General features: G+C 43.3%; 3 protein-coding genes across 5 annotated transcripts; 1 reads left to right on the top strand and 2 right to left on the bottom strand.

The window, feature by feature from the left end:
- Positions 1–24,057: 24,057 nt before the first annotated feature.
- Positions 24,058–31,608, bottom strand: tfap2c (transcription factor AP-2 gamma (activating enhancer binding protein 2 gamma)). 2 transcript variants are annotated; one of them, XM_028998114.1, is made up of 7 exons: positions 31,512–31,608; positions 28,891–29,349; positions 28,703–28,751; positions 27,389–27,611; positions 26,193–26,311; positions 25,407–25,548; positions 24,058–25,303 (listed from the first exon to the last, which is right to left on the bottom strand). In XM_028998114.1, the coding sequence occupies exons 1-7, from the start codon at positions 31,539–31,541 to the stop codon at positions 25,009–25,011; spliced, it is 1,317 nt and encodes a 438-aa protein (XP_028853947.1). In that variant the 5' UTR covers positions 31,542–31,608; the 3' UTR covers positions 24,058–25,008. The 2 variants fall into 2 exon arrangements, with proteins under 2 accessions (XP_028853947.1, XP_028853946.1); XM_028998113.1 differs by lacking the exon at positions 31,512–31,608 and adding an exon at positions 30,145–30,357.
- A 753-nt stretch (positions 31,609–32,361) lies between these two features.
- On the bottom strand, positions 32,362–45,673 carry rtf2 (replication termination factor 2). Of its 2 annotated transcripts, none has more exons than XM_028998590.1 (9): positions 45,516–45,673; positions 45,129–45,223; positions 44,432–44,525; positions 43,779–43,918; positions 42,767–42,845; positions 34,516–34,629; positions 34,370–34,424; positions 33,807–33,863; positions 32,362–32,887 (listed from the first exon to the last, which is right to left on the bottom strand). In XM_028998590.1, exons 1-9 carry the CDS (start codon positions 45,582–45,584, stop codon positions 32,694–32,696), a joined length of 897 nt encoding a protein of 298 aa, XP_028854423.1. In that variant the 5' UTR covers positions 45,585–45,673; the 3' UTR covers positions 32,362–32,693. The 2 variants fall into 2 exon arrangements, with proteins under 2 accessions (XP_028854423.1, XP_028854424.1); XM_028998591.1 differs by lacking the exon at positions 32,362–32,887 and adding an exon at positions 33,648–33,691.
- Positions 37,797–42,543, top strand: gcnt7 (glucosaminyl (N-acetyl) transferase family member 7). The gene is made up of 4 exons (XM_028998589.1): positions 37,797–37,991; positions 39,732–40,709; positions 41,029–41,124; positions 41,196–42,543. The coding sequence occupies exons 2-4, from the start codon at positions 39,767–39,769 to the stop codon at positions 41,450–41,452; spliced, it is 1,296 nt and encodes a 431-aa protein (XP_028854422.1). The 5' UTR covers positions 37,797–37,991; positions 39,732–39,766; the 3' UTR covers positions 41,453–42,543.
- Positions 45,674–62,551: the final 16,878 nt, after the last annotated feature.

Consider the following 62,551-nt stretch of genomic DNA (forward strand, 5'->3'; position numbering starts at 1 on the left):
ACATTTTAGGTTTTATATAAATAATATTTTAATAAGAATTAAATAATGTATAATGTTTGAAAAATATAAGCTTTTTATTTTAAGTAAATATAAAAAATATATATAGAACATGCATCTGACAGAGTGAAAAGATGGCAGATCTGTTCATTAAATGAGCAGCCTATTTGCATTTATGCAGATTTTCCTAATCTTCTCATTAGCGTGGGCTTCTAATGAAGTCATCTCACGAGGCCCATTTCTCGTTTTGCGCGCACGCGCTATGTACTTACACGGAAGCAGGGGGATGGGGGGTTAATTAGCAAATCTGCGCGCGGGATTCCTGAAAGGTCAAACTTGGCCAAAGGCTTGAATAAATTCCCTGTCCCGTCTTGTGACAAACCGTGAAGTGACAGCACAGTGACAGCTCTATGCCTTTTCCATCCTTTTCCTTTCCTCCTCTCATCTGGAAAATTAGGGCTTCTCCGCTGATTGTGCACTGTTGTTCAGTTAATTAGAACAGTGTAAAGTCGTAATTTTTACAGTCTGGTAGTATTTCACATGATGTCTATGTTGTTTTCTCTCTAATAATTATTATAAAGTCTGATTTCAATACAGCATATAACATTTATCTTCAGACATTCAAAATATTGTTATACAGAAGCAATGTTCCATATTATTCCACATGATTAAAACCATCAACAGGTATAGTGAGTAAAACCTCAGATAGTCTCAATGCTGCCAGTAGCATGGCACCATAATGCACTGTGTGAAGCTCTACTGAAAAGATTTGGGATCCTGTATTCATGTAGATGTTACTTTGACACCTAACTACCACCTACCCAAAGTTACCTACCAAGTACGCATGTTTATGGAGACCATATTCCCCTGACGGCAGTAATAACATTGGATAGAGTAGGATAATGCGTTCTCCAGATCTCGGTCCAGTCAAGCATCTGTGAGACGAGCTGGGCTGTCAGAAGTTCTTATTATGTTAATATTTATTTGAAAATATATCAAATTACTTACTTTAACTCAGGGTCTCCTCTGAACTCATCATAGTCCCAAAGCCACCAGTTTGATGACATGAAAACAAGGACGTAGACTATCAAAAAAAAAAAAAATGCACCAAAGTACCACTATGCGATCGCATAGGTGGTTACACATCAATGACACTTCAAAAGCAGTCTGTGCTGTACGTGTGTGTGAGTGTTTGTGTGTGTATTGTCATGCGCGCATGTGTGATTCTGCTAAATTCATAAAACACAGGGGTCTCCATTTCTGTGTCCTCAGAGGACCCTCTTTTCCACAGCCTCTCTCCACTCGGAGACTGTCAGGCCACAAAAGACTGTTTATGCATTCTCCTAACCATGGTGCCTTTTATAAAGCAGCTCTTATGTCACTGTGTCCCTCCGCTGGAGGTTTTTGTTTTCTTTGAGTCCTCTGTAATATATTTGTCATGGTTTAAATATGCTCAGCCACATGACTTGTTTCAGACCTGTGACTTAAAGAAAGTTCCAAAACAGCTTCAGCAGAGGGGGGGCTGCGCTGCTGAAATGATGACACACTGTCCCTTTTTTTTTTTTTTTTTGAAGCACAATTATTACATGACTGCAGGCAATTAGACAAGGGCACCTAGTCACATGAATTGTTTCATGCGGTCGCATTAATTGAGAGATAACAACTGATAAACGTAACTTCTCTAGCTTTTAAAGATCAATCTATGCTTATATTTACTCTGAGGGTTTTGATAACTTTGTTGTTCTGTCCAATCTGTCTGGAATTAAATGCAAGGGGGAAGCGTGCTTTGGCTTATAGAGCAAAATATTTTACTCTAAATTGTATACTAATTTTACAGTAATGGCATACAGAAATATTGGTTGACCTTTCTTTCCCTCATGTTTCTTTTATTTGGTACACTTCAAAGGGTGTCTTTCAATTCGGAGGCTGCATCTGAAGGCCGAATGCATCACCAGGCTGCTCCACATGGCTGACCTAAGTCGGATGCTCCTTCAAATGTGGTGCAGAAAGTGCATCCTTTCCCAGGCCAAGTAGGATCCATCAGATTGAACCTTCTGCTGTCTTTAATTGGGTCTGGGCAGAGACTGTTATTTAGACTTTTTTTTTAAGTGTGCATGAAGTGCCTTATAGTCTTTGAGGCTTGTTTGTACTGCTCTGAAACTTTGAAATTATATCTAAAAAACATGCTCTTATCCCTTTAAATCGTGCTTGTGCATGTTTCCACAGTTCAGCTGGATGTACGGTTTACTGACCGCACTTTTGTATGTGTGGAGGTTATCGACGGACAACTGGACGTTACAGAAATTGCACTTCACGGTCATCTGCTCATTTGAACCCTAAAACTGGGTCTTTGCAGGCGTCCATCTGCTGACTGCGCAGTCGGTGTGCAGTTTTATGTGCTGGGATGACTGGTCTAGCAGCCGCTCTGATCAAAGAGCAAGCATGCATTAGCATGAATGGCTTGAGAGCCTGTTTCAGGGTGTTAACTTTTTTGAAACAAAAGTTTTCATGCACGCCCAAGGAAGCCGTGCACCTCTGCATCGTGCATTCAGACCTTTATTTAGCACCTTAATTCAGTACAGCACAGCTTTAACTGTAGGGCATCCTGTACCACTGTCTTCTCCGGGAAAGTCTGCGACCATTTTCCCTTCTTCCAGACAGAATACAAAGAGACTCGAAATGCTCATTTGATGTTTTCACTGATGGCCAAAAAATAAACAAAATCAGCTCGAAATGATGTGCGCTGAGATAAATATAATTGAGCCAAAGTATAAACAGACAACTCTCTCTCAAAAAAAAAAGAAGCACTGCAGCCTTCCCGCTTTCAACTCAGGGGCCTTTTTGATCGTCTGGAAAATGTTGGATTCTTTCGTGGACGGCGACAGACTTTTTGCACGTAATGCATTCAGTTCATGACACTTTATTAGGCCATGAAAAAGGTACATTTTTTTGAAGAAAGCATTTTTGAAGCATGGTATTGTCCTCTGTCGTTCGTCCCATGGGGTAAAATTTGCTTATACCTGCAACAAGAAAGTCCGAATAAACAATCTCTCCGGTAATGACAAGTGTGAGCCCAAACACAAACAGACAGCACTGCGTAAATGGATTACACGTTCCCCTCCACGGAGCAGCTTTCCTCACCTCAGGATTTCTCCAGTTGGCAAGAGTCAAAACGCCACGCCCTGATCAACCCCGGATAGGCTGCCAAACCCCCGCTGGCACCCGTGTTGGTTAGGAAGGTGGGGGCAGAAGCCAGATCAGGCTTCGGGTCACTCAGGGACCACTTATCTGGAGTGCTAGGCAGTCGGCAGGGAGGTCGGCGCGTGGCCGGGTGGGCGGGGCGCGTGGTGGGAGTGAGGGGTTTTCTGTTTGGTGGCGCCCGCCGCCGAGAGCACGTTGGGCCGCGGCGCTGCCTCGTCACGCCTGGGGTAAACACAGCGTGTCCCTGCAGGCTCCACTATTCACATATCATACACGTCAGATGCCAACTCTCCTCCAGTTCTGCTCCAGAAACTCAAAAAACATGATAAAGAAGCAACAGTAGAAGAACGAGGGGAATGAAACAGAACTGAAAGGCTGTTCTAATTTAAGAAACACAATACTGTTATGGAAACATGGCTCTTTATGCTTTAAGAAAACACATGCAAACTAAGCTGTCAATCATTCATAACGGATGAAGAAGCGACTAGACCCCCACATCGAATGGCACAATTCCTGCCAACCAAAATGTCTGCTCTTGTATTACGATGTCCTGGCAACTGCTGGCAGTTATGGGGAATAGTGTCCCTTGCCAGTTATGGGGAATTCTTTGATCTTGGGGGGGGGGGGACTGGCAGTAAATTCCTCTGTCTTTTATGCCTGTTCCTTTTTCGATTAGGGAGGTTAACAAGCTCTTCTAGTCAGGGCTAATGAGGACGCGTCATAGAGCGGGTCACCATAGGGCCCCTGAGACTGAACCCTCTCAACTCAACACACACAAACACCACCCAGACCCCCCCACCACTAGGCTGTCCCGGTATCTCCTGCCCTGCTGGGGACAGATGGGCACGGAGAGAGGGGGGTCTCATTAGGACAGGATGTGCCAGGATGCAGTAAAATGTGTGTTTTTTTTTTGTTTTTTTCTTGCTTGCTTTCCTTCTCTCCCCCTGTGTTCATGGATCTCGGTGCTCCAGGAGATCACTTACAGATGTACCATTTGAGACAGGGCTCTCTGTTTTCAGATAAATAAGTCTGACTCAGACCATGACTGCTGTATTATTCTAATTCTGCTCCTGTTCTTTGATTGACGCCTTGCACATGGACTACCATTCCGCTACTGTTTTTCCAGGGTTTGTTTTAACATGTGCATTACATGACTGTCGGTGCGATCTGTTTACTGACCCCACTGCACATATCACTTATACAAGCCCCGCCCTGTCAGGGGTTAAAAATATAAGAAGCAGTGTTTCACCTTTCATTCAAATCAGGGCATGGGCATGGACTGAAGGCCGTACTCTTTATTCATTTTCAGTTCTGCATATTCTCACATCCCTTGAGTGACCACACCCACCCTGTTACGCCCATACTCTTACATACCCCACCCACTAATTGCACTTTGCAACATGTCCCACCCTTTGACCTGTTGACCCCTCTCAGTCCCCTGCCTGCCACTCCCACACACCTACAGGTGGAGGAAGTGCACAAACCCTGTGCTTGAGTTAAATTAGAGAGACCAATGGTAAAATATTGCTCCAATAAAATAAGTCCCTTGTTTAAACATCCAGTACAAGTTAAAGCACTGTGGTTTGTGTCCATTATGTTTTTTTCTAATGGGACTCTTGCTTAATTAACTCATTTTAGGTGAAAAGACTCCAATGGCTCTCTTAGGTACAAATAACAACAAGTGGCTATAAAATAATAGGAATTGAGATGGTGTCCCGACCTGTTTCCTGGAGTTCCATGCCCTGTTTGCCCTGATTTGCTATGATAGATCAGTACTTATATCTATTTAAGTACCTGTATGTGTCCGCATGCGACCATCGTCATACCCTCCTTATGTGTTTCTTGTCCATGTTATCTGTCATTAAACCCTTGTTGTTTCCACACAGTTGTGCGCCTATGTCCCTCCATGTGCGATGTTCCCATGACACTTGACACTACGAGTTTAACTTGGATTAAACATATTTTGTGTCTGTACGTCTCTATAAACATAACGTGGCCAAATCAGATATACTAGAACAAAAACTAGGGATTGTAAAAATTCAGAAGGACGGCACATGCCAGTCCCAAGTCTGTATGTGTAGGCAAATTTTATTTAACAAGTTTTGACTTGTTATCCTTTTATCCACTTATAAGTAAATCAACAGATTAAGCATCATGAGCGAAAAGTACAACATTTGATTTAACTGCAACCCCTCACGGTCTTTCATTCATGAAAGCAGTCGTCCCCACAAAGCACTGCATGTCACCACTCTCATGCACGCCCCTCCCATACCTGCACTGCCAGCCGTCAGCGGTAAATATCACATGCACAGGGAAGTAGTGACACTGAACACCCACCACACTGCATCTCGGCCTGTCAGTCTCCTCACCGCACTTCTGCTACCAGCCGAGACGGGTGCTTCGCTGCCTGTCCTAACCTGTGCCTACTGCTGTGTGTGTGTATCCATGTCGACCTGCCCCAGTAAAACACGCTGCAATACGTACGCAGTACTTCGCGTTACTTCACATTTCCTCTCGCACTAGAGATTCTTGCTCATATACATTTTCATTTCACAATTTTTATTGTAGCCATTTCAGACAACCATCTGTTTCCATTCTAACATGTCAGATATGAGTGAACACATTATTCGTTGAGTGAAAAGATGACTAATTTTTGAGTTATGCTATGTTTTGTGTCCCAAGAAGAAGTAAGAAGAAATATATACACGTTTTAATATCGATTGGTGTGCTTCTGGGTAGAAGACTTATGTTTAACTTTATATAAAATTTTCTAAAAAATTTCCAAGACCAAAATGGACTATAGTTCTAATCTTCATTTCTGTACATCCCGAAGTGCTACAACTACAGTCATTTCATATTGGGAATTTCCCATGGTATACATATTTTCACCTGAAACTGGTGTTGTAGTAGAGATGGGTATGCATGTTGGGTGTGAACATTGCAATTAAGTTTGGATGTTTTGTGTGCTTGTGTGTGGTGCGCAGGTCTGCATGTGTGTGTGTGTGCTTATATTTGCACTTTACATAGTTTCAGTGTTTATATGTTCATGCATTGTTGCTACGAACTCTATGCATGTGTGTGCTTGTGTGTGTATGCTTATATTTGCGTTTTAAATAACAAGAGTGTGCACATGGTCTGTGGTGCTGAATTGCACAGTACATTGGTATTTGTGTGTGTGTGTGTGTGTGTGTGTGTCTGTAGGTATGTGATGATTAGGACAACTAATTTGCTTGCCATGATCTTAGGGTCACGTTCGTTGTGGTTTGGGGGGAGTGTGTTATAACTCAGGGGTCTTTCTTCATTAGGAGCTGCATTGGGGGGAAGGTTCCTCTCCAAATCTATTAACCTCATCAACCGTCGCTGACGGCAACCGTTCTAACTGCCGCCGTGGCAACAGCAGAGCAGCAATCGGGGGGGGGCCAGGAATAATAGTAATTAAATTATGAGACCGCTCGCTCAGGAAGATGCGCAACTTCCACGTCCCGCCTTCCCCGTGGCAACCTAATTGAGGAACGCCCTTCAGTTTCTCGAACAATAACGGGCTCACCCCGCAACGCATCCCGGGGCAGCGGCTCTGCTAATTGGTTAATTAATCCTCGCAAGCGTTGTCTGCAGGGCCAGAGGCGCGAGGGAATGAACACGAGTGAGAGAGAAAGCGAGGGCGGCAAGAGGAGAGGAGAGGGAGGATTTGACTGTCTGCTGACTGCTCACAGGGGGGCTTCATGCATGGCGATGGGACATTTCTTTCTGTCCATCGCACTGAAACCGGTCCTCTGACTGTACCCATAAACCGTAATAACAGCACTTGGGATGTCTGAGATGGACTGATCGATGTTTTACTAAATGAAATATAAAAGCCCTTCTCCGGTTAGTGCAGCCGAGGGAGGTTGCAGGCGGCTCAGGGGAAGGACGAGCGCGTGATAGACTAACTGTGTTTATCGGGGTGACGTTCACTGAAAGAGACAAGGGTTTAATTTGCCCTTCCAACACACCGGGCTCTTGCGTAATCCAGACTTTTTCTCTGTCCATCCTCTGTGACACTCTTCCAGCTCCAGCCCTTTCCAAACTTTATTAGTAAGATGGGGTGGCCTAGCCAGTCAGGAAGGAATTCCAAGGTGTCACTGAGTTGCCACTGAGCAAGGTACTGTCCCCACACACTATTCCCCAGAAGCCTGTCATGGCTGCCCCCTACTCCCTCAGGTGAAGGTTGAATGCAGAGACCACATTTCAGTGTGTGCAATGGGTGCTGTGCTGGGATGTGTCACGTATGACAACGAATCACTTTCACTTATAAACAATGCAAGTTGAACTGTGAGTTTCTGGGCAGCAGAAAAAAGGAGAGATGAAGCGTAATGAACTGGACTCATCACAAAGAAAAAATAAAGTCCTTAGTTTATTTTAGGTTTACATGCTGGCTTTCTCCTCAGCAAAACCAAACCTTTCCCCTGCATATAACCCATCACCCTTAGTGAGCAGTGGGCAGCCATGACTGCCCGGGGAGCAGTGTTTGGGGATAGTACTTTAATCAAGGGGCAACATTCCGATTACGGGCCCGTCTTCTTACCCGCTAGGCCAACTTCTGCCCCAATAGGTGTCAGTGTCGGTTCTAGTGATCTGCAATACAGTTTGCTAACCTTGTTGCCAGTGTTGTCATATTATGTGTGTTTTTTGTCACAGTCACACAAGGTGACCAGAAAAGGTGAGTCGATTTGAGTCGAGTTGTGGTGGAAAGTAGCAACTCTAGTCATCTGTGCAACTTCCTCACACACATTTTAGGCTTATACTGTAAAGCTTCAAAATCCCCAGTTCCTCTTGGCTCCCAAGGCCCATTTATCATCGCTGAAATCCCACGCCTCGTTTTGCACGAAAATGTTGAAAACAGTAGCGGCCATGATTGATTGGGACTTCTGTGTGAGGCCCAGTTTTGGCGCTCGTTCACAAAAGCGAATCACGTCCCACGTCCCACGTCCCATGCAGTACTTTTGTTTGCATTGTCCTTTGGGCATAAAATCTAACACCTGCCTGCTGACTGGAAGTAAATGCTGTCTGTGCATACAGACTATTCTGTTGTAAAGCAAACAGGTTGACTTGCAAAGCTTAACCAATGCAGAAATGCACATACAGGCACAAAATTACACTGCACAGGGCTGCCGATGACCATTAAAAGACACAGATGTGTAGATGGCATGGCTTTATGGCGTTGTTTAGCGGGTTTGGTGGATGACCCCTGACCTCAAACGATAGACCACAGTCAACAGGATATCCCACAGAGAGGCAGCGGCCCTCCCCCCGCTCACAGGCCCTGTAAATCCTGCTCGTATTTCTGACAGTAACTTCAGGAATACCCCGCGTGCCGCGACACGTCTCCCCATCACCGTCGTGCTGCAACCCAGTTATTACTGCGCTCTCAGCTAACAGACCGCATCACACACAACCCATGCGAGACCTCACACACACACACACACACACATTCTCCCCCAGGCAAGGACAGACACGAACACACAAACAGCCCATACATGACATGACAGCAAGGCTGCGTTTTTCTCATTGCGACACATATGGACAACACAACCCCAGGGCAGGGAGGGGGACAGGGGGTCCTGGTGTACACGTGGGTGTACGGGGATGTGCAGTCACTGGGTGGCGGTTCCATGCGCAGAACGAGCACTGTCCCACATCCTGCATACATCCTCATGATGCCGGTCATCCCAGCCATGGGTCACAAAGGTTCCAAAAAGGTTAAAAAAAGATGAAAATTTTCTAATCTTTTTTTTTTATTATTATTATTCTGCCATGGCCAAGCTCAATGTCCACATGGATTTCCCGTATCCATATCCATAATGGATTTCCCGTGTCCATAATCCATAACGACTGGACTACTGCAACTCCCTTCTAGCTGGTCTACCTCTATGTACCATCCGACCTCTACAACTCATACAAAATGCAGCAGCACGACTGATCTTCAACCTTCCCAAATTCTCCCATACCACCCCTCTGCTACGTTCCCTTCACTGGCTCCCAGTAGCTGCACGCATCAGGTTCAAAATACTGATGCTGGCCTACAAAGCCAAACATGGAGCAGCACCATCCTACCTCACAGCCCTCATTACACCTCGCACTGCACCTCGTCTACTCCGAGCCTCCAGTACTGCTCGCCTGGTCCCTCCATCTCTGAAGGTAAAAGGAAAACATTCATCCAGACTCTTCTCCGTCTTGGCCCCTCGGTGGTGGAATGAACTTCCCCTCGAGGTCAGAACAGCTCAGTCACTGAGCACCTTCAAACGGCAGCTCAAGACCTTCCTCTTTAAAGAATATTTAGATTAAATTGTAATTTTCTTGTCAAACTTTGTGTACAGAATCTACAACAGAGTGAATTAAATAGATGTATTCATAGTTGGGGTCCTAGTGAACCGGAATTGATCTCTTCATCGATGGTAACTTGAAAGCACGTTGTAAGTCGCTCTGGATAAGGGCGTCTGCCAAATGCCGTAAATGTAAATGTAAATGTAAACTTTGGACCATATTGTATGATTCTGCTTATAACAAGTGCCTCAGTGTGGAGAGATGGAAAACAGTCTTCTAAAGGATTTTCACTCGTCTGGTCTTCAGATCATGGTGATGGAGCTGAGTTGAGATACTACAACCATGTGTCCTGGTCTTTATTTATATCTATATGTATATTAATCACAACATGTACTGTCCATTCTATTCTGAAAGTGCTTCTGCTTGTGAATCTCGAACCCCCGTAGACACAGCAGTAACAGCAGCGTTGACTTCGTGATGACACAGTGAATATGTCTCCGTACAAGCACTCAAGCTTCAGGTCCCACAAGCGCTGTAGACGGGGACATATTTCAGCATGACACCACTGTGGACAGAGGGGTGACGGAGGTGACAGGGTCCTGCTGTTCACTGACCACAACTGTGAGGGATCATGTCAGATCCTGCTGTGCTTATTGAGTGCATGTGTGTGAATGCAGACAAGAATATTAAGAAAAAGACAAAAAAAAACGTCTCAAGTTTTGAGTGAATCGTGTGACAGATCATGTAGAAACCGTGATGTGTCCAGAGTGGAAACCGTCACTCTGGAAACTGCTAACGCCGTGACCTTTGCCAGAGTAGTATTGTTCAGATGTATAAGGATGTGACTTGTGCATGACTTGATATATTCACACACAACAGGATCAGTGGTGTGTGTGTGTGTGTGTGTGTGTGTCTACATGCCCTCTCTGGTGTTTCTGTACCCCTTTCTCCTCAGCAAAGATGTCTAAGAGAATGTGAACTGTGTCAAAATGCATTTGGCCACAGTGGGGCAATGCGGTGGCCCTGCCACTCATGTCAAATCAGCCACCCAGACCCACGGCTGCCCCCCAGACATCTACTGCCAGAGCATCCGCCCCCCTTCCTCACCTCCAACCCCAATACAGCTTCCACTCAAACACACGTAGAGACACAGCTCTTACTCCTCAGACAAACTACTGATCGCATATGAATCAAAAATCTTCATCAAACCTTTCATTAGTTGATTTTGGTCAATAATGTTAAACAACAAGTACTCACTATTAAGTAATATAATAATAAAACTTAAGATTAAAAAGGGCCAAACAGTCAAAAGAGGATGAATCAGCAAGGTCAAGTCCACAGTGGCGATCCTCAAACTTTTCCTAGTTCGACGAGATTTGGTTGATCTGATCGTCTGATCCGCTGTCGTGTTGAACAAGGTGTGTAGGTGTTGAAATTTGGAAGTTCAGCAAATGGCAGACATTTAATGGTAATCTTAGAAATAGAAGGTTTTCTCTTACTGTATTCCAGAGTTGAACACACATGAATAGAGTATGAAATAGTTTTCCTGTGGGGTTATTGCAAGCTAAAATGCTTGAGTCCTTTAATCTGATCTACTAAGGCTGTTAGATCAATACTGCCCAAGTAGGCCTTTTGTTTCTTTCTTATGCTCTCGCACACTGCAGGCCATACACAGGGTCAAACACATATGGTTGGCAGTGGTGGCCTAGCGGTTAAGGCACCGTAATCAGAAGGTTGCCGGTTCGAATCCCAAGCCGCCAAGGTGCCACTGAGGTGCCACTGAGCAAAGCACCGTCCCCACAAACTGCTCCCCGGGCGCTTGTCATGGCTGCCCACAGCTCACTCTCGGTGATGGGTTAAATGCAGAGGACAAATTTCACTGTGTGCTGTACTGCTGTGTACTGCTGACAATCCCTTCACTTTATATGCATGAATTCAAATGCACATGCATGCACACAGGTGCAAACCCACACACCAGCATATGCATGTACACAGAGAGACAAACACACACAGCTCAGTAGCCAATAGCCTGGCATCTCCCTCAATCTGCACTCGCTCCAATCCAGCGCCACACTTGTCCACTTCTATTCGTCTGCCCGTTTCGCTCTGCCTGCCCTCTCTGGGACTGCACATGTGTCTGCAGCAGCGCGTTCTCTCCCCTTGTACCTCCATCCCTCCATCCCTCGCCCTCCCTCATGCCAGAGAAAATAGCTGAGGGCCAGATTAGGGGTTGGCTGCCTCTTTGCGTTACCAGCAAAGATAAATATTCTCAGAATGACGCCGACTGCCTTGAGGATGTTTATGTGTGTACATGCTGCTTTGCACGCCCCCCCCCCCCCTTTTTTCCTAACCCCCTCTCTCGATTTTCTCTTTCATCCGCATGCACCTCTATCCACATCCGCATGCCCCTGTTCTGCCGAAAAATGACGATCCTGTCTGACCCCTGCCCTGCCTCTGTCCCTCGTCCTGATGTGCCGGAGTTAAATGGTTACACTAGATTTATAAGTGTATTTCTTCTATCTTGTGTCTTTTATTTTCTTATTTTCTAAAGACTTTTATTTTGTTTACCTGTATTCTGATGTGGGTAAGGGAATTATAACGACAATCAGGGTGTTTGTTCAATTGTAGAATATTAAAATGTGTTAATGTTTCTGGTTATGTTAAATATGTTTCTGTATTTTTGTTTGTTCAATTTATGATTATTATAAAAAGTTATGTGGGTTCTAAAACTTTGATCACCCCCCGAAAAGTGGTTGGATGCGGCCGTGCCCTTGGGTTAGTGGGTTGGAGACCCGGTTTAGTTCTCTTAGACACATGGCATGAGCTGTGAGAGGTGCGTGGGGTTTGTGTGTAAAAAGTTATTGCTTCTATTTTAATTTATGTACATATTCGGAATATTTTGCATGTGTGTTATTTTGTGAATATTTTTTTATGTTCTGTTGTTACTGTGTATTGTAGAGAGAGGTGCAGAGAGACGCGAGTTGTGACGCGATGTTCTGGCGTGACCTTGTTTTTGTACAGGTATGCAGTACTGTAAATACTTTATGTTATTTGTTAGTCCTCTTAGACACATGGCATGAGCTGTGAGAGAGAGAGGCAGAGAGACGCGATTTGTGACCCGATATTCCGACCTTGCTTTTGTACAGAATACATTTTGCACGGAAAATCTCGTGGGTGTCGGCTCGTCATTACGGTTCAAGAAAAGAAATCAAAAAATTACACAACGCAGAAGAAGAACCGCTACACTAACACTGAACTGAACTTTGGTGTCTTTCTTATTTCCAGGCTCCATCTGACTGAACCATCATGGGAAAAAATGTTACTTATATGATATTCCATCAAGAGTTTTTTTAATGTCAGCGTTAATAAAATGCAGAGAAATTTTCCCTGGCAAGATAATTACACAGCCAATTCCCTAGAGTGAGCATTTCTCAGGAAATACATTTACATGGCAGATGTCCAGTCATTTCACACCCATTCATTTAATTTGCTTGTTTAGAGTCTGCAGTGACATAACAAATTCAGGCAAGAATTTGTTTCTGAAAATGTCCATGTCCAGGATTATCGAAGAGCAACATAACGTCAGGTGAACAGACCTCTATTTTCCCTGTGTGTGTGTGTGTGTGTGTCTTCACAAATATAGTACAATTTCTTAACTATGGAAAACATCAATATTTATACACAAATATATTTTTAAAATAAAAAGCATTCTTATTACATATAATTATTGACTTAAGTATTAAATCAGTAGATATTTACTATAATCAGTCCATGCCAATTAACTCCTTAATAACAGTACTTAATGTTTCTCATTAAGTACAATATTTCCTTCCAAAGAAGTCAGGAAATTTCAGTTAAAATTAAGACACTGTTGGTCCTCACTGGGAATGTGGAGACTTTTTCTTAAAAAAAGAAAACTGGAAAAATAATATTTAGATATGTATATTGTTATGTTAGCAAAATTACTATTAGCTGTATTTATACATTTATTATGTAGGTATTTCTATGTCCTTCAGTCCTTCACATCAATGCTAAAATGTGTGTGTATGTGTAATATAAGCATTAATTAGTGACCAAAGGATTCTCTCTACCTTCTGTATTGTACTCTCCGCTGCTCGTTGTGATGCTTATGTTGTGATACATGGAGCAGATTAACACTCCTCATTTCACACATTGTCCCACACTCAGCCCAGCTTAGTCACACTGAAGGGTTATGCCTCATTCCTTATTAGACCTGACTGATGCATGCAGTGGCTGTGCAACGTGTCTGAACACGGCAGATTTCTTGTAAAGACCGCACATTTTTCCCTCTCCTCAACATTTTCAATGCACCATAGATGGAGTTTAAGCTTTAAAATGACGATCTGACAGAGGTGCTTTGCGTAAATCTTGCTGTTAGCGACTGTCGAACAGCTGGAGAATACAGTCGTTCGGCCCGGCACTCACTCCCAACAAAAGGCCCGTATTCTTAGAAATAAAACGTGCCCCCACCTGCCCGGCGCTACAGTTCCCTGTGTTGTTAACTGCTGGAGATAACCTATCGCAACCATCTCCCCTCTGTCACCAGTATCTGCCAGCAATGTTTCCCATTACATCTGCCCCAAACACCTGCTCAGGGCCCAGTGGCAGCAAGATCATGATGGAACAAGCGGTGTCAGAATGACAAGAGGAGGTGACCATGCTCTAACTGAGTCAACTGAGAAAGACATGTTAATGACAGAGGGTGGAGCCAAAGATGTTCGTAAACCTGAAATACTCGTCCGGAGACTGTGGTTTGCACTCAAAACATCGGCTGGGTGAGTGTCATCTCAACTCTCAAGTGTTTGTGCATGAGTACGTGTCAATGGATGACTTACGCCTTTGTTTTCTCATTATAAATTGGCATTCTGAAGAAGAATATTTGACCACGTAGTTGGAGAAACGATGTCAAGAAGGTAGGTTTAAAAATGTACAAGAAACGAAAGCAATACAGGTTCAATTTTTTATTTTTTTTTCAAAAGTTGTCTCAAAAATTTATATCGTCTAAACTGTAGTTAAATTCAAGAGATGCATATCTACTATACTATTGCATCTTTAAAAAAAATTATATTCCATTACAAAACTTGCACATTCAACAAAAAAATAAAATGCCAATGGAATTTACAGTTATCATATATAATTGGAGAATAAGAACAACACACTCTCTTAACACACTTCTCTTCGTATATTTCCTAAAACATTATTATATATAATATCACATATATATATATATGTTGTTTTATTTGTGCCCATATTATTGACCTGCCACACGGCCATGAAGTAATATCATGTTACTACACAGCACTTTTCATTTTGTAAACATGCTTAGATAAGACTTTTATCACTCTGGCCCACATTTCTGCCATCTGGCCTTTTTTCTCTCTTTCTTTTTACCCCCAGTATCTCCATCATTAGAAGTGGGTGCGTCAGCAGAAGCCCCGTCTGTGACAGTCACGCTTATTTAGCCTTTTTTGCTGTCTAAACTGGACAGGTGCATGTGGATGCACACACACACACACACACACACACACACACACACAGAAAGAGAGTGAGGGAAAGACAAATACATACAAGTAACAAATGAAAAAACATGCATGCATGCATGTGTATTCTCAAAGAGGCAGAAATTCGGTAGCCCTGGGCAGTTTATTGGTTTGAAGGAAACTGTCCTTCAGGCCTAGCAGAAGCTATAAACACACACTGGACCCCGGATACAAAGCAGTGAGACATCAATAAGAGTCATGCAGAAAGCTGGGGATTTTTTCTTTTTTTTTTCGAATGGCAAAGATAAAGGATAGAGTATAGAGATATTTGGATGCATATGCAAATCAACATCCTCCCTAAACAGAGAGTTGCGCTGCATGCACACTGGAATGGAAAACCAAAGGTGGATGCTAGTTTATGAACCCATCCTCTCCACCTCTGCCAGGATTCGGCCGTTTAAGGCTAGATGACCTAAGGCTGTATGTTTTGTTACAGGAGGTATTATGTTTCAAAGTATTCTGGAAGGCAGTCATTACGTAGACCACAGACGATACCTAAGGAAGAATTTTAATCATACAAGTGACAGATTATAATCTTTCTCACCTCTGCAAAGATAAAAATGAGCCTAAAGACAGATATGAGATCAGCTGTTTAACAACGGAAGCCGGCATGAGTATGTTGGGTTTTTCTTTGCTTGAACTGCACTGAGGTGACTGCACATGTGATATATTTACTGTAGTCAGAATATTGACATTGGATATTTTAAATACACAGAAGAGTTTTTTGGTCAGAAACATTGCAACTTTTTGAATAGTGTTACTGGGCAACGGGCAACCAGTTAAGACACATTGTAAATCATCATGGAAATGAACGGTTAGCTACAACCAATTAAATGAGGGAAAAATCAATTGCCAGGTTGACAGATGTCTTATAAAAACCTCCATAATCCACTGCCAATCTAGTTGACACTTTGTTGAAAACAAGTTGAAAGCTCACATGTGAGTGCTTGCATTCAGCTTAAAAAATCTTGAGAAGCTGAAATAAATTTGTTCAGATTTAAATTATTTCCATCTTTCTCACCTTCCTCCAAGCATGATTACTCAGCAACATTGCCAAAAAATTTTGGGTTGTGCCCAAAATACGACCCAAAACACCAGGTGACCTCTGACCACATGTTGGAAAAAAGGAATATATAAAGAATCAAATATCACAAACTCAATGTGTCAAATATCCGAACAGATTCATTATTTTGCCAAATTTCGAGAAAGAATGGGTTTAGCTCTTCATATAGAAAAATTAACCATTGCTCTGCCTGAGAACTCTCCATCATGGTTGAAATGTAGCCCTAGTTGCCATTTCCATTTATTTCGTTGTTATCAGTTTCATTGTGCTGTTCTACTAAGTATGAGTTTAATTCTTTAAACTTATTTTAGATTTATTTTGTCCTGAACCAAAACTTTCTTTGTAATGAAATAATTCATATCTAAGCCATCTGATCTTATACCACATAATTCAGGAATCATCTGGTCACATGACCTTGTGACCATGAAATTATATTTAAATAGATGCACCAGAGTGCCATGAGATATAGTCACTGTCCCAGGGGTCCTCTTGGCCAATCAGAATGCCACATGACTTCATTCATAAACCTCTGCTGATAACTGCACCTCAGAATTTGAGATTAAATTCTGTCCAGTAATGAAATCTGAAAAATCACACTGCCTTTGGGCGATTGCATAATTTTCGAGATCACAATACAGCCTAAAATAGCACCGGATTAACCATTAAATTCCACTGAAGCAAGGTTTTTGAATCATTTTTTCCGTTGCAAAACTTTTTTGCAAATGCAAAATAGAAATTGCATTTTATACCTTAGCACTTTTCTATCCGTACAAAAGTTTTCTGACTGGCTTTAATGCAAGCTGTTGTGACTTTTAAAGCTCATTGTTGTGACTGATGGCAAACTGCCTGCTGTGCAGCTACTCAAGTGGAGCGTGGCCTAACGCGTATCTGTGCGAACACGCATTTCATGGTGCGCCTGGTGCGTTGTGAAAGAGCAAGTCACTTCTGATTTCCATTAGGAAGTGAGACTGGAATTTCCACCACTCCCCTGTTGCCATCACGCCCTGATTCTATGCTGAGATGGCCACGCTTTAATCGGCTCCATTTGTGGCCTTTTCTGTTTCCTCTCGGACGGAAAATATCGGACTTTTAAAGCAGAGGAGATAAGCTGCCAAGGCCCGGCCACGGAAACACAGAGAGCCCGAGTCGTCGCCGCCTTCTTCCATCTTGCCTGTTACAAACAAGTCCAGACAGCGTGCACCCCATCCCCCCCTAGATAAACACATACAGGAAATGAATGCGGTTTCACCATGATTCACTCCATACTGGCAGCATTTATTGTCTAAGAAGCCCATTCAGGTCTCAGTCGTCACCTAAGAAGATCGCCACGCTGTTGTAAAATATCTTTAGTCTTTCTTTTTTGTTTGTGTGTGTGTGTGTGTGTGTGTCTCTTGGCAAAGATTCTATATTCTCAGCATTAATGCTATTACTCCAGGTAAACTCTGTAACAAATGTCATTAAAAATAAAAAATAAAAATAAATAAAGAGCTTTCCAGACTTTTGAGTCTCGATTTCTGTCCACAGCCGTATAAGGACGTCTTCCAGCTGCTCTCGGTCTGTTGAATCTAGTCCCACTATTCCGCTAAGATTACCTTTTATCTGCACAACGTTCACAATGCCCACAGGCCCTTCTTCAGCCATGCACGGGCCGAGTAACAAGGTTTACCTGTAGCTGAAGTGCAAAAGGCGGCTTTCTGCTTGTGGGCATACCTACTCTAGCCTCTCCTCTCCCCATCACTGCTTCCTGCTTACGGTTGCACTCATGCCAAGGTACTGTAGGAAAAACGTGGAACATGAATGCATCAGTTTCTTTAAGGGCACCCACAGGGGGTGGGCGATCGCTCTGTAAACAGATGCTGTCCAGATGTCATGTTACAGTTTGTGAGTGCTGATGCTTATCATTGAAATGTCCCATTGCAATGCGAAAGGAGAACAAAGAGCAAGCCCCGGCTATTGACTCGAAGGGACAATGCACATGCTTCTCCTGTCTGCCGTTACCAGGTATCTCAGACGAGAGAATTCATTAACAATGAATTATTTATGCAACTGACAGTTAAATGCGCACACTGGTGCTTTTAACCTAGAACTTCACTTGCTTTTGTTAAATAAACACGGCAGTGGAACTGTTGGGAACTCAAATTAAAAGGATACAATAAGGACTGTATTTGAGCTTTCAGTTCCATTATTATTTTTGCATGGTAAATTTGTGGTAAAATCATACTCATATATTTAGACATATATTTTGAAACCTTCAAGCAAGAATCACCTTTTGTTGTCTTCATCAAACACAACTCTGTCTAAACATTATGTACAGACTCAACAGCATCATATGGGATGCCCAAAATGTTTTTTTTTCCCAACTTTTTGTATCTGTATGTACACCTTAACGTCTCAAAACCATTAAGTACAACTGCCACAGACAGGCCCAGACACGAAGCACAACCTCTATTGGACACACACCCCTTTGTATGGTCTTTTTCCAAACTTGACACATTTAGGCAAGTTTGGTGTTCCAAATGTGGGGAAGTATAAAGAATAAAACAATGTGCAATTCATCTGTCATGTGACAGAGGTGTTCTCATTGAACATTAGAACATGTTACAAGTGGAGAATTCCAGTAATGCTAATGAACTCAAAGTCTACTGGTAATCGATGTTTAATTACTTGCTGCAAAAAGCATCATTGTATCATAAAATGTAATTATTTCACAAATGCTACAGATAGTACTTCATGCAGAACCTTGCTTTAACTAATCTGACCATAAACCACTACAAACCATTAACATACCCCAGAAGAAAGGGGAGGGGTGGGGGCAGGAAATAAGAAAAGGCAGCCATGAGCCATCGTGTGAAGCTCCCATGGAAGACAGGTGGCTGGTCAGAGTCTTGGGCCTCCTGCCTCTAACAGCTTAAGTCAGTCATTAGTGTATTGTTTGGGGCTGGGTAACAATTATTATTATCACCAGAGTCTGAAAATCGAACATGTGTCCCACAAACCAAGTGGCACCTTCATAATCCACTAATCAGCCATTGCTCCATTTGATAATCTCATAATCCTTAAGAGACTAAACAGTCATCCATTTACGTGTGAATTTTACAATTATTTTGTTTGTAGACTTGTGATAGACAGGGGGGAATGATTGTTACATTTGTGTAGCATTTGCATAATAGAATGCAATATAACATAAGGTTGAAATACTGTAAATATCCTATGCATTACTAAGTAATACAAGAACAAAGGTGCTCAATGACTTTACTGTACTGGTGTGTTTTAATTTTTACAAGATTACAAGAATTACAAAAATTACAAGAATTTTACAAAGATTACAACTCTCCACCATTTCATTATTGAGGAGTGTGGGATAAAGAATATAAACAAGAACTTTGTTGGCTATGATTGCTTTGAACCAATTAATTGGCCCTGCTTAGAATGGACTGCGAACATCTGTGTTTTTCTGGGATGTATTGGATATAAGGAAAGAGACAACCATTGTTTCACAGAATAATTCTGCAATTCTCAATACTGAGTAAATATGCAGCACATTATGTGCAACCTTATGAAGACACTTCATTGCATTGACAATTGGAAAACAAGGTATCCAAGCCTGAAGGAGTCTTGGAGAACATCCGCTGGTTTCAGCAAGACTTTGAACTTGGGGGAACCATTCATCTTCTTAGCAGGACAATGGCCTGAAACAGACACCAAAGACAGCTTTGTAACATTAAAAAGTCAATGTTGTGGTGTGGCCCTGTCAAAAACCCAGGACCTTAATCCGTCTTTTATATGGAACAGATGACACCCACAAAGCTGCGGCCTTGCCAGTAAGAGTCAGACACTCTGACCACAAAACTGACTGACCGGGGCCACACGCATCACAGATTTTTCTGTGGCTGTGCATTCAATAACAGAATCACTGATTTCATTGTCTTATTCTGTGGAAATTAGGGGATAACAATCATTTATTGACTAAAACTCTCATCTTGCCATGATTTTTGCTGCTCCATGTTGCATAGGTGGGCAGTCTGACAGCATTTCCTCCCGGGAAGAGCCAGATGCTTTCAATTTGTCTGAAAATGTGGTGTTTGCCAGTCTGTAATTTATCTGGTTTTGTACAGAAAAATAGGAAACAAGAGGTAGTACTATGGAGACAACCAGGCCCTCTGGAAATGACCTCTATATTGACATCAAATCCTGATCTTTTTCAGTCTGGACAGTGGGAAGACGTTTTGGTCCCAGCGGAGGAGCGGAGCTGTTCCCGTAGAAACACAGACATCTGGTGTCTGCAGCAGGAGGGATGGAAGTGCGCGAGTGATGGCTGTGGCCTCCGAGTCTGGCCACGCTAATTGGAAATATGTGTAAGTAGAGGAAAGCAGGAGCAAAGGAGGGGGTGTTTGGGTTGACGAAGAGAGGAGCAAGGAAGACAGGCCACCACATTCCCACAGACTGAGAACAAAACAAGGAGTCGCTCCACGACGCGATGCCCCCACCCCAATTGGCCCCCCCTAAATTGGGGCTGGATCGCTGTGTCTGTAATTTAGATTAATTTCTTCCTCATTTCTCCTGGGATTAGCTGCTTACCCCCCACAGACACTTTATGCTCTCATTATTTAGTGTCCACGTCATCGCAACCAAGACCCCCCCATCCCATCCCCCATCCACTCAAACAGGCCATTTGTAGACACACTCCACCCTTCTGGTTAGACCCTAGTGTTTAAAGCTTTGTTCTGTACTGTTGTGGCTCTTTAAATTGTGGCTCTGCATCCAACAGCTGTAAGCAGACATTCCATGTCGTTAAACTGGGCCAGAGATGATCGACATGTGACAAGGCTTATTTAAGCCATTTATTAACAAGCGGTTACAGTGGTTAGAAGTTTTGGGTCCCATTAGTGTGGCTGCAAATGACTCCTAATGCCTAACAGACCGAATTGGATGTTACTTTCCAGACCTCTAATGGATATGTTAAGAACAATGTGGAATGCCATTGCTACCATCTGTTTGAGGTTGCATATGTGGTGATAAAATTCTTAGTCATTATGGGAGTTTTTGTACTATTACTGTTATTGTTTGTTTTGTTTTTTTTTAATTCAGGTATGGTGGCCTGCAATTCAACTGTTACAGAGTAATTTCAAGGTAACACCCAACATACTTACATGTTAAAATATAATCATTAGCTTCATTGACTGTGATTGACTTGCATGCAATCCCATTTCAAAATTATGCAATTAGTTTTAAATGAGCTGTGGAAAGAAAAATGCTTTTGATCAGTCTACATGTTCGTGTGAACATTGGTGAAATACATAACTTAATCAATGTACCTACAACAATAGGTCATATGAATGTTTTCAGGGCTGCTAGTGCAATACACAGTGCCAAAACATTTGGTAGCATTTGGTCTGAAAATGTTTAACATAGTTCCTTGTGAATCCAAACACCTTTTATATATAACACACACACACACACACACACACACACACACACACACACACACACACATATATTGATAAAATATAAAAAAAAGTGTATAATAGAAAAAAGTTTACACTTGTTAAGTAAATAGGGTCACAAGTCAGCGGGTAAGAGGTACAGGAAGCCCATAATTGTGCAATGTCAGTCATCAAAAGCAGCCAAAACAAAGTCTCATCTTTCAGCCCCCTGAGAAAAATAATCCTGAGCGGCTGACTGCTGTTACAGTCAACTGTATTCAGTGCCTGAGCAACATGGCTGGTCCAACAGGTTCTGAGGGAACAGCTCACACTTGTTTTGCTAACAGGCATTCGGTGAGTCAGGCCACCTCTGTTTGCCTTGCCAGCGAGCGTGTAGCATTTACCAAACTCGCCGCAGTGAAACCACACTGCCAGTGAACACGATTTCTGCAGCTCAGGCATGAGCACAGGAGTTTTTACGAGGTGCAAGCAAGCTGAATTGCTAAGTTTATTTGGCATGTTTGTGAGAGAAACTCTGCATTAACACAGCTGAATGACTGTCAGTGTACTAGAACTTCGTTCGTTCAACGTCTGGGCTAACAAAAAACATATCAGAATGTGGTTGCTGGTTAGGGTTAGTTTTTAAAATCTCGGTGAGAAACTTTGGATTAACACCGCTGAATGACTGTCAGTGATTAGCATTTCAACGTCAATGCTAACAAAACCATTCCAGAGTGCGTTAGCTGGTTAGGGTTAGTTTTTTAAAAAGTATGAGAAATTTTGTATTAACACCGCTGAATGTCTGTCAGTGATTAGCATTTCAATGTCGATGCTAAGAAAAACCATACCAGAGTGCAGTAGCTGGTTAAAACCAGTGAAAGAAATTTTTTTTTTAACACCACTGAATGACTGTCAGTGATTAGCAATCACTGTTTTTTTTTTTTTTTTTTTAAACATACCAGAGTGCAGTAGCTGGTTAGGTTAGTTTTTTTTAAAGTGTGAGAAACTTTGTATTAAAACAGATGAATGGCTGTCAGTGATTAGCATTTCAACGTCAATGTTTAAAAAAGCATACCAGAGTGCGTTAGCTGGTTAAGGTTAGTTTTTTAAAAAGTGTGAGAAACTCTGTATTAGCACAACTGAATGTCAGTCAGTGGTTAGCATTTCAACGTCAATGTGACAAAAACCATACCAGAGTGCGTTTGCTGGTTAGGGTTAGTTTTTTAAAAAGTATGAGAAATTTTGTATTAACACCGCTGAATGACTGTCAGTGATTAGCATTTCAACGTCAATGCTAACAAAACCATTCCAGAGTGTGTTAACTGGTTAGGGTTAGTTTTTTAAAAAGTATGAGAAATTTTGTATTAACACCGCTGAATGTCTGTCAGTGATTAGCATTTCAATGTCGATGCTAAGAAAAACCATACCAGAGTGCAGTAGCTGGTTAAAACCAGTGAAAGAAATTTTGTTTTAACACCACTGAATGACTGTCAGTGATTAGCAATCACTGTTTTTTTTTTGTTTTTTTTAAACATACCAGAGTGCAGTAGCTGGTTAGGTTAGTTTTTTTTTTAAAGTGTGAGAAACTTTGTATTAAAACAGATGAATGGCTGTCAGTGATTAGCATTTCAACGTCAATGTTAAAAAAAGCATACCAGAGTGTGTTAGCTGGTTAAGGTTAGTTTTTTAAAAAGTGTGAGAAACTCTGTATTAGCACAACAGAATGTCTGTCAGTGGTTAGCATTTCAACGTCAATGTGACAAAAACCATACCAGAGTGCGTTAGCTGGTTAGGGTTTGTTTCAAAAACAGTGAGAGAAATTCTGTAGTAACACCACTGAATGACTGTCAGTGATTAGAATTTCAACATCAATGTTAAAAAACATACCAGAGTGCAGTAGCTGGTTAGGTTAGTTTTAAAAAAACTGAGAAAGCTTGTATTAACACCTCTGAATGCCTGTCACTGATTAGCATTTCAATGTCGATGCTAACAAAAACCATACCAGAGTGTGGTATCTCACTCCCAAGCCAGTGCTAACAAGATAGTAAAATTTTCCTGATTCTCCAGTGAATTTCTGATGTGGTAATGGAAGTGTCTTGCTTCTAATTTTTTTGTCCGCATGATATGTTCTCCAAAACTGTCAAGTTGGTGTACAACTTAAAATAAATTTCTTAATTAACATCATTCATAAGGGCAAAGTGTTCATTTGTCAAATATTTCTCTTGAATCACACCGTTGCGCAACACGGCAAGTCCCAAACTGCACCCGACACAATGTGAATCAACCAAGTCACAACCACAGCCTCTCACATGATGGACCTGTGCAGATCAGTGTCATCAGTGTTAATATTTCAACACATAATGGGGACCATTGTCCATGGCCATGGCATTTGTCAGAAAATAGAAAGCTTCCTTGAACATATGAATTGGCCACAGCCTCTGTATCGGAGTGAACCATTGCTCGACTCGATCAAAACTGGAAAGGGGATGAAAAACACTCAAATCAAAACCATTTTATAAAGTTTTTTTTTTTTATTCTTTTGGTCCCCTCCCACCCAGTACCTTTTAAACAGTTGTACACATATCTGACAAATACATAATTATTCCCATTGCCTAGCCACTAAAGGATGAAAAAAAATTACAAAAGTTTAACATGTGTTTTTAAAAGTTAAACCTTGCACCAGCGTTTTTAACCAATATTTACAAATCCCATTAAATTACAACATAAATTAGAAAATATTTACATTCTAGTGGAAAATGTCCTCAGTTTCAGTTCTATTGCTAATTAAAAGCACTCTTGCAGGAAGATGTATGTACAAGTGTATATACACACACAAACACACACATACAAAATGCATGCACTCAGTGACATAGCTTTAGCTGGCATGGCTTTTTTGGCCTTGGTTTTTGGGGTAGAAGGTGTTGGGCCTCGATGTCCTTTATTGACTCTAATGTCAGCCTGAACACAACACATGCATTACACTCACACAACAGCACTTTTTAATACACAGCACAATAACACTGCATCCTACCTAACCTTTAGAACTAAAGTCAATTCAAGCAAAGAGACTACTCCTGCATGTTTTCTTGCCATGCCAGTGGGGAATCAGCACCTTTTAGGAAGAGAAGAGGACACTTTCAAATAAAAAAAGGGAGAGAATTCACATCCTCCGACAGAACAGTCTTCTTGAAATGGTGCCTTCAGGAAAGCATGTGCTGTCTCCTCTGCCCAAAAAAGTGGCAGAGCGTTCCCAAACCTGCAAAGCAGTTGGACACAAGTGGCTGTTCAATATCTAGGCAAGTGGGAAGTTGTGAAATGTCTTTCAAAAATATTCTCTGGAAGACACAGATCTCTGGCACAAAGCTGATGTGGGACTGGAGGTGAAAAAGATGACAGTTCTGAAAAACAATGGGGTAAAATGTAGTCCGATGCGGCTGTACAGTCCAGACGGCAGTCCGCCTCATTTCCGGTGCTTGTCCATCTTGTCCGAGCTTTTGCTGCCGCCCTCTGAAGAGCTTTGCGTGTCGCTGCCCGAGCTCAGGTACATTTTGTCCACCTGTTTGAGGGCCTCGTTCAGATAGTTCTGCAGAGAGGTCATGGCAGCGCAGATGGCAGGGGAGCCGAAGCCGTGGGTGATCAGGCTGAAGTGGGTCAGGCAGCCCTGGATGCCAGGCTCCAAGATGGGTGCCGGCCGGGAGTTGCCCAGCGGAGAGCGATCCTGAGTCAGCAGGTCGGTGAACTCCTTGCAGATTTGCCTTGGTGAGGAAACCAGACACCCAAATCAGAAACCCCTATACCTGTCAAGCTTATTACACCAACTTTTTGATGCGCTGAGAAGCATTCTAGAGATACACTCACTTGGCAGCCAGGAGCATGTTTTTCCGAGAGTTGACCTCATTGCGTTCAACGTGCGGCCGACCCAGGTACTCTGCAATGGCTTTGGCTGGAAACTCTGTCTCGCACACGTAACCAAAATCTCTCGCCAGGTGTACAGCTTCGCCTGCACGTGACACAACGGGAGGGAAGCAGGTTAGCTGTCGATGATGTTTCGCCAAAAACATCGCGGCATGCTCTCGAACTCAAATCCCAAACATTTGCCCGGGAGGTAGGGTGCAGATTACGGGCTGCGCAGTGGAAACTTCAGCCATGACTGCTGAGGCAAAGTGGGTTATCCTGCATGCCTGTAATGGGATCACGTGGCCACGGGGCCGACGCATCAGCAGAGCTTCTTATTGATGCAGCAGCCGCCTTTAAGGTCAGACGCTGCTCTTGGCGAGCGAGCGCATGATAACGAGAAGGCCTCTAAATAACAGCGCCTCGCAGTCATGTTCCTCCATCGACCAACTGCCTGTTTAATTGCAGTAGCTGCAATTACCAAACAACTGACACCAAAAGCATCACACGTGGCTGGAGGCGGACGCTCGTTCGTCAGTTCAGTAGCGGAAACCGTCCCAATTGCTCATGACCCAATGCTTACAGTGTTCTGGAGACCGGAGACAAATGTCAACGGTGATCCAGTTCAAAGGAGGGTTCAGTAGGACTGTATATGAGTAATAAAATGTTTCTAGCTTCGATCCGTATCAACCTAGTACTGAATATGAAGGCCGGAACGGGGCTGTGAAAAATTGACTCTCGATTCCGTACCTTCGACCAGTGCTGTGAGTAAGGTGACGTTGGCAGCCTTTCTCCGTCCCGCAGGGAGGTTCAGTCCGATTTTGTCCAGCTTCTCCCTCAAGGACCGGCCGCCGTTTTTCGACTTGGCTCTGAAAGAGAACAGCGATGGATGAGCCAGAAGTCAGTGCCACAGTGAAATTTCTTACATTTTGGAAGCAGAAGCTTTTCTGATGCACTGACGCAAATGATGCTTTAGTCTTTGGTTTCAGCAGATATTGTTTTTACAAAAACACACGTGCGCACACACAGACGCATGCAGTGAAACTCCCCACTTGCTGTACGCAAGCCCTCCTTCCGCATGAGCGGCGTACAGGCCCAGCGCTCTGCGAGGCGGGTGAGAGACGCTATCATCGGGCAGCCCCCCCCCCCATATCACTCAATGACCTACTTAACAGCGTCTCTGAGTTTGTGTGTGTGTTTGTTTGAGAGAATGTGCGTGCAAGTGTGGCAGGGGCACATGGGAAGTATGAAACGTGCACTTCAAGTTAAAAAAAATAAAATAAATGCCCCGCCCCTCCCCCAGAACTTGTGTACCTCCCACTGCAACTGACTGATGACATATGGGCCGCAAGGTCAACTGTTATTAAATTCAGCCATGCTGTTGCCAACAAGCTTCAGCTACACGCACCGAGCCCCCGGACTTACACACACACACACACACGCACAGTACCAGAATGGCAATGGATACATACAAAAGCCTTCAAGCAACCAAGTTTTTCAGTATCAGGAAAAAATGCATTTAAATAGTTTTTTATATCGCTAGACAAAACTAAATCAACAGATTTCAAAAGAACCGTGCATAGCCCAGTGTGTGCACATTGAATTACAAACTGGGTGAGGCTTCACCCAAAACATTTTTTAATAATTCCATCCATCCTGCCATGCTGACATGGTGCATCCCTTTTATAAGACAGCTGAGACTGCAGTTTGCATTCTAACAGGGATTTGTTGCTATTGTTCCTGTCAAATGACGAGAGTGGGGAGGATTCTTACACAAAAGTGACATGAAGGCCAGGGGGCGGGACTAGGAGGTCCTATTGTGTGTTTACATGCAACCAAGTTTGGGACAGTAATAGGGCAGGGGTTGGTTTCTTTATACAGTAAATAGTCCCAAAGTAACAGCCAACACAATAACAGAATGTGTTTCTCATTCCTGAGAGACTCACCTTCGCAGCACCCCTCCCAGCAGCGACGCGTTGAGACATTCAGGAGGGGACAGGCGTCTCTGCACTTCAGCCACCGTCACTTTGTACTTGGACGTGGAGCTGAGCAGTGAGAGGCGCCCCGGCACGGAGCAGAACACCTCGGTGGGGTTGGACACCATGCCCAGCAGAGACTCTCTCTGGAAGGGCAGGCCAAGGACGTTCCCCTTGGGCAGGGACACGGGACCTGGAGGAACATGGACCATGTGAGGTTTCTTGTCTTTGTAAGCACAAAGGCCTTCACTAAACTTGTAGACAGCAGTTGTGTAACAATGCAGCCCCCAGTACCCTGCAAGCCTACGTCCGGCACACAGAGAAGAGTTTAAATAACACGGAATCACAAAATACGCCCCGGGCTCGGCCAATTTCAAAAAAAGGTATTTATAACACACAAAGCGTGGTTTTACACAGAAGAAACACATTCCAAACTTGGGATTAAGTTATCACCCTTCTCACACTCACACACAGAAAAAGAGGAAAAACAGCCAAAAAAAAAAAAAGCCAACTTCTAGCGAGATGCTTCAGTGAATGTCACACATGCCAGAGCGCTGCCATTTCTCATCGCTCATGGTGCCACAGTCAAACATAGTCATAAAAACAAGTGGCGTGGAACTGGCCCTCCTCCATATCTAAAGCCCTAATAATTAGAATCATTTTAAGTAGATTAATCAACACGGGGTTTGTTTGCCTCAACGTTTTTCAAGGTCACAGCCAATGGCTGCTCTCTCCCCAGGTTCCTACGGAGTGCCACACCCAGGCAATATGCTGGTGCATGTGTGAGGAGTGTGTTTGTGCATGTCAGTGAGACGTCTCTTCACTCCAGCTACGAAAAAAAAAAAAAAAAAAGCCCACAATCTGGAGGAACAAAGCCGGAGCTTCTCACCGGTTCTACACACAGCCGCGGAGATTGCAAAACTACCCAGATCTGTCATTTTGGAGGAATTCTCCTTCCTGGCTGTCCATTCATTCCATGGATCAAACCCAGATTACTTCAATGCGCCGCGGGTCTTTAGGGATTAGGCGTTTACAAACGAAGCACGGCTTTTGCCATCCTGGTGCCGTTCTGTCAGCACAGGGCATCCAGTTCACAAAATCAGCAGAACCAACAATTTACACAGGAGGTGAAACAAGACCGGGCAGTTCCTTTCCATATACCGTACACATATTTAAAAGAAAAAAAAAAGATTTCCGTACAGAATTGAATAGAATATGTATGGAATATAAGCGTTATGTGCATTTCCTCTATTTTATAAATACAATGTAATTCAACCAACTAACCTTTTTTGATGACAGTCTGGTCTGCTATTATGATGTGGTCATCCACACTCTGGAAAAATACAAAAATTTACATTAAATCATATTTTATGTATTGTTCTATAGTAAGTTTGAATGGGGAGGCATCGTTCGTACGGATCAGACATGGAACACAGGAATGGAATGGGGGTCAGTTTTCCAGTTAGACTCACCTGAACATCATCCATCCCGTGGCCCATATCATGCAGTCCCATGTTGTCTCCGATGACCGACTGGTCTATGCCCTGGATGTGGGGTGGCAGGGGCTCAGGTCGGCGAAATCCATCCCTCCTCACGCTGGTCGAACCCACGTCTAAGCCTAGAATCTGACTGGCCAGGCCGCTGCGGGCGTGGGCTCCGATGTCCTGGCTCTGGCGCCCAGGCCATGACTGCTGCTGGTTGGAGGAGGGGGACTGGTGGATGGAGTTGATGCTGAAAGGGTCGTTGAGGTGGGAGTAGGGGTCACTGCTCTGGGGGTACGACAGGGCCTGGTATGGGGGTGGGAAGTAGGGAGGCTGGAAGTCGGAGCTCCCGGAATGGCCGATGGATGGGGCCGGACTGTAGAGGTGCTGGCTCACCGCGGGCAGGTGGGGTAACCTGGGATTCCCGTTGCTGCTGCCATCATGTCTTTCCTATAGGGAAAATGTAGGAATTTGAATTAGTGTGATTTATTATTTTCACTGTTCTAAACACAAGAATTTCAGTTTAATGCAATAGATATGCACACAAATGAACTTCTAGTTAAAAATAATAGCCTGCTTTAATTATAAATTAAACAACTCCAGACCACTAAAAATCAGTATAAATAAGCACATTTATTATAATTTTTTTTATACATCTACGCCGACAGAACTAACATATCTGTGTTATCAATGCTTGGTAATCCTCGTGTTCGTTAAAACATATGAAATTGCATAAAACATACATAATGCACAAAAGAAATGATCAGGTGATCAGCGCTGGTATATGATTTTTCTGCGGAAAACAAAAAAAGTTCGTTCACGTTCAGCGGTTCAACTTCATGAAACGAAATAAAGAGTAAAACCCAGCATATCTGCACGAGCGCAACGGCACGTTTTCTTTCTCTCTTTTATACAGTAAATCTATATATTAGAGAGTTTAAAACCCGAAAAATGCACGACGTTAATAGAGCATAAATATCTATAATATAACATATGCATATACATATACACACACAGAAACTATTATGTATGTATAATGCATAGTTTTATTTATACCGAAGCATGTTAAAAATAATTCTGCAATATCTGCAATTTCTGCAGACATTACAAGCAAACCGTCCCATGCAATCATTTCATCTAGTTTAGTTTGAAGCATCTGAATAGATCTTTTATAAGTTCACAGCGAGTGTTTGCTGCTTTAAATGTCCCGGAATGTCCTCTCAGACCAGGCCAGGTCCCCCTCACCTCACAGTCCTCCTCGTACTTCACGTTATCCGCCAGCTTCCACAGCATGCTGCCGCCGCGCCACGCAACGTCACGCAACGTCACCGAATCACGCGGCCTGGAGAGGCGACGGGCTTAATCCACACAGCTGGACCCGAGCTGGAGAACCAGACATGAACCCGCCGAGAGAGCCCGAGTCGGGAGGTCCGTCCCTCTGCGCCGGCCGCGCAGGGCCGCCGCGTCTATATTCGCGTGGAGAGCGCGGTGGGGCGTGGCCTCGCCTCCGATTGGCTGGCGCTGCAGCGAGGCGCCAATGGCTGCGCTGTCCGCTTGCTCCGCACTTTTTTAACAAAACAACGAGTGAAATAACCTTAAATTATCAGTAGTATTAAACGACCGGTGGTATAATATGTTTGGAAGCGACTTTAGGAACGAAAAAAGTGCTTGTAGAGCCTCGGAGCTGGGGTCGGAGAATCGTGCCATAAGTGTTCTCGGTGACGTCATGAGCCGGTAAACGCGCCGAGCACCGGGTGAAACCGGGGCAGCTCCGGTCCCGGTTTTCCTGAGACCTGCTGCGGAGCGGGACGGTTTCTGCGAAACTCCCAGACTCCCGCTGCGCGCCTCGCGCTCCTTTCCGCTTTCCAAGATCCGAACTGGAAGTTTATCAACGCGCGAGTTCGTGCTCCATTCCAACACGCCTAACAAGAACCCGAGCAACTCGTTACATCCCTCAAAAAAAAAAATCATCCAATTCATCCATCAGTTCTCTTCTTTATTCTGGCTCCCACTTCCGAATCTGTAAAAACGAATCCTTGTTAAATTGTATTTGTTTGTGTATATAATTGCAGGCGGTAACCTATATAAAAAATATATATAATTTCCTAACGATTATACCTAATTCTTCACATTCGAAGAATTGTATTTTATTTTGAAGTATTAACAAAATATTCACACTTCGATTATTAAAAATGTAAAACACAACCGTATTAATTGTCTCGCCACTAGTTTTTATCACGTGCTATTTTCAGTTTCAAATATTTATTTATATATAGTAATTATAGATTTGTGTAAAGATATAAAGAACAATGTTTTTATATTAAAATCTAAAATAAAAATGTTATATTTTATATCGAATTTGTCGATAATTGAAGAGATTTTGCCAGCGATAATTTTTTTTATCTTATTTAATTTTCTGAAGGCTACTGTTTTCCAGTGTTTTATAGGACTGCACCACCACTAATCATAATTGTATGATCTTTTTTTTTCTTTTTAATTAAGCCTGTGTTTAAGCGTTTTGGATCTACAGCTCGAAATAAATGTAGCTAATTAAACAGGCCCGTTTGGTCCTTCGAAGGAGAGAACTGAGAACGAATTGCTGTGGAACTCACCCGCCAGTCTAACCTCTCCAGTAAAGACATGTGGACGCTGGACGTCGCGCCGCTGGCCTCTGACGGCTCGGCTCCTCCACCGCCGACTCCACCTGGGACGGGGTTCGGAGCTGCGCGTGCGCATGCGCGACACCTGAGACCCGAGACGGGCCGCATTCCGATCGGTCACCTCCCGCCATCAACGTCATTTATTATACATTTATAATTCGGATTAGGTGCTTTAAATATTCCCCGATGCGGTTTGAAAAAGGCACAAAACATACAGTATATAGTAATATTATTGCAAAGCTGATAATATGAATGCCTTTTGATTGAATTGCATGAAGATGCTCGAACGCCGAACAAGGACCATAATTAATTTTTTATTAAATAAGGCATGAATGTTAAAACCAGGACATCAGTACTCAATTTTAGAGGTTCGATTACTACATTATTTGTTGACATCCTGCTACAAAAAGTATTTAAAACTTGACGTAGGTCGCGACGCGCACAGGATCCTGTTTTAATTTCACCTTTGCCCTGGATGTTCATCCTTTAAAAATCAGTCAGACAATGGCAAGAGTTATGGTCGCCTCATAGTTCTCAGAGGTCAGGACGGCGGGTCACGTAAAATATCAACAGCATGCAAGGAAACGAACACGCTCTAAAAATGTACCTTAACCTTAAAAACGTGAAATGTGCGTTATAAACTGGCGAGATGCTCCCTACGTCTGACCTGCTGGTTTCCTTTACAAGTCGCTACCGCCATCTTGTGGCCGCGTTGCGCCATGAATAAAAATCAAGTCTTATAAATCCTGATAAATCGTTTATTTTGAAGCATCAGCCTAAAGAAAACCCAACAACCTAGAGCTGATGAAGAATTGCCTTTATTTTCTTTGTGCCATAAACACAGTCATAAGAACAAACCAGAGTAGACTGGAATAAGACAAAAAAAACCTTCTCTACAGGCTAAAATTTGAAAGGAAAGCTTTTGTATAGTTATGAATCATCTTTTTCTGATCACTTTTAAGTAAAAATCTGTGGAAACCAATTTTATCGCATGCTGTTATCATACAGAAATTGAAACCAAAAAACATCAAAACTATGAAAAATCAAGTAAAGCATATAGAATTTTTTTAAAAGAAGAGAAATAAAAACATTCGCTGCATATTCTATTCACAGACAACATATCTGGTTGTGGACTCAGAAGTGATAGGGCGTATGAGTGACCCAGTTGGAGATCTGATCTTTAGTGCGCTTGGCCGAGCTGTGAGAGGTGAAGATGGACTTGTACGCCTCGGACTTGTCCTCCATCTGCTGGATTGACCTTTTGCTGCCGGGTGGGGCTGATAGTTTTGTGACCTTTGTGGGACTGGAAGAGCCAGAGGGTCCTGGATCTGCGAGAACAATGAAGAAAATGTGAACGGGAGCTCCAACACAATGCACATTTTATACATATGCAGACCTTGTTTTATAAAATACAAAACATTTTAATACAAGAAAACACTGACTGGTTTCCAATACTGTAGCAAACTATTGTGACACATCAGGTTGTGTTTTAGTGCTGCAATATTCACTTTGCTGGTGTTTGGAGGGTCGCGGCAAGTTATTTCCTAAACTGTGCTGCTGTGATAAAGGCAGGCGTGGTAATTTTGATGGAATATGTCAAAAAACTTTCCCGTAAGGGCAGGCCGATATACCTTAAAAATATTGCGATAATTTTTAGGCCATATCACAATATACAGTATATACACACTCAAATTTAGCATAAATTATAAGTTCTGCCCTTTTTTGAAAGAAAAATGACGAAAAAAAAGATACCTTTGTAATGAATTTAAACAAAGTTTAAAGTTTTCTTCGGAACAAGTAGACTGCCTTCATCTCTAATTAACGTCTCTGAAATCGGTCTTTGTTGTTAAGCCGGTTGATAAGATGGCAAAGCGTCGCTCCGCAAGCCTCAACAGACGCCGTGGTCAAAGTTGAATTTTGCTTGAACTTTGACCTCCGCGTATTGATGTGCGAGGCATCGAAGCGTGCTCGCAAAACAAAGACTGATTATAGCAGTGATTGCGCAAGTTGACTGTAGTGATTTAATTCACCATATAGTAATTTATTACATCACGTGCGGAGATCATTAAATGACACGTACAGCGTATGTCATTGCATTACACTTCAACAAGTCAGTGAGGTTGGTTTTAAGTCTTCTTAGTAGACGGCAGAACAATGTTTATGGAAGAAATCAGAGGGAGGGCCAAACTTCAGGCATGCAGAGTATGACAGATAGTACTTTAGCATGAACTATGAAGGTGAGATTACCCGAGTGACTGTCGGCCTCTCCGTTCTGGGAAGCTTTCGCCGAATCCGCTGTTGTTTCTGCATGGAGAAAAGCATTGTAAATCCCAGTGTGAAAAGAGTGAAATAACACCCCAAAAAAGCCTTAACACTTTTCTTTTCTCTCGGTTTCAGCTGGGGGGAGGGTCTGGTATCATGTTCCTTTGAGCTGAGGTGACGCTATTCAACTGGGTGATTTTGCTTTTGCCCCAGTAAATAATGATTCAAACACGCCATTTAACAATAAAGGTAACTGCTTCAAGAACTTACCAATTCTTATCTAAGTTACAGACAAAATTTGTTACTGTAACAAAAAACCCTTATCAAACATTAATCTAATATTCATTTACTTTTTTCTTATCTTATCATGGGCGACATGATGCAGGTATCCAACATTTTAGAAGATCTGAAGTCTACTTGGGAAATTCAAATGATTCATTATGCCTGATGGGCCAATCAGCCTCCGCTCATTTATAACTTTCTTATGTTTCTATGTAATAGCCCGGTACGGTTTGGATTTTAAATTGTTCGCTTGTAAATTGTTTTACCTTCAACGGCCACAGGTTTTGAGATGGTTTCTGCACCTTTGTTCTTCTTTGATTTCTAATTAGCGTGGGAAAAATATCAATACTCATCAATAATAATTCCTCTTAAAAAAACATTAGTAGCATCCCCACACCAATTTATACAGAACCTTTGCGGCTTTGGCTTTTACTCTCCTCTCCCCCATCCTCTCACGCAGTTTCTCAACCTCCTCTTTGGTTCCATTGAGGAAAACGAGATCTCCATCTTGAAATGGGTCGCCACACTAAGTGGAAACGACATGTAAGATGGAACACTTCAAACTGTGTCACAACAATTACATATGCATTTAAAATTTTATTCAAAATTTTCAAATATTTAGACTAATACAGTTTCACTGATAGTTAATATGTACATACAAATGAACATTCAAATGTTTGGTTTGCCTGTACTTAAGACTCATTTTGTGTCAACGTCGTGCCCTTTTAGGCAGGATGTGGTTTAACGGTGTGCCATGAAGAACCCCCTGTGAACCAGCAGGGGGCAAGAGACCTGAAGAGGGCTTCACCCCTACAAGTCAGCAATGTGGCGCCTCACATAAGCAAAGCTCATGGTTTAGTAAAATGAATCCAGGGGCCTGGTAACCCATCCAGCCTGTTAAAGGTTACACTGCAGATTCAGTTGCAGCATCACTAAAATTTTATTATGCTTAAATATTATGGATATTATAATATTATCATAGTTAACTTTCCTAAAACCAGGTCTGGTGTGCACATTTAGTTTAATGAAAAGATGACATTTTAGGAGTCAGTGTTATGAATCCATTTATCTGCATGCAGCTGTACAATAATCAGTCACTGATATGAAGAAGAGGGCACTGAACACTCTGAACACAAGGCTCTGGCCTTGTCCAGTGTGCAGTTAGTCTTGTGATTTGTTCTAACTAAGTACAAACTAACATAGTTTATTGAAGTCCCATTACATTAAATTTTTGTTTTGTTTTGCTGCATACGTGTCGCCATTTCTAGCCACTGCAGGACTATAGACAGGCTAGGGGAACTCGTATTAATGTTAAATCATCTCACAGTCAAATTTAACACAAAATGTCTGCAGGGATTTTTAAATGATTACTGGGTGCTGAAAAAGGGGCGGAGCCAAGTGTTCACCACATGGCTTTAAATTGGAGAGGAATTATTAGTAGTGATGTCGAATGCTTTGTGAAGGGATAAGATTATGTAAATGAAATATTTTTAATAAATGTCTATTAATCTATTATTTGATGAACAAGTTCTGAACTTGTTCCATTGAGGGCCCATGGAGCAAGATACCGTCCCCACACACTGCTCCCCAGGCGCCTGCTCACTAAGGGTGAGGGGTTAAAAGCACAGGACACATTTTATTGTGGGCACTAAGTGCTGTACTGTTGTGTCACATGACAACTAATCAGTTTCACTTCAAACCTCATGTGACAAAGCAATGTGTTGCCTCTCTCCCGCTCTCTAATATATATAGTGAATTTAGTGAAGTGATTGCTGCAGTGTTTCACAATGACAAAGCACATTGTGCACACAGCGAAAAAGTGGTCTCTGCATTTAACCCATTTAGTGAGCAGTGGGAAGCCATGAAAGGTGGGGACCGTACGTTGATCAAGGGGACTTCAGAGGCTCTTTGGGATTTGAGCAATCAACCTTCCAAGTCTGCTTCCTAACCCACTGGGCCCCACTGCCCCATATAATAGTTATAAATTAAATCATTAATGAAGTAAATATTTGATCCCTTTGAAAAACGTGCTTTAGTACTTGCCAACAAAACCTTTATTGGCAATCACAGAGGTCAGACGTTTCTTGTAGTAGGATACAAGGTTGGAAAATATCTCAGGTGGGGATTTTGTCAAAGTCCCCTTTGGAGATCCTCTCCAAGTCAATAATGTTTTGTGGCTGATGGCAACTCCGATCCCTTAACAGATTTTCTATGGAATTATGGTCTGGAGATTGACTAGGCCAGATCTTAATATCTTCTTAAGGCAATTCGTGTGTTTTGTATGATTGCCATGCTCATTGTCTTGCCCATGATTTGATGGTACATGGCTCCATCCATCCTCCCTTATATGTGGTGCAGTTTTTTATGTCCCCTTGGCAGAAAAAAAAACCCCAAGCACTATGCTTCCTCCTCCATGTGTGACTGTGGGTATGGTTGGAATCGTGCTCTTGTAGTCATATGCAGCATTCCTCCTCCTCCAAACACAGCAAGGTGAGTTGATGCCAAAGAGCTTGGTTTTTGTCTCATCTGACCACAACACTTTCACGTTCAGTGTGATATCTGTACATGTGCCTTCTTGAGCAGGGCGACCTTGTGGGCTGCAGAATTTCAGACCTTCATGGAGTAGTGTGTTACCAACTGGTGACTATGGTCCCAGCTGCCTTGATTATTGATAAATGTTCCTTCAGAGTAGTTCTGGGCTGGTTCCAAACCATTCTCATGAAACTCCATGAGGTGAGATCTTGCAAGGACCTTCAGACAAACAGTTATTTGTCACCTTCTCACCCATTCCAGCCTTGTGTAGGTCCACAATCCTTTTCTGGATATCTGTGAAAAGCTCTTTGGTCCTGGCCATGGTTTGGCAGCGTTTGGAATCTAGATGGATTGACTGCTTCTATGGACTGGTGTCCATAGACGTCAGCTTCTTAGCTGTATAAAATACAACTGGGACCATGAAAAACTGCGGATCAAATACTTCCATTCATGAAAATTTATTTAGAACTATTTCTGTTATTGTAAACTCTCTCACTTTTCACAACTATCATTGAAATTAAAAACTGATAATTTCCTTGTTAGGGATTTCCCCCCGTGACTATGAATGTGTGTGTAATTATAATTCAATACAGCAACATAAATATCCACATACATACATTTAGTTTACATTAAACAGTAAGAATATGATACTGAATGTTTCCACTTAGATCTGCAATCTTAATTATCATCATCAAAAAGTGACACACACATGGCACTCACTCTTACACACACACACACACACACACACACACACACACACACACACACACACACACACACACACCCACCCAGCAGGTAAACGAAATCACCACCAGGGGACCTTTAGAGTCCTCCTGTGAGCACAATGTGACCTCTGTCGGCTTTCACTATTAGACAGCGGGGCTAATCCCTGCAATCAACCAGGCAGCAAACAAGCACACCAACCTGCTGCCCCCCACCTCAAATGTGTAAAGCAAAAAAAAGAGAATGAGAGGATGAGGGGAAAAATTCTAACTGGATGATGAAAACAGAACGAGAGAGAAGGAGGAGTAGGGGGGGCAGATCAGGGAAAGGTGGAAAAACGAAGTCGGGTAGGAGGAAGTGGGTGGAGACTCTGCTGGTTGCTATGCTCTCTCTCTCTCTCTCTCATGGGAGAGAATCTCAGGAGCACGAGAACAAGGCTGCGCGCACACGCACACACACACTCATTCAGGAACATACAGCATCTCAGGTGTTAGAGACAACAGGAGCACCGTGTGACGGAACGGCGACAAACAGTGGATCAGGCGACCGGCCTCCGGACAACCTGAACGGCGAGCGCTCCACTAATGTTTAACCTCCACTGCCGCGCACCACTCTCGCTCCGCTGCTGATAAGGTAAAAGCAGAAACACTGAGCTCCGAAAAATGGGTGGCTTGATTGTCTCTACAGGTGGAAATAGTTTTTCGGTTTGGATTCGAAATGGCTAAATGTTTTATTGTTCATTTTGGAATGAAAATGACTAAACATTTGTTCCAGGGAGAAAATGTACTACTGTACTACTTGTTCCAATTGAGGTTTCTGTTTGAGTCAGTGTTCCAGCAGAACACATGTAGGTCAATAGATTGAGTCGGTTTATCTGTGCACTATGGCGTACTATAAAATAACATTTACTAAACATTTGATTATAAAGATCTAATCTGTTACTGATAAAGGGAGATGGTTGGGAACACTGGGGCGGAGAGAAGGTGCTTTTTGAACATATTATCGTGTTATTACTCTTTCCGCATTATGTATATGTGCTGTGCCTTTCTGTTACAAGAAAGCTCTCAACCTCAAAGCATGGCTTGAGGAAGCGAGGAAGTGCAAGAAAGAAAGAAAAAAGAGCCACAAAAGGCATGAGAATGAGTGTTAAAAAAAAAATAATAATAAATTTACATGAAGAATTCAATGCAAAAAAATATCTGAATAAAATCAATGCTCACCAACTGTGTTTTAAAGTTCATTTTGATAAAGAAAGAAAGATTAAAAGGTGGTCGATAAATACGTTTCCAACATTTTTTTGTTGGTCCCAATTTTCAGCTAAGTCAATAAATTTCTTATATTTAGGAATGTGCCTGTTCATTCCACAATATTCATATTTAATAAACCTGTTAGATTAGAGCTGCTCAGCTGCTGGAAAAGCTGCTGTCATTTATTACTCATTAAGCTATTTAAGGTGTGACATGGTCACACGCTGAACAATCATGTTTGTTTTTACTTGGATGGGTCACATCGCCAAAACCCTGGAGATTTCATTAAAAGGCCACACATTTCCAGCCGATGAGCAGCTCTCTACTGTCCTCAGGTGACCATGCTCCCCATTAGGAGCGCTTAAGAGCAGCCCAAAGGACAGTGGGTCAGTTGGGCATATTTACTTGCACAGATCCCCACAGTATAAGGGTAAAACATATCAAAGTTTTCAAAAATGATCACATCCACCAGGAAATGCATGCCATTCTGATCCTCTAAAGGAGGCCATGGCCAAATCCATATTCTTACACAGTAATGACCTATAAACGGAAATTCCCTTAGATGAACTGAACTCCGCTAGCAAAAATAAGACCACTTGAATTCATATGAAGAGTCATTTTAGCAGCGCAGATGGAGCATGATATCATGATGCCTGCCCCTGCGCCTCTGCCATGTCCTCGGTAGTATAGAGCCATTTCCTCATTAGTATAGTGGTGTGTATCCCCGCCTGTCACGTGGGAGACCGGGGTTCGATTCCCCGACGGGGAGGTGATGCCCTTGTGTTTCACACTGCAAATCACCTTCAACATTGCACACTGCACATTATGTACACTCCGTATATAGGATTTAGTTTTTTGCCTATTCATTCATAGACCTATGTACATTCTTACATATATTAATTTTATACTCAGTAGATTTAGTTATTTATAAACAGCACAAGCAAATTCCACAGCTTGTACAATAACACATACACACATCCTTGCACATTGTTGTTGTTTTTTTCTACACTGTACTTGAGAGACACCGGAATCAAATTCCTTGTATGTGCTTTCACTTACTTGGCCAATAAATATGATTCTGATGATGTATCCCCCCCCCCCCCCCCCCCCCCCCCCCCCTTCCCAGGAGACGCCTACTGGTTTGGCCGAGGCTGGAGTAGCATGCTCCAGCTTGAGAGTGCAAAGTGCACTTTCCTCTTCTGCCTCTGCGTCTCGCTCATCATCTGCTCAATTATCTACCTGAGGGCGGCCAACTTCTACACACCGTCCGTCCACACCCGGCTCGGAACCGCTCGCCGACAGTGCCCAGGTCCCATCTTCAACACAAATGGCACGAGATGGTTCAGAGCTGAGGGCCCGCTGGATGAGTACTTCCAGGGGACTGGGCTAGGAAGCTGCACGCAGATGATGTTAGATCTTCACTTCGTCACCAGCCCTCTGAGCAAAGAGGAGGAGGACTACCCTCTGGCCTTCATCATCACCATCCATAAAGAGTTTGAGACATTTGTGAGGCTCCTGAGGGCCATCTATGCTCCTCAGAATATTTACTGTGTCCACGTGGACCAGAGGTCCACAGAGGAGTATAAAGACAAAGTCCGAACCCTGGTTGGGTGCTTCCCCAACATAATATTGGCCACAGTGAGTGAAAAAGTTATCTATGGTGGATTCACTCGACTGAAAGCAGACATCAACTGCATGGAAGACCTTGTGAAATCGCACATCGCCTGGAAAAAGGTCGTAAACCTTTGCGGCCAGGATTTTCCCATTCAAACCAACCTGGAACTGGTCCGCTACATGCAGAGCAAGGAATGGCGAGACCGCAACATGACCCCTGGGGTCAAACAGCCCAAGAGCATGAGATACCGTACATCTCTGCAGTACGTGGAGGTCGCCTCGTCGTACGTGGCCCAACGTGGGAGAGGCCACAAGAAGACACCCCCGCCACACGATTTAGAGATCTACTTCGGCACGGCCTACTACTCCCTGACCAGGGTCTTTGTGGAATTCGTGCTGAAGAGCCCGGTTGCTAGAGACTTTCTGGAATGGTCCAAGGACACCTACAGTCCAGATGAACATTACTGGGTCACACTGAACCACATACAAGGTAGGTAGACCATGTTCCTTCTGTTTGCATGTATATAATCTGGATCAGATCAGACCTGCTACAAACTTATATTTGACTGGCAACGTCCATTAGAGATGCAGTAATGGGGTAGTGGCGGCCTATCGGGTAAGGAACTGGACCCCGTAATCGGAAGGTTGCAAGTTCATATCCCGAGCCACCAAGGTGCCACATTTCGTTATGTCACCGTGTGCTGTGAATCAAAATGAAAATCACTTCACTTTTACTTCATTAAAATTCTTAATTTAAAAGACAAATTGTTCCATGCTATTAAATGGTCTTTTTTTTTTTTTTTTTAAAGAAGCACCAGGGAGCCATGTTAACGGTGGCTGGGAGGGTGCAATACGTGCCATAAAGTGGAAGGAGCAAGAAGGACTGTCACACCAAGGCTGCAAAGGTAAAAAAAAAAAAATGAAGTTTACAAAATACTTGGAAATCTGATTATAAGATCGTCCTTTTCATCGGCAGGTCACTACCTCAGGGACATCTGCGTTTATGGCCTAGAGGACTTAAAGTGGATTGTGGAGAGGAACAGCATGTTTGCCAACAAATTTGAGAGCAAGACGTCCGCCGAAGCCCTGGACTGTCTGGAGCACTGGCACAGGGAGAAGGTCTTCCTGCAGGCCATGGTGCCCATCCAGCCATCCTGGCAGCTGCTGGAGGAAACCCACATGAGCGCTGACTGCAACACCACGTCGGGGCCTGCGCTGCAATGTGAACTCTAGCTTAGGACTGTACGTGCCTGTATGTGAAATGACTATTTTACTAAATTACTAAATACAAATATGTGATAACGTATGCGGTATGTGCAGACACTTCATATAAAGTAATGGGAGATTTACAAAGCAAACCTCACCCTCTATATTCCAGTCACTCCATGGTTGAGACATTGTGACACCCCGACTTACTATATTAAGTGCAAAAAGTTAATGTTATATAGTTTTGTTACACATTTCATACTTTTTATATTGATTAACTATTTATTTTTGTTACCTGCTGCATGTAGACTTTCAGAATGTGTTGTTTGTGTTAATTTATAATATGCCTATCATGGTGAGAAATTAAAAGTGAACTTTGAAACCATCCTATACTCCTAAACACAGTGCAAAAGCGAAAAACAATGTGCCATTATCAGAATTCTATTTATTAATGAGTTAAAGTGAGCAATGACTTCCTGACGCCACATTGTGAAGCACAATAAACTGTTGTGCAGCTGTGACAGGGGACATTACCGCAGACAGAGTTTGCACATGATTTGAATGAGCATGAGTTACTGAGTAACCAAAGGAGGATGGATTGTAAAATATCACACAGGTTGACTGCAGCTGTGCGATGGCATGCCAATAAATCCTTACGATGTGGCGGCCAGTGATTAATGAACTGCTCATAGCACCTGTATCACTGACCCTCTGCTGTGATTATTCAGAATATAATAATTATAAAGACAAAACTTGCATAACTGCAGAATAGGGACAATTTGGCCTTAATAAAGATTTAACACAAAGGAGCCCACAGTAAGTTCATGTGCAGGTCCAAAAATTGTAGAAAGTTTTGCATGTAATTTGAAATACATTTAATTATATGTTTCATATTTAATGTATTACAAGACACAGGCCTCATATTTTTTTAATCATACTGTCAGATTGGCCAAACCGGATTTTACAACATTCAGGTTTCTATGACACCAGGAAGCTACAGCCGCATCCCAGAATAATCTCTCTAGGTCAGTTTCCCACAAATGGATTAAACCTAATCCTATACCAACAGTAGATTTCAATGAAGTTGACCATTCAAAAATGCATGTAGTCTAGGACTAGGCTTAATCCATGAATGGGAAATTGACCCATGGATTAGCATCCTGGCAATTCTGTTTTAGGTTACAGGAAAAGGCCGCTGCACTGTAAATATTTAACCAGTAAAGTTGCTCTTCAAAGTAAACATCATTATGTACTGGCCTGAATATATTGTGGATTTTGATCCAGTAAAAAAATTTGTTTAAAAATCTATCTATTAAAAATTCTGTGTATTGCCTTTCTTACCTTATGGCAGATCTCAGTCTTCACCTCCTTAAGGGCGCGCTCAGAAAACACACAACCACAAGTTAGCAGGAAGCAAAATCTGAAAGAAAAAAAAAATTACACAAAGTAAAACAAAACTAAAAAATAAAATATATATAACATGATGTATATGCAAATGTATATTACCATAATCTTCAAGAACATAAATATTCCAATATTCTAGCTATGTAGAACTACAGGACGTACTGCATGTTAAAACCCATACAAGGTTTAAGGTTAAAAGACTTTAAATGTCTTATATAAAATCACTTAAAATTAAAACAAAAAGAAAGCAAATGTTTTTCATTAATAGTGTTTTTCATTGAAAGTAATGTATATATGTATTTAATTTACTTTTTAAATAATTGAACACTTCCACTTAACCACTAGAGGGATAAAGAACAAAATTATAGAGTGGAATTGAGTGAAATTGTAGTCTTGCTGGCCTTGAATGTGTGTGTGCTTATTTATTTTTTTGTATTCTTTTTTTATTGCGCGCGTGCTTGTGTTGATTTCTGTTGTTCAACTATGCAAATTTCATCCTCATCACATAACCAAATTCCCATTCACATACCTTGCATAGTCAAATGAACAAACACAATGAAAAATGTTCACAAAATATCAGAACAGTTCTGCACAACAGATCTCCTACATTGTTCTGTACATTCCCATATTATCAGAATATCAAGAGGGATCGGTCAACCACGGGATAAACAATCAACTGCTAACATCACAAGTTAAAGGAGCACAGATTAACTGGCCATCATGGTATGCCACACCCCAGGGTGAGGTTAAAATAGGCACACTACAAAGCCACTGTGCAACCGGAGTTCAAGCAAACAAATGTGACATACAGGCTGGTGGAGTCATTGTCCTCATCTTTGAACTAAAACGACAAAAAGCACAGACCCACGCCCGAAGCGCCTCTGTACACCACATACATGCAATATTCACAGAGGAAATAACATAAATGCAATAAACTGTGGAAACTTACTTGTGCTTCCCATTCATTTCCAAGCCCACGACAGGGCAGATAAACATGGCGCAGTGCACATCCTCATAGCGATCCCCCTTGGTGTTCATCCTGTCCCCCTCCCAGGCGGGATTATCGGTAAGATTCAGCTCCTTCACATCCTAAAATTCACACAGTGATGTAAAGGTATTATGGCATCTTCCACATAGAGCAGAGACAGAGCTTGTAAGATTAAGATCAATTTTTTTTACGCATAAAAAAAAAAAACAGAGATGTACATGTGTTGTTGTAAAAAAAAAAATAACTAACTTTATATCATTTCAGTCCTGATGTTTTAACTCATGTCAAGTCAACCCCCAGAAGTAAAATTAATGATGTAAAATGAGCCTGGCACACCCAGTTACCTATTATTCTGGATTGTGGGTCAAAAAGAGGGATTTCAGTAGCATTTGCAATGACATTCATTAATGAACAATCTCTGCCTTGTTTGTTAGGAGTAATTATGGAGGAATACGAACATCCATAACACACACTGACATATTTTACACTAAGACAGACGTATTTGGATAGGATATTGATAGCTTTTGTGGTTTGTTGATTTTGATCTTCATTAGACCACAACCTATGAAAATTATTTAATTATAAGAGTAAGAACCAGAAGAAGTGATGCAGACCTTAATTCCCCGAATGTGAGACGCCACCTCGGTGTTCGGTCTCTCTGCAGATTTATCCAACAGATATTCAATCACGGCATCTTTGTTGTACAGCCTGAAGACAAATGCGCACATAGACGAAGGTATTATATAAAAATTATTATTCTGGCGTGGTTAAGCACTACATGTTAGAGCAGTATTACGAACCTTTAGCTACAATTTAAAATGTAACATTTTATATGCTTATTGGCCACAGTCGTGCATGGCCAATACCAAGACATAGCAAAAAAAAAAAGAATGTTCCAAACTGCAAAATCATAATTTATTGTAAATGTCCACCATTCATATTGGCAAGTATGGTATATTATAGTTATGTATATTCAGTCGATATTATAGTATATTTGTTAAATTAGTGCAGTAATATTAAGCAATTTCCTTCGGGATTAATAAGGTTTTTTCATATATAGTGAAATTAACCAAATGATTACATTGTTCAATGTAATCATGTCCAAGAGCAATTTAAGAATCATATGAAAATAAGAACAGTTGCTCGAACTGCTGAACTGAACAGAACCTCTGGACAGCGTTATCTTTTACACCGCATGTACAGATAGTAATATATCATGTAAACAGGTGCATTTTGTGTGTGTGTGTAATGTAGTGCTGCTAATTCCATGATTACAACGCCGTAACACTTTTTTTACTGCCGATCACCGACCTTCCCAGCTCGCAGGCGACCACGGGCCGTCGCAGCTTTTCCTGGCTCAGGGCGCAGTGCCGCCACCGCGCCGCGATCTCGGCGTCCCTGTCGACCTGGAAAAGAAACGATTGAAAAGCGACCTCAGCACACCTCACCTCGCCTCGCCTCTCATGCGCGTCTAGCGGGTCGGGCAACATCGCCCGGCCGGGCCAAACAGCACGCGTCCGTCCGCGGATTCGATTGTTCAACAACGAGGCCAAGCGTTTTATCGGGCTTTAATTCAACCGAAAGAAATAATAAATCCCCGACAGAGACGAAAAAAAGCACACAATGTTTACACCCGCCGGCTAAAATGCTAAGCTACTTTCTATTTTTATTAAGTTTTGTTTTTTTATCGACAACTACCTTTTCCACTTTCTTTGGTCCTTTAACCAGCTCGTGCCTCTTGGGAATCGTGCCTCCATCGCATCCCATTTTTAAATAAGAACAGTAATTTAAGCGACCGCTCCAGATTTAAGCCAAAAGTTCGGGCAGCGTTAGCTCGCGCGAGGTAAACAATCGAGGACACGCAAACAAGCGCGTCGGCGGCGTGGCGGTTCCGCGCAGCGCCCCCTGGCGTGGCGGAGGGCGCCGTGACCGCTGTCGGCCGCCAGGTGGAGGCACCACCTCGGTCTGCAGGGGGGTCAGGAGGAGAAGCGGCTGCACCAGGCAGCTGGGGTGAAGGACGGAGCAGGTAAAGGCGTGGAGACTTTCCTAAGGAGACTCGGCGAAGCCTAATATGATCATTTCCTGTGCCTCGCAGGGAGATGATTAGTTTAACATCGACGCCCAGGTCAGTAAGTGACCATTAGTTTGTGCGGTTGCACGTTTGTGTAAATGCTGGCTGCACGATTGATTCATTTTGTTAACAGAGCGGCGGAATAACGAACATTATCGTCATTGTGTGCTTTTTGAGTGCCACTAATGAAAGAATCCCTTTACCATCGTGACAATTTTTTTTTCTCCCTCTTGAACGCAAACAAACACAACGTCCCATTATTTCCATTGGCAGGATTAGGCCTACCAGTAATTCAAAAACTGGGTTATGTCTGATTAGATTAGGCGTCTCTCACACACAGCCTAATGTTTCTTTATGGATTTTCATTAGGCCTGTAGAGTACTATTAGCAAACTCTTCGAGATCTTCTGAAGCAAGGCCTACACTTGGACGGCGATGCAAGTCTGATCTGACCTGAAAAACTACGGCAAAAAAAACTATGTCTGTTAGCCTTTTTAAAAAAAAAAAAACCTTGGATATGATATGATTTGATTTGAATGGTATCTATCAGATTCTGTGCTCGTCAATATCCCCTCCTTCAAGAAGCAGTTCCTATAGCATTTGCTGCATTTATAATATGGTGCTACCTAGATGGGGGCAAAAGAACAATGTTTTTCTGGTTTATCCATAAGTATATCTATAAATATACATAATGTATGGTACAGGCCAAAAAATTCTCTTTATTGTTCTTTATGTGTTTTCTTTATTTTCATGACCATTTACGTTGGTAGATTCTCACTGAAGGCATCAAAACTATGAATGAACACATGTGGAGTTATGTACTTAACACAAAGTGGAGACCTGGCCTCCACAGTCACCAGACCTGAACCCAGTCGAGATGGTTTGGGGTGAGCTGGACCGCAGAGTGAAGGCAAAGGGGCCGACAAGTGCTAAACACCTCTGGGAACTCCTTCAAGACTGTTGGAAAACCATTTCAGGTGACGACCTCTTGAAGCTCATCGAGAGAATGCCAAGAGTGTACAAAGCAGTAATCAGAGCAAAGAAACTAGAATATAAAACATGTTTTCAGTTATTTCACCTTTTTTGTGTTAAGTACATAACTCCACATGTGTTCATTCATAGTTTTGATGCCTTCAGTGAGAATCTACCAACGTAAATGGTCATGAAAATAAAGAAAACACATTGAATGAGAAGGTGTGTCCAAACTTTTGGCCCGTACTGTAAATTAATTGACGTAATTTAATTAAATAATGTAAATTTCCCATTTGTTGGGACTAATGAAGAGGCATCTTATGTTATCTTATATACAAGCTTTATATGTTTCCACCTTATTGGTAGTTTACACTGTACAGCGAAGCTGGTGGTAGAGCAACGGTCACCAGAACGGGGACGTTCCACCAGTATTTACAGGATCCGCGAAACGGTTTCTCCGGTTCCAGAGGGCCTATAGACAGACCGAACAGAAGCGACCTCTTCAGCATTAGGACGCGCACGTTCCATGTCGGACTACGGCGCGCGGCCTGAGGAGACCAGGGCGCCATTAATTGCACGATCGGGCCTGGAAGCGCGCCGCGTCGTTGGAGAGGCGCTGCGGCCTGTTTGCGTTGGCAGAGACCCGAGGAATGCGGCGTGCTCGGCCCTCGCGCCGCAGCACGGAGCCGGCCGCGCAATTACGGCCGACCGGCAACTTTAAACACACCGCACGGCACATCGACTATATCACATGGGGTGCCGCGGGAACCTCGTCCGTGGGCCGCGTGTCATGATGACGATGTAAATAATTATTAGCTGCGTCTGCAGCGGTGAAACTATTATTATTTCTAGTTTCAGAATTTCCGAACGAGCACGAAGGACACGGCTACCATGATTACACCGCAGCGTTTGTCCTCTTATTTACAGTAAAATATCGGTTTCGCACCGTCCCCGGACAGGAAACGTGAGCCGTGTCGAATCGTCATTTACTCTGCGTCTTCAGTAAATAGGAAAGTCGCTCCTTTAAATTTGCTTTTCAGGGCTCGTTTTTAGTCAGCCGTTGGGACGTGGGCAGACAATGCGCCTCTCATCAGCGGGCCGCTCCACCTGCGGTCCCCGCCGAGTGGAACAGACCCCCGGGTCGGCGGCACCGCCGGGGGGGGGGGGGGGGGGGGGCGGTCGGCTCTCGTTAGGCTCAGGGGAGGGGAGACGGGTCCTGACAGCTCGCTGGCAGGGCGACGGGGACATACCTGCGGCGGCCGCGTGTGTCCCGTGGATCACACACTGCGGCGAGCGCCGCTGTTACCGAGGCTCGCTGTGCCGCGGCCTCACTCTGCACCCCAATAATAACAGCGCTGCTGAATTTCAAACAGCCCCCCCAGCCTCTGCCCGGCCTTCCAAATTTAGCTCGGGGGGAGCGGGCCGGCTGGAATATGGCGGAGACTTCGTCTTCATCCGCGCTCGGGATGCCCCCGGACGCATGCAATCGGCCCTCCGGTGTCACATCCACTTCTGCGTATTTACCGTAACGCCAAAACCCGATGAACCCCACCCTCCCTACACACACACACACACACACCCCACCCTGCTCCCGCCTGCCTTCTTTTCCTGATTTCCGTACCAGCTTTCGCTACTCGACCCTGTCGGGACCCTCCTCCCTCCTTCGGCAGGGTTCCTTTGCAACACATGGTTCTCATAAGGGCCGGTGCGTCTGGCCTTGCATAAATGTTTTGGTGCGTTCCTTGTGGGACGGGCCGCCTTCTGCAGCCGAGCACAATCAGCTGTAAATTCTGCTTTAAAAAGGAACGGCGAGCCGGGCAAAGAGTTAACCCTCCAGGCTCGTTGCACAATAACTCGGGAGAGAAGAGGGGAGGGGGACGCGCTTTGACAAATGATCTAATAAACGGGGGGGGAAGGAGATTACAGGCTGGGCGCCCGCGGGGAGAGGAAGTGCAGCAGTAAATATTTTTAAAGGCTGTCAATAAATTTGCAGCGTTGAGTGGGGCGAGGAATCCACGCGGCACAGGATCAGCTGATGCCGCGGCGCTGAGAGCGGCCGGCCAGACAGGCCAGAAAAAAAAAAAAATGACAATGACTTACATACGTGGACCAGCGATTGGGACAAAAATGCACGTACTGTGAACGGCAACGTAATTACAATGCAATTCACAGAGTAAAATAAATTGGAAAGTAGTATAAATGGTTCATGTACAGAGGAGAGAGAAAAATACAATACTACAGGGTGGGCCATTTATATGGATAGACCTTAATAAAATGGGAATGGTTTTGAAGTCATTGGTGGGCCATTGGATCCAACTTTTGTTTTTTCAATAGGAAGCGGGTCATGTGACACATCAAATTTATTAGTATTTTCACAAGAAAAACAACGGTGTGCTTGGTTTTAACGTAACTTTATTCTTTTATGAGTTCTTTACAAGTTTCTGACCACCAACCATTCCCATTTTATTAAGGTGTATCCATATAAATGGCCCACCCTGTACAATGGCTACAATAATGATGCATATTTCATGCACTATTTGTACAATAAGCTTTTTTTCTCCCCAGAAAATGTTCTCCCCATACTTCTCCATTTTTGCTGAATGTGACCAAAGAAGAGCACCCCGATGCATTCCTGCACAGGGCCCACTGATTGATAGCATAATGAGGTAATGGGTGACAAGCAGGTCAGACCTGCATTCACTTGTTCTGACACCTTGAGAACGGAGGGCCTCGTTAGTGGAGATAAGATCTGTTGATGAGAAGGACTTCTGCGAGGGTCAGAGGGTGTTTCCCAGCACGGCCTTACCTGTAGCACGAGGAGGAGTATATACAGAAGAAATATGGAAAAGTGTGAGAACATTTCTGACACTAGGACTCGTTTGCTTACTTGGCAGTTACTTCCATGAATTTGATGCAAATTAATATTTGATGAGTAGTGAATATGAAGTCGCGAAGATGAAAACGAGTTCTGATCATTTTCTTAACATCATTAGCAACAGGTTTAAAATCTGTTCTGCTGTGTATAGAAAACATTTTATTTTTTTTTTTATGAAATGTGTCTTGAATGAGGTAACAGCCTTTTGAAGCTCGTTTTGGTGTTCTTACAGTTTCCCTGCTGCTCCTTCTATCAGATCATTAGGAAACGAATCCCCTGTTCCTGCAGTGGGTGTTAACCCAGCATGACATTTTTAATTCAAAATAAACTAATTGCTGCAAATTGAGTTTTAAAGACCTCCCAGTCGTGTGACACACAGACGGAAAACAAGGGTGATTTCAGAGCCCATCCTAACCGGAGACGGTGTGTGTTTCACTGCCAGGAGGGAAGAGGCTTGGTAGTCAGGATTGTCCAGATGTAGAGGGTGTAAATTATTGTGGCCTATTTTAAAGTTTTTTTTTTTTACTGGCAGCTTCAAATGCAATGTGTGCATGTACACAAACGCCGTTGCACAAAAGAACGTCTCAAAGGAAGAACCAGGAGCAGGGGGGTGTTGGCCAGTTCCTTATATTAACTGGGAGGGCTTTAAAACATTCCAGCCCAATGAAGCGTTGCACCACTCTCCACCTTCCTTTTATTTGGTAAGCAGTGGGAATAACGTCACACCTAATCCGCTCAGTGTGCCGGTGCCTCCCGGCCGGGCGCTCCTGCTCTCAGATACGGTTTCAGGGACCCGGGGCTGAAGTGAAACTAAAGAGCGGGAGCTGGAAAGGCGGGCACGGTTCCTGAGCTCACCGGAGTGCGCCTAAAATGCTTCATTTGACAAGATCTGCCACACTTTTTTTCCTTAAATCTCTTCATCAGCAGTTGTATGACTAGAATTAACTGCGCAGCCACTGAATGGACACAAATGTTCCTCCCTCATTGGGGATTTTGCCCATGTCAAGATGTCAAGAATGTCCCACAGGCTTTCAGTTGGGTCAAGATCTGGCTAGAAGGTTTCCATCAGTGGAAAAAGGTGATCACTCATCAATCATCCCAAGCCAGATGGTCATTGGACCCTTACTGACTGATTGAAAGATTGATTGATTTATGCCACCCACCTGCATGTTAAAAAAAAATACGTTTCCCAAAGGTCCAAAAAGTCCTTTAATCTCACTAGATATTCTCAACCCCTTTGCACGAGGCTTCAAATTAGCACGAAAGCATCGCATTGTCTGTAGCACCATCTTCGGCCGTCCTGCAGGTAAAGAGTTCACCCTCAGGGCTCGTCACACAATAACTCTCAGAGAAAGGGGGGAGAAAATGTGAAGGGCTAATGGCCTAACTGAGATGGATGCCCACCGAGGAGAATGCCCACGGGGAGAGGAAATAAATGCAGCAGTAAATGATTTAAATGTGCAGCGCTGAGTGGAGTGAGATGTGCGAACCTTCCGCTGTCATGTTGTTTCACCAGCGAGAAGCCCCTCTTCAACACAAGATTTCAAATTGGCATGGACACCCACCATGTGCTTGAGACGGACACTTCTGTGCGAGGGAAGCCTTCCGCTGTCTGGGCACTGGGGTGCGTTACAGGATTCACCTCGGAGCAAAACTAAACGTGACCGTAGTCATGATTCTCCGAGGCTTTTGATGGCCTGTTTATTCTGGTGAGCTTTTTGCATGTTTGCCATCAAACGGCAGGCCTGTTATTTTCCAGTTTTTTTTTTTTTTCCAGGCTCACTGGGTTTGTGGTTCATTTTCCTTGGCAGTTCTCTGGCTTTATGGTTTGAGCATATGCAGCCACTCACAGTGGGCTCTGCCATGAGTTCATTTGCACTTAATCCATCTCAGAATGAAAGACAGCAGATGCATTTGATTCGATCAAACTGCTCTGCAAACCAAGACAAAGAAGTGCTAGTTATACACCAGGATATAAGAATGCTAGCGTGTGCTCTTTTCAGACTGTTTGAAATATTTCCTTCTCCTTAGGGAGACAAAATAACATGCTATGCTCTTACATGCTATGATATTAGACAGTTTGAAATATTTCCTTCTCCATAGGGAGACAACATAGCATGCTATGCTATCACATGCTATGGTTTTATATGCTATTCTGTACTGTGCTAAACTTTGCAATGCGGTCGTCACAATCTCGAAACATTGTCCAATTCCAACTCAAAAATGAGGAAATATCTTTTTTAAGAATATTGCCCTTTCCTAACTGTGACTATATATGTGCTAAAATACATTAACAGAGCTAAATAACACATGTAATCGCTAATGCCAATTCATGAATTCATGAATGAAAGAGCTGATAATCTTTTGGTTTGGTAGCAGTCATGGTCGCAAGACAAAGGTGTATTATGAATAAAGAAAATGGATAGAAACAGAAACAAATGGATAGAAAACTTTGAATTGAAAAAAATATATTATTATACACCAACAATTAGGGCCAAATGGGCACATCCTCTTCAAGATACAGATGATGAATGAACCATCACTTTTTTATCTATTTATTTCTGTAAATATGGAATACTTGCCTTATTTGACACTAGTGAACATGCCCCATCCACTTCATCTTATATAGTACTGCTTCCTTTTTGAAAAGATGAACTGTGGATATATGTAACATTTATTTTTATAACCTCTCATCTACACTGTAGATGCAGAACATATCTCAGGAATACACTCTGGACTTTTTCTAATAGTCTCCAATAGGTTGACAGGATTTGGGCACCTCACCCTCCTGGGCCTTACCCAGCTGGGCCAAAGAAGGGCTGCTGAGAGACGATTTTCTGGTGATAGGCAATGTCTCATTAAACCACTTTCCTCCCTCATCCAGCACCCTCAACCGCAAGACCCTGCACCCCCACCCCACTTCCCCCAAAAACAGCCAAATTGAGCCTCTCATTATAGGCGTCTGCGCCCAGCGTTCATTAATTAACGCCACACTTGCAAGTCAGAAACAAACAACGGCAACTTCCACAGGAATCCCAGTCAAAACAAGCACACCCTCGGCTTGTACAAAGCACCCCTCTCAAATCAGCTCCAGATGTTCCCTTCAACCATCTTTCCCCCGTCCTCTCTGCTTTTCTCCCTCTTCGTCCTCCGATTCGGCTGTCTGGAATTCCACGCAGCGTGTGTATGGGGATCTGCGCGGGCCAGGACCCGGCCTGCAGCGTTACCCTCGCCCAGGATCAGCAGGCAATTTCACTGGCGCACGCCCTGGCGAGCTTCCCCGTGTGAGAAAACTGTGCCCACACGGGCAGGCGTCCCAGAAATCTCCTCCGCTTCGCGAAATCTATGCGCCTGCCCAGTTATCCTTGAGAGCCCTCCAGATTCTCCGCACCTTCATGTGGACACACTTTTATTTCGAGTTCTGTCAAGCTGTCAGGCCACCCGAGGGAGCAAATCCGTGGCTGTCGACGATCCCTGTCAGTGGTAGGAGGGGGAGATTGGGACAAATTTACTTTTCCAGCCCATTGCAGAAAGAAAACACCTCTCTCAGGGTGACTAAACAAAGTCAGGTCTCACTGGCTGATAACGGCACTTCGGGGATCCCTGCGCCTGACCCGTTTAATCTGAGAGCAAACAGCTCCCAATGTGCTCAATGCTGAGATCCGAGGCTCAGCTCTTCCCAGTGACCCCTCAGAGACCGTCAGCCAAGCGTCAGTCGCGCCGTTTGAAGTCTGCAGTCTGAAGGGTAAGAATTTACTGCCTGTTTTTTTTCTCCTTCAGACATTGAAGTGGTCTCAGGTATTGTGTGTAGGCGGATATGACCTTGCCATAACTTCAGTGACTCAGCGGGTGTCAAAAAGCAAATGGAGATTTAAAAAAAAAACAAAAAAAAAAAAAACGAAGAGATTGTGGACTCTTCTTAATGCTCAATAGATCCTGCACTACCCCATAAAACTGATTTAAAATCGGTCCGTACGCTTTCATGCACAGTTTGCAGTAGAAGAGCCAAACTACTGTTGTTGTTTTTTTTTGCTATAGCATACAAGCATGGGAGAGGAATCTATTTGTCTCCAATAAATGCTAATATTCAGCTGCTTTTTACCACCACTTTTTTAAAAAGGCCTCCATTTTTCATCTAATCCATGTGTTTTATTACATGAAAATCTCTTTATGGGCCAACATCCAATTGATGATTATTATATTTATTGATATAATGACAGGTGGGGGCTTGTTTTTTTTCAACTTCATAATGCGCACAAAAATCGTAGCATTGCATAAAATCTTACGAAACGGATTAATGGAGTTTGTTGAATTAGATACAAGATTTAATTTAGCAGTATAATCAAAAAACAATTTGGACATAAATTCCATTATGATGTTGTCATTTGTGATAAACAACTAATAATGTACTTTGCGTCACAAGAAACATTTTATGACATAAACCCATTTATAAATCATTATGAAGGAGTTATCTGGATGTGTTTGGATTGAACATGTTTACATCTACAGATAAAATGGCGTGAGATTTATACCACCATCCCCATGTGGTCAGGCCTAATGTGGTGCTGCACTGCCCGCCAAACAAAAGGGAGAGGGTCCGCTGGGATGGGGGGGGTGCGACGGGGTTGTCCTTAGATGGGGGTGGGTGTGGGTGAAGGAGACACTTGTGGGAAGGAAAAGGAGAGATCAGCTTGTGTAAACATTCAGGTTAATGAAGCTCAGTGCGCCTAATCCTCAACTCGTCCAGCATAATCCCTGCACTGGACCCCCACCTGTCAATCATTCGCCCCAGGAGCGAGGGGCGGCCGCAGAGGCGGGCAGGATCAAGGTGGATTTTTTTTTTTCTTTTCTGAGGGTTTTGTACTCTGAATCATGCAGGGGGTGCGGGGGGCTTTAGACTTTAGGCTAATGAAGTCCACATTGAGTTCGAAGAATATGACACTTACACTTGCATCACGCACACACACTGCTGCGGACCATTTTCAAAGGGAACAACGCATGCCACAAATATTCTCGCTTTGTGTTGCAAATGCAAGCAGAAACACTCAAAAAACGCTGAACAGGAATGAAGTTCAACTTGTTCACCTCCCCTCAGAACGAACTGTCAAGACAGACACTACTAGTTTATTACTACTAATTTATTTTATTAAGTCAATTGAGACAAAGTGGACCCCACCAGAGCTGAAAGCGGGCCAGTTTCTTTCTTTCTTTCTCTCTTTTTTATTTTTTTTTATTTTACAGTGTTGTGGCCCTCAGGACTGCTGTGCAAGGCGGTTCGCCACTTCCTGTCTAGAAATGAGAGGCACAACTCAGGGAGTTAAACAGTAGGGCCTTCTCAGTGGTGTTTACAAACCGGTTATCCTCTTAAATGCCTTAAGCTTTATCTCTCTCTTTCTTTCTTTCTTTCTCTCTCTCTGTGTCTCTCTCTTTTACACACACACATACGCACACACACACACACACACACACACACACACCGAGGCACAAACAAACACCAAGAATGAATGCAATCTTCTCCCCCAGGCCAATCTGTAGTGCCCACTGCGCCGTATCAGCTTGATCTCTCAGCAGAGCTAAGCGGCCATTGTTTTCCCCGAAAAGCACACAGCATTTCGCACCTCCAGAAAGGACTTTCAATGGTAGAATTTCACCCCCGAAGAGCGACTCCTCCAGTGGCACAGTGGGCCAAACAAAGGCCATTTTCATTGCCAGCCTTCGCGCACATCTCTTTTTTTCAACCCAATTCTCGCTTGAGTAGAGACACAGTAGGCTGTGTTTTTATTACACTCTTGTCATTTTGTTGATTTTGATTTATGCCCAGGTAACGAAAAAAAAAAATGTTCCACTTCCTCAATCTCCTTTAATCACACAGGTACAGAGCTCCTGGCTCCCTGCCACTCATGCTTTAAACACACCTGAGGGGGGTCGGAACAAGCCAAGAATGGCGTTTCCCAGGATCCGTGCACCCAGACGTTTCGCTGTCAGCCCGTAAGCGTCTCTGCAGAAGCCGCCACAGGTGTTTTTATTTTCACCTCACCGTAACCCGGTTCCGCGCCTTTACAGTACAGGAATCTGTTACACTTTACTGCCTCTGTCTTTTGGGTGACAGACGCGATGAGAGCAGCGTTGTTTTTCTACGCTTCCGTACACCAGAGGGCTCAGAACGGAGTACTTGCTGGAGTCGGGGGGCGGAAAGCGAGCGAAGGAAGTGGCGGAGTTTTATGGAGGGCGTGGGAATGCCGCGCACTCGAGTAATTAGATAGTGGCGCAACATAGAAACTCCGACTCTGTTGTGAATCGTGATGTAGGCGCATCTAATGCATCAACACAAATCATTGCAATTTTGCCAACAGACATAACATTGAAGAAGCCAACAGACAGTCTATAAAACCTACTCAAGTTTAATCTAAAAGTTATTTATTTTAAAACGATAAACCTTTATCCCTTTGGTCACTGACTGTATAAACTCAGCATACTTTTCAGAAGCTGATGAATGTAGCACATGGGAAGGTTTGCTATTTCCAATTAAATTTGGAAGACAAATGTTTCGCGGCTTCAGGTAAAATACAGAGCAGACGCAGCGTTGAAGTAAATGGCATTTTTCAACACCTGAAACAGCGGGGGGAAAACGGTGAAATAGACAGGACGGATAATGGAGGAGGGAAGCCCCGTTCCCGAGCACCGAAGCTGCTGCCAGTGTCAACAGGGCGGCCGGGCACCCACTCAGGCAGCAATCCCATCAGGCCTTGTTGTGCGGTGACAGGATCGTCTGGAGCGTGGTGTCTGAGGGCCTTTTTTTTTTTCTCCCGCTGGCTGGATTATCTCACCGGGGGCTTTTTTAAAAAAAAAAATTTTTATGGCAGTCCCTGCCGGTTATTATTTTTATGGACTGCCTTTCTTTATATTTTCATGCCGAATGCCAGCGATCATTGCTCGCAGCTGTTTCTGCTCAGCCCCTTGTGTTTGCTTAACTTAAGAGGTGCTTTGCAAAATGCCATTCACGCTTTTTTTTTTTTTCTTCCTCTGGCATCCCTTCCTCTCTGTATGCCTTCACGTTTTTTGGCATAATGTTTTTCAATCCGAGACATAATTTTAGAAAAATATCTCTTGCCTTGGAAGGTTATTTAGTCCAGTGGGACGGTGTCAATGCCCCTCAGTTGTGGACAGGATCTGTGACCACGTGTGGTTGCTTAAAGTGACGCTGCGTTGAGAGCCGTCCTGTTCACCTGAGTGATGGGTGTTTGTTGAGAAGATCTTGGTCTTTGACAGTTGGCACACACTGCGGCGCTTTATTGTGTAGATAAGAGGAGCAGCTGGCTAACACGCTGCCTATTACGAGCGGCCCGGCGAGCTGAGCGTGGAGGATAATGACAGCGGATGGGGAAAGTGGAATCAATAACGCAGCTCGGGTTTCCGCGCCTGAGATTAAATTAGCCTCAGTGTGTTTAAAGAGACCAGAGGTGAGTGGTAGGATGTGGATCGCGCAAAAGTGCAGACAGAACGGGATTAATCTGGATTCCTCCGGCGGCCACAATCAAATAAATCAAGCGGCAGAAAGTAAAGCCAGTGGGCGCTGTCCACAGGTGTCGGTTCTCCTCTAGAGGCTCTCGTAATGGTACCATAACACCAGCATTAGTACCGTAATACACTTGTTATAATATGTTAATACAGATATGCCCATAATACATTATGAAAGTGATGTTTAATTGTGTGTGTGTGTGTGTGTAGAGAGAGAGAGAGAGAGAGAGCGTTCCTTGTACCTTCCTGAGGTACAGAATGATAAGTGGCCAAGGCTCCCGCACCCCTTTCTTCTTCCTGAAGAAAGATGAGACTGTTCTTTTCTCTCAGTCGCTGCTGCTCTCTCTGCACTTTCACTTCAGGCTACAGTTCACTCCAGGGTCAATTTACATCCAAGAGACGGGCATTAATTATAGTTTCGGTGTTATCGCCAGTTTTAATTGCAGATTTTACCCCTGTAATGTAGACCCCTGTCTAAATTAAAATGCACGATATCAAACCATAGTAGCATTTACTATGTCTTCTGTTGTTTATCCTAGACCTGTACTGTTCATATTATAAATCATTTATTCCACGGCACCCATTCAAACCACATTATTTTGCTCTTCTTATCTAGAGCAGTAATTCATTTTGTCGTTTTATGCCAGGGAGTCGCGTATAACCAATCCTATTATGGCTCCTTCGTGTATTGTGGCTCTGGATGCTTTGTGTTTCGTGAAATGAATGAGAGATCCTGTATTGAGACATTTAGACAGTACTGGCCAGGAGCTTTATAACTCCCTGAAGCCACATTAGCAAGGTCCAGACCAAGTCTGAGCTGTTTGCAACTCACTGATTTGACAAGAAGCCCAGACAGTGAGGTTCTGTCTACTGTTCCCTCTTTTATCTTTCTAAAGCAAATATTCCAGAATGCGAGGTACCCATCAGACTAACGGAGATCACCCACCTGAAGTGGCGGACCCTTCTTCTAAAACAAGAGATCCACCTCCGAACATGGTGTCCTGATCAAACAAGGTGGCTTCTGATGATCAAAATTATTATGATATTACATAACGTCATTTAGTTACAATTAAAAAAATGCAAACTGACACCTGAGGCAACTGAAACTAATAATGTATCCATAACTGATTGCAGTATGACATTTATAATTAGATGAGAAACGAAATCACTTAATACCTGCTAATTGTGTAATGGTATACCACCGCGGGCATTGCAACAACGCATACCGCACCACTTCCGACAGTCCTGTTAAAAAAAAAAGAAAAAGAAACGCTGTGAGAAAATGTGTGAGGCAGACAGTGGGCATTGTTTCCGAAGCTTATCTCTCATCTTTCATTGCCAGCATGCGGCCCTCCCCCGCGATCAGAATCAGACAGGCCTCCCCCCGCCGAGGCCTAAAGCTTATCAATAACATGACCGGCCTAATAGAAAGGCCCGGACCTTAAAGTGCTTTTTACTTGTCAGATAATTAAGTTAGCCCATAAAGAAATATGCTCCTGATCACAAAGAGATGAATTATTGATGGGACCTAGGGGAACTTGGGAATAATTAATAATGGATAGAGGACATCTGGTGGAAAGGAGCAGATGCTAATCTCCCACACACAGCGACACTTGGGCGTGGGCCTGTTCAACACACTTTACAATGTAAAAACTTTTTTTTCTGAAGGGTTAATCTAATGATGAGCTAATTAGCCATGGGCATACTCGTGATGGTTACCATTTCGTTACCAATAGGTTCCCTGTAACCCAGCACTGCCTTTGCACAGATTTTTGCCCCAGCCTTGGGTCGTAAAAAAAAAAAAAACGGGTAACGCAGTAAGCGCTGGAGTCTTTTTCTAATTACGTGTGGTTTCTCGCCGCACAGGCTCATAAACACATACAGTCAGCACGTTCAGCCCACAAGGCTTGGATGGATCCAATAAAATGCTCAAAATTTCTGCGCGACCCTGACCCAAGAGGAACTGCTCGAAAACAAAGAACAATACGGGATGTTGAGCCTGTAACCGATGCGCCATTTATTGTTCTTTTTTGAGGAAGAAATCCAAACTTGTACAAGTTGAAGAACCGATTGGTTTTCTTCCTCAACCTGTCCTCTGATGAGAGGCGAGACTTGAATGGTAAGTGTTATTAAAACGTACAGCCGCTGCGGTGTCATGCTGTGAACTGGGTCAGGGTCATGGGAACAGAGGGGTGAGGAGGCCGGGGTTCCCAGTTTCAGTTTTGACTCATCTGTAGGCTTCATCCCAGCAGAGTTTACCTTTGCCGATGTTGCCTTGGGTGGGGTTGGGGGGGTTATCGCTTCTTAGCATCGAACTAATATTGAACCACATCAAACAAAAATGACTTGAATTGAGGTGATTTGTATAGAATCAAAATGAATACATTTCAAATTAAACTTAAAGGATCTGAAATATACGGAAGATACATTAGGCACCCTGTAAATATTTTTTTCATTTAATTGTCTTAACTATGATCCTATAGTTCACTTTGCTTTGAATAGAGAAGACTGAACTATAAAGATCTCTGTAGGTTCACAAGTTTCCCTTGGAAAAACTGAAGTCACTGAGCATTTGTACATTTTATTCTAATAAATCAAACCTAATCTAGTTGAGTCACATCCCACTGAACTATACTGAATGGAATGGAGCTGAGGGGTAGAGAGAAGCCCCTTCAGGTTCTCATGGTTCACCTTTGCTTCAGTGTCTGGAGCGCCACTTTCCCAGACTTCTGGGAGGGAGGAGTTTTCACACACTCCAGAGTGACAAGACAATAAGAGCGAGAAGGTGAGGCAGAGAAAATGCACAGCCTAGAGCCAGTTGGCAAAAGAGAGGAAATGAGTACACAGCTTTGGCTTTTTTTCTCACCTTCTACAGTCTCCTGTCACCTGAGGCATTAAGGTCAAAGGTCACCCAAAAATCCCGCTGCCAGACCCCACCCTACTCTTTCATACTGAACAGAATGGAACCTTTATTAAGATTTTATGAATGCTTAGTTTCACTCAGTCCAATGATTATGAATAGAATTAAAATCTCCAGATTTCCTTTAGCTGTGTTATTGTAAATCATAATGACCAAAGGACAGAAGGACACACCACTCTCCTACCACCATATGAGTCTTGATCAATAAAAATGCTGAAACCAGAAAAGGCCGCAATGCCAGACACCTCTCCCAAGAAGAAATCTATAAAGGCACATGTACACCATATTGACACACTTTCACCAATGGGCTCTTTCAAAAAAAAAAAAACCCAATCGCCAGTCGATATCCACAACACATTAAGTATTCCGCAGAGAAGCCGCCTACTAACACATGACCCAGAAGGCAGTGGGCTAATTTTCCCTACAAAGTGGGTGAATATAACTGTCAAAGTAGCATCATTAAAACAAATATATCTAAAAACACAAAGCATCCCAAGACACGTCACATCACATCTATTTATTTATCTATGCTAAATAATTTGAGTAATAGCTTGGTTCCACATACATGTGACTATGCATGTGTGAGTGTGTGTAATGTAATACTGTGTGAGTGAAGAAGTGTGTCCGTTACACCGTCTCCTGACTTTTCTGGCACCACATTAGAGAGGCTGGTTTGTTTCCTCCATTAAAAATCTGCTGTTTTCATATTTCGAGACAGACATATGAATTCCCTCTAATATGCCGGGCTGCAATATGAATTTAATCAAGAAGGGCCTTAAAAAAAAAAACCTGTAAAGTTTTTTATTATTTATCACACATATGAGTGTGGTGTGACCTCCCAACCGCAGTTCAAACCTCCTAATAAACTTGGGAAAGAGCCGCATTGTTTTCCTGCAGGCTCTTAGACAAAGACCCTCTAAAAGCCTTAAAAAAAAAGTTTATTTTTCACCACACTAGGCACATAACTGTTCATTGCCGACAGAGCCGAGCTGCAGTGCGGTGTTGTTTTAAAGCAAAAGGGAGGTCCTCTCCGGTTCGCATATTTGAATGTGTTTGTTGTTATTGTTCCAGTGCGACCTTACATTTCGAGTGCGATATTTTTCTCACCTACGACCCTTGTACAGTATGACCCCGCCGTTCGGCGTGGGGAGGTCTCCCGCTGAACGCTCCGTGGCCTCTCCTTCACTCTCCTGCCTGCGAGCTTTCAAATCTGTTTTGGATTGAGAGTCCACGGGGCTTCTGAAACTCAGGAAGCCCGGCAGAAGTACCAGACATTGTTCTCCTTCATGAAAACAAGAGCTGTAGTTTTTTCTTTCTGAGCGTCGGATTTTCGGAGCGTAATCGTGTCAGTGCTGAGGGACGAGACAGATTATAGTTACTTTACACACCGTAGATCTCATACTCTATATCACTCTCACTCATTCACTCACCCAACATCAAGGTGCGGCACCAGCCCACTGCAGGGTGCACACACGCAACATTCGCTCACACCTCTGGACGTCAGAGTCGCCAGTCCACCAAGTGGGCATGCCTTTGGGTGGCAGGAGGAAACCGGCGCCAACTCGGGGAGTTCATATAATCTTCACACACAGAAGTTCTGAGCTGGATATTCAAACTCACATCCTTGGAGGTGTGAGGCCACATCACCGTGTGGCCATGACCTATGGCAAAAATTGGCATCCTCTACCCCTGGCTGGGGCAGTGTTGGTCTAGCGATTAAGGAAGCGGAAGGTTACTTAACCAGAAGGTTGCCGGTTCAAAAACCGATCCGCCAAGGTGCCACTGCTCCCCGGACGCCTGTCATGGCTGCCCACTGCTCGCCAAGGCTGATGGTTTAAAAGCAAAGGACGCATTTCATTGTGTGCACTGTGTGCTTTGCTGCAGTGTTTCACAATGGCAATCGCTTCATTTTCAGTGGTGGAGCCAGGAAATGTTCACTTGTGATCAGGATGGATCTGTGATCATTTAGGGGTGGCATACATGGCTCAGGGTGGTAGCAGTCTAGTGGGTAACACACTCATCTACAAATCAGAGGACCCAGGTTCAGACCCCACTTACTACCATTGTGTCCCTAAGAAAGACACTTAATTCTTGAGTGTCTCCAGGGGGACTGTCCCTGTAACTACTGATTTTAACTCACTCTGGATAAGGGTGTCTGATAAATGGCAGGAATGTAAACACATGTTTCGCAAAAAAATGGCTATTTAAGCACCTAAACCACACACCTCTACAATATTTGGGATGCAGGTAGTGGTGGAAAAGACAAAATAAGTGCCGTTGTTTGAGTCGAAAAGTTAGCCACGCCTTCTTCAATTGCTAATAAGAGTAATATCACACCTCACACAACATTTATATATAAATACAGCTTGCTTTAAGTGC

Source organism: Denticeps clupeoides, chromosome 12 (assembly GCF_900700375.1).
Source record: "Denticeps clupeoides chromosome 12, fDenClu1.1, whole genome shotgun sequence".
In the NCBI taxonomy this organism is placed as follows: Eukaryota; Metazoa; Chordata; class Actinopteri; order Clupeiformes; family Denticipitidae; genus Denticeps; species Denticeps clupeoides.

Excerpts from the sequence above, each read along its gene's own strand:
- tfap2c (XM_028998113.1), bottom strand. The coding sequence starts at position 30,192 with ATGCTGTGGAAGCTGGCGGATAACGTGAAGTACGAGGAGGACTGTGAG. Across the intron at positions 28,752-28,890 it reads ACGGGATGGATGATGTTCAG|AGTGTGGATGACCACATCAT; the intron begins GTGAGTCTAACT and ends GTATTTTTCCAG. Across the intron at positions 25,549-26,192 it reads ACTCACAGCACTGGTCGAAG|GCGAAGCTGTACACCTGGCG; the intron begins GTACGGAATCGA and ends TGTCACGTGCAG.
- gcnt7 (XM_028998589.1), top strand. The coding sequence starts at position 39,767 with ATGCTCCAGCTTGAGAGTGCAAAGTGCACTTTCCTCTTCTGCCTCTGC. Across the intron at positions 40,710-41,028 it reads CACACTGAACCACATACAAG|AAGCACCAGGGAGCCATGTT; the intron begins GTAGGTAGACCA and ends TTTTTTTTAAAG. Across the intron at positions 41,125-41,195 it reads GTCACACCAAGGCTGCAAAG|GTCACTACCTCAGGGACATC; the intron begins GTAAAAAAAAAA and ends TTTCATCGGCAG.
- rtf2 (XM_028998590.1), bottom strand. The coding sequence starts at position 45,584 with ATGGGATGCGATGGAGGCACGATTCCCAAGAGGCACGAGCTGGTTAAA. Across the intron at positions 43,919-44,431 it reads CTCACATTCGGGGAATTAAG|GATGTGAAGGAGCTGAATCT; the intron begins GTCTGCATCACT and ends TGTGAATTTTAG. Across the intron at positions 32,888-33,806 it reads AGAGGCCGACAGTCACTCGG|ATCCAGGACCCTCTGGCTCT; the intron begins GTAATCTCACCT and ends TTGTTCTCGCAG.